Below are 59873 nucleotides of genomic sequence, written 5' to 3' on the forward strand. Positions count from 1 at the left end.
TGTACATAATAGTCTTCAAACTGTTTAGTGCAACAATGGTATGGAACCTTCATCTTTCGTATCTACGTAGTTCGTAAATGACAATAGATCGATAAGACCAGTGGTTTTATGAGAGTCGTGAAGAATCAGAATTCCTCTACTGAAAGGTACGTGATTTCCCGAACTGTCTCATATTTCTATCTCTACTGTCTGGAATTCTCTTCTAGCTATAGAGAGATAAAGTATGTCTATCATAATGTGTGAGCTAATAACTTCGTTATCCTTTCCTTTCACGCGAACGACCCTCAGTAGTGGAGCTTGCACATCACCCACAACCTGAGGCTGCATATCTGAATAAGCATATAAAACTGGAAAAAACACGTTTGCGTCAGCAACATAATAACTTTCGGTAGTTTCTTCGATCAGCAATGGTTCAAATCCCAGTAGCTCCGCAATGCCAGTTTTTAACAGAAGTTTTGCTCAATCTTTTAAAGTTATTTTCACTTTCCTGGTGTTTTCATTGTAATTAAACACTATTTTGTTTCTTAAAGCCGGTATCTTCATACCGTTCAAGAGATCAGGAACTGTCTCATAATAACCGTTTGTAGTTTGATAACCGATTATTAACAAGATTATTCTTGGATTATCTACATAAGGACAGTGTTATGATTACGGACTGATTATCTGTGGATGATGCTATGATCACAATAACCGATGTAGTTTGCCATCACCCAGACCGAATTCGAACAGGTTATTTTCCTGGGTTATGTTGTACCACGTGTAAGAATAAACAATCTCTGAAATCGCACTCCCATTTACAAGTCAAATTTATTGGAAATGACAATCTTGTGATAAAATGCTATATAGTGTTTTCGGGATAGTATGACCCTGAACTGTCGCTGGGAAGTGTTACATAAAACGACATCTTGTTGAATGACTGATAAATGCGCAAACACTATCACTTATATACGCTTGAGATGACTCACCCATGCGTTCAACTTGCTGTCATAGCCTTTAAATTTTACGTAATACTCCATCCTACCTCTCAATTTGCGTCTTGAATTTTTTTCTACTTGATAATATTCGCTCGGCTTCACTTTCTGCAATTCAGATTCGTAAAAAGTGCCCTGGAAAATCTCGCCGTCAGGGTCGGTTATCCTGTACACTGGAGGCAAGCGCTCGAGTCTCTCTTTAATAGTGAAAATCTCACGAGTCCAATTATGTTCATATCCTTTCTCGAAAACCATTTGGACGCGACTTATGCGGACCGTATCTCCGATGTCAAACTTGAACTTTGTCTTCACGGGTTTCAAGATATCCTTATACAGTTCATTCCAAACGGCCAATTGATTCTCTGCAGTAACAAGAACGGGCTTAGTCTCTATACTGCGGTGCCACGTATTGTTGTAACTATGTAATAGATCGCTTGATACGTCTATGTATTTGTGCGTATTGATATGTGTGAAATATTTAAACATTTTCTGTTTTAGAGTTCTGTTAAATCTCTCGACGACAGAGGCTTTTTTCTCGCTCTCTATTGAAAAATGTATGACATCCATAGATTTTAGATAAACTTGCAGAGTTTTATTTTTGAACTCTATACCTTTATCAGTCTGCAAATACTTGCATACGCGATCCTTGAAAATTTTTCTGAACACTCCGGTAACTTCTTCTCCAGTTTTATCTTTTAAGGGTTTGGCCAGGCGAACTTTGATAAAACTATACTAGTAAGTAGATACTTGATGCCTTTGTTTTCCTTCTTCAGAGCCTGCGTGTTTACCAAATCGGCTTGAAATTGTTCGTTTATACTTCCCACTATCACTCGATTTCTCTTAAACTTCTTCCTCGATGGCTTGTGCAAAGTATATATGCTTCGCTACCCTGCAATCGTAATCTGTAGGTAAATCTTCTACGAATTTGACACCTGAAATCTGTTCATAGAACGATTGATAAATACCATAGAACCAAACAATTTCCGTAGGAAATGGATCATTTTTTCGGTTATGAGCCTCGAAAAACAGAACGGGTCTTCCCCGAAGAAGTCGGTCCAGACACTATACATCCAAAAGGATGTTTTAAGCTTCAACTCCTCCATCGCAAATGACAGATATTTCTGTTTGAATAACATTAAATACTCGAAAGAAAATAACACTACACAAGAACGAGAACAACAAATCTATAACAAACAATAAAGAAATTAATTCATTAGAGTAGAGGCGTATTTACATAGGGGGAGTTAGTGCTAGGTACTAGCACAACCACAAATAATTATTTTCTCTGTCTCTCCTCATATATATTACATTCTTTTTTTGGTCTTTCAAATTGCAGAGTTTGTCAACTCTCTTCGACAATGCACAGCAAATTTTGAAGACGTACGTTTTTTAAGAATGATGCTCTTTCGAGACCACTTTCAAAAGCACAGTGCAAAATGTGTAGATTACAAGATCCGATGTGATAAATAAGTCAAGGTAAACCAGATAGTTTTACTGCGTTGTCCATCATTTTTTAAATGGATTTGTTCACATTTTACTGTTCAATGCCAGCGTAATCATTTTTGATAAATGAAGCACTTCCATTTCTAGCTCTTTGCTGAGCATTGTAAATATTGTTTATGCCCATTCATGCCTCCTTAAAAATACAGAAGACAACTGAATGCTATTGGGTAGCATCAGAATTCCCAAACCTAGAATAGGCCTATGTATCCAACTGCTTTGAAATGCAAATTGTTGTTTCACCTATTTGCACCATAATTTTGAATGATGAATGTTACTGTCCAAGACCATGAAGTAATAAATACAAAATTATTTTTTCCATCCAGACAGAAGTTTTTAATGACTACTATACTTGTTGAACCCTCAAACTAAGCAAATGAAAAATTTATCAACCAAATGGTCCACATATACCCTGAAATAACGATCGTCCCTATCATCCCCCCACCATGAATTCAATTAACTTTGTGAAGTCGCCTGAGCCCTTAGTAGATCATGAATATTCAATGCAATTCATCCTTGCAGGTCGTATATATATACGGACGTCTGGAAATCCTAGACCCCCTCCAAAATAAATGTTTTAGCCATATCGAAGTTCTTTCGGCACCTGAAATGAAACTTTCCAAAACAAGCTCTACGGGCGCGCCCGCTAAAAACGCGTTCTGCGAATACAAAACTATTAAACACACAATCGATCGATATTAGGCCGTGTGCACAACAGCCGCGAAGCATACAACTAGTGGGCTCAAAACAGAGCAAAAGAGCGAACAACGTTGAACGGAGCGAGGTGTAAGTGATCAAGCAGTTTGTTCCATCGGCTCAATGATCGACGCCGACTGCCAAAATCGGCAGTTTACCGTCGGAATCGACGCGTATCGCCAGTCAGGGATGTGCACAAATGAGCCCACTTTTTCTACTGATTGCATTACAGCACACAGACAAAGCATATTGGCACAGGTAAAATAAAAATTAGAAGCAGCGTCTCTCATATATACGAGCCCCGAAAGCATTGTGTAAGGGGTACAAACAGTCCGGCCGATTTTTTAATTGTGACAGTCAATGCCCCGTTCACCCGCGCAGGGGGCTGTAGACCCGAGATAATCTTTTTTTTTTTTCCACACTGTAAATTCACTATACAGGAACCCGCCGAAGACCTCAGCTTAGGGGGCTCTACTGCAGGCCCACTAGACCAGTGGTTCTAAACATTCGGAATCTCGCGATAAGATCGATTTCTTTTCTTGATTGGAAGGCCCGGCCATACACACGATCAATGGGTAAAAATGAAACAATAAACTACCCGGTTTGGGCCGCACTAGACCAACCAAGGGCCCTTTCGAAGGACGGATATTTTTCACAAATTTCTTTTTCTATTCCCATGTTAGACGCTTATTTGCTCCATCGTCATGCTTTGGTGTCGGTCTAGATCGCAAGCTTGTCACATGCCTCCCTAGCGTAATTCATGGTCCATTGGCATCCCTTAAAAAAGTTAGGCGGACATTTTGCCATATAAAAGAACCACTTCAAAGCATAAATAGGTGCACTAATCAATATATTTCCAGCTCACCGCGGTGCAGTTTTAGAAATACTGGTATTCCTTTAAATTCGGCCTAAATGGTGCATCGGCACACAAATAATGGCGAATGAGTCCAACGTTTGTCTTCACTTGAACTCTCTCGTTCTGACACGCGTACTACTGTACGATTTCGTCGTTCGGTTAAGATCGACACAATAAAAAAAAAAAAAATAAATAAAAAACTTCCTTACCCGTGGGGATTGGTGCCTTCACATGGCCCCCACGAGGATGGGGCTAATTGAGCTGAGAGCCCGGGACAATCACTATCATTTTTTCCTGCTATAAATTCACTAGAGGCGCCCATCCCTGTGGGGATGGGGCTTGGAACCTGCCAAAGATCCAACAGCCTATGGGCCCTGTTCCACAAAATTATGGTTATTATATTACGTCAGGAGCCCATTTTTGGCAGCGGTTCTCTCGTCCTTTGAAGCGTTAACAGTGTTTCTGATCCGTTTTAAGTCGCCGGTAGGAGCAACGCAAAGTCACGCTTGCGAGAGTCGGGGGCAAAATGCCTGTTACGTAACCTCCCCCGATATGAAATTATGAATGTGTTTTCCCTAGAGTCCTGGTAGTTTTCATTTCCGTCGTTTGTCATTCTTTCCAGTTAACATTGTCTTCTGAATGATATAGAAGATAGCAGTGTGCCCTCTCGTACCGGATGTTCGGTCGTCGATTTCAATCACCGGGTCGTCACGTGGGCAGTGTCAATCAGTCCTTGTGGTCATGTAATAATGTAAACATTCAAAACTGACTTCCATTCGTTTTTTTTTTATAAACTGAGGTTATACAAGATGACGAGGTCAAGCTAACCTTGCGGTGAAGATGCCTGTTTCTTAGGTGGTCATGCGAATTTTCTACCACTGAGTCAGATTAGGTGGGTCATAATTGGAAAATGTATCCCGCCAAGTTTCCGAGTAGACTAAACAAATGGTTGTGGTGCTAAGAAAAATTCAGGCGTCATGCCACAACAGATCACATGATGACAATTAACAAAACAATTACATGTGCATAACAAAAGTACGCTTTTCAAACCCCTGCTTAACAGTCACTCCTCTTTTAAGAATTTTTTTTTGTCCCACTGGTGTTCATAAAATAGAGGTTTTACTGTATCTCAAATGGTGTTGCAGGTGAATCAGGAAAACATTGTAGTTCTAAAGTATGGTATAGCTCACTACAAAGTTCTGCAGGCTCAGATTTTTTCCCATTGTCTTTCAATATTCAGTATAGCTACTAAAAAAGTCATCGGGTCATGTAAAATGTTTCAGAGGGATGTTTTTCCAAGTCCTTTTGAAAGCACAATCAATATGATGGAAGTCAGAATTTTGCCATTTATCTAACAAAAGAACTAACACACATAAAATCTTTTATACACAAAATGAAAACAAAAAATCAAATTTGTAGTAACCTGAGCAAAAAAAATAAAGACCAAAATACTATAATAATTTTAATATGCAAATCTATACATTCTCCATTAAACCGTTTATTTCACACTTACACAGGCATGCTATTGTTTCCATTAACTTTTAAATAAATTTGTGAAATTTTCTTGGAGAAATCAAAACTCGATTTTCCAAACCGAACAACTTGAAGCAATTTTTTTCTAAATCATCATGACACAGATTCCAAGGAGAGTATTAAAAAAAAAAGTAACAATTAAGATATAACAGTCATTAATAATAGTGATAATATTCAAAACCAAATATACGTAATAGAAAATGGAAAATACAGTGGTACCTCAATCTGAAAGTGTCTCAGCGAGAAAAACCTTACGAAAGATCTGGCACTTCGAGCGAGTCGGAGTTGAAAGCTTTGCTAGATTGCTCACAAGATGAATGCAGTATACTGTACAAACTACTTTTTTACACTCTGCAAAGAATGAGCTATTTTGCATCATACTAATTCTCTTTCGTGATGGCGCCAATGATTTAGGAGTGGGGGGGGGGGGCAGGGTGTGGGAAGAATTGACGGAATCTCCAGCATTGATTACATGCAATATATCCGTCTGAAATACGAGATTATCATGATACAAGTGATTTCACAGAATGAATTAAGATGGAGGTACCAATGTAATTCCAAAAAAGAAATTTTAACATACCAGGACGAATATACAGCAACACATCCACATCATACACCAAACCTTTTTTTTTCCCAAGGCTACTTCGTGAGATAAGCACAGAGAGATATGTAGCATAAAGAAATTGTAAATTTTTTTAAAAATTTAAACTTTTTCTCATCTCACATAACCTTTTTTTTGTTTCTCCAAAAAGCAGCTACAAATAGCGAGAAAGAGGGGGAGGGGCTAAATTAAATTTAGCGCACATTCAAAAATTTTAATTTTTTTTCTTGGAAGTGTGAAGGACATACAATCAGCCATTTCACGGAATCAGACACATTTTTTTCCCACTAGAAACAACTACTCTTTACAATCTTTTTTGCTAATATGCAACATTCACATTCAGCCGAAGAAAAACTGTCAAATAACGGGACATAGGAAAGAATCGAGAGGAAAAAGTCAAAACGCAGAATTTTTCTTCTTTCTGTTCAATTCTTTATTTATTGCACGGTTCGAAAAAACTGTGATAAATCCGAAAGAGGTAAAATATTTTACGGCAAATGGACTCATGGAATACACAGGAGAAACAAGCGTGTGCCACATCTCGACCAATGGCATTTTAAGATGATGTATGTAAAAGTTATTTTTTATCTTTTCCAGTATCGCAACTGCATTTTTTTTAAAAGATATTGTAATTACCACATAATATTTGGAAATTGGTCCAGTATATATATATAATTCTGTGTGAATATATATAATGTACTTTGTTGGATGCTTTGGGAAGGGGGTGTTAGCTAGCAGATTTTTTTTTTACGCTGGGTTGAACTGCTGTGATTGCAATAACCTTTCTACTGCTGCATTTATGTCACCAAATGAAGAAATAAGAGCTGAAAAGAAACGAGAAACAAGTTATTGCACAAATGTGGCAGTTAATACACAAAAATATACATAGCACAGACCAAACCAACAAAACAAACATTTTCTAACACACAAAACAGAAACTGCAAAAAAAAAAAATCAATTAAATTTGCAAAATTAAACATTTAGACATCTCTATTTTAAGTCCTCAACAGCTCTAAGCCTCTTCAAACCTTCATATGCATATACAAGGTTTGTTCAAAAAATATCTGATCATAATTTCTCGTGCATGACCAGTGAAGCTAGGGAGATATAGGCTATTCAAATTATTATATAGGCTATTATTCTGGTAGGCTATTCAAATGAGCATGCTTAAATTTTTGCCCACTTGCAAAAGCTGTCAATCACCAGCAGACCCCCAATGTGTGACAGTGTGCAAGTGCCCTCACATTTTCATTTTTGAAAAAAAAAATAAGCCAGGAAAAACTTGAACACCATTACATTACATTTTGTGTCGTGATTGGCAATTTGCAAGTGCAAACAATCTGTAACATCCAATGAACCTTTGGAGGTGGACCGTACAAAGGAGTACTTTGACGCAGCAGATGCTCATACATTGATGAAGAATGAAGCATGTTCTGGCAGGCCCTCAACGTCCAGAAATAAGATAGTTATTGACTAAGTGAAGACTCTGGAGATGTAAGATAATCAAATTACTATCAGAGAACCTGCAGAGCATTAGCATTGGACCCATTCATTCCATTTTGACAGACCATTTGATCTTCAGAAGATGTAATTTCAAAGTCATGCTGACCATCCTCTTTGACTCCAGTGGCACGATTCATCATGAGTACGCACAATACAGCCATTACACAGGAATACTGCCAAGAGGCTTTGTGTTGCAATTGACAGCTCCATCATAATTAATGCAGTAGTATTGTTCAAGTTTTTCAAAAACCAAAATGTAATGGGCTTGTACTTTCTCACTCACCTATGGTTTGCCAGTGACTGGCAGATTCGGCAGGCAGGAAAAAATTCAAGCACAAGCATGCACACAAGGTTTGGTGCACGTATGTAGGCAGTCCTAGTCTCCCTGGCTTCATTGGTTCACGTATGAAAAATCACGGTCAGATACTTTTTGAAGAAACCTCATTTATGATAAAGACCTATATTTGGAACATTTTGCTGGCAAAAGGGATCTGACCAAGAACTTTTATTAACACCATTTCTGATCACAGTGTAGGCATATAGTTCTGTTCATAAAAGAAACAACTAATGCAAGATCATATCATTTTTATTTGCTATGATAACACGAATGACATTCTAGCTTAAGATGCTCATAACATTTTACTTTACAAGAATGTCAATGGATAATGCTTTCTTAAAAAATATAATTTTTTTTCGTCTGCCTCTTATCTTTAATCATTCAGCATCTGTTTGCAATAAAAGGTCGATTGCAACATTGATGTTGCCGGAAGCTAATATCAGTGCTACAAAGTAAAAAATAAATGTTATAAGTGTGAAAAATAATTGCTATCTAATAAATACAGATGCATAAATTAGTTTTTTTGCAATAAACACACAATCTTGCACATATAATCATTGTAAAAAAAAATTACTGTGCTAAAAGAAGTTTTCGTTTTGCAGCAAAAGTTTGCATGCATTTATGTCTCAAGCAAATACACTGGTGGAAAATAAAATCTCAACACCAAGAAGAAATTAGTTTAGAGGAATGGAATTTACGCAAAGCAATTGTCTAGGTAACACATTTGATTAAAGTTTCAAGGTCACAGGTTAAAGTAAGTATGAGAAAATGCATTTTAAATGTGAAATGGTATATTAATAACCACTGTAGTTGCCACGATTGTGCATGCATTGTGTCATACAGGTGCCGTATGTCATTTTATAGGATGGAGTTTCATGCCTGTTGTCAGTCAAATCAGCAATGGTTAATGCTGGTTGTGGATGACGCTGAATTTGTCTTCCAATAATGTACCATACATGCTCGATGGGAGAAAGATCTGGTGATCTCGCAGAGCAACGCAACATGCCGACACTCTGTTTACATCCCGTATTTAAAGCATATGTGAGTTGCATGATCATATTGCACTACTCTTATTCGTCTAGTGCAAAATTTGAATAAACGTCATCTTTCAGATGTGCAAACACTCCTTCCAAATTTCGTTTATCTAGCATAACTCTTTCTTGGTGTTGGGATTTTCTTTTCTGCCAGTGTATTTGAATGACATAAGACATGAATAGATAGGTTCGAAATCCTAAGGGTGTGAAAAGTGTTGCTTCTGCTACCCTATTGGAAGCAGTCAGAGGCTACTTGTCTACAATTCATTTGCTGTGAAGGGAACAAACACATTTTTGAACACTTGGCAAGCTTTTATGATGCAATAAAATTTTTTCCAATTAGTAAAGTTTGTATGGTGCCCCAATTATGTTGAACAACAATAAAATTGCATCAGAAATAAAAATATATAATTCCACAGGTTTCTGACTGTAATTTGTTGTTGTAGTAATTTATAATTTGCCAGTAATTTTGTTGCTGACTTACTGAGCACAAAAATCACCATGAAGAAGTTTTATTGACTGGTTTTTAAGATTCCACTGTGTTAATAATTAAACAGGCGCTTTACAAGTGCTATCACTGGACAACATAAAATTGCATCCAAAATGAAAATGAACAATTCTGAATGTTTTTGACCTGCTGAACACTAATATCACCATTAAAAAGATTTATTGGCTCTTGTTTTCAAGATACTATCTTATTAACTGTTAAAAATATAGGCCTTGGCCAACATTACTGTAAAAGTAAATAATAAAATGTACTTTATATACAGGCGTTATCGTATGGTAAAAAAGTGGCAAGTACCATAGAACAACACTACCGGAGAAAATATCCAACCGCGATGATGGCTGACTACTGTTCAACAATCATATGAGCAATGAAAAACGAAGTAACGTAACATAAGCGAAGTCAGATGGCGATAAATGAAAAATACATTTGTGTTTCTTTGTTGTTGTGTTACTGTGTACATCAATATCATGCCTCTGCAACATTGATAAAGTTTCCACGTATTGGTGGCAGTGTTGGCATGACAGTTTTTGATGGTTTAAACTATCACGTCAAAACCTCAAATATTGCTTTTCCATATAAAAATTCCCATTGGAAATAAATGCAATTAATGTGTGTAATGTTTAAAGTGACTGTTATACAAAGAATAAAAACTTGATACGATTGTAAAATAATTTTCTACTCCACAGAATTATTTTGGACAATTATATATATATATATATATATTTTTTTTTTCTTTCAAAATATACAATTTCTTTAAAGCATAGCATAAATGCTGAAGGAAAAACTATGGAATGATTTGATATTCTCTGATTCAAGATGATTCTTAACCTTCCAAAATTTCTTCAACTGCTTATACGTATATGTGCATTGATATAAACCATCTGTATAAAACCAAAGCTGTACACTTTTTACAACTAATAAGTGTTTAAAAAGTTTATTACACCATGTATGTAATGTTGATTTGTTATTATTAAATTATCTAGATAATCACTGATTCTTAAAACGAAACTCTTATTTTGTTCATAACATTGAAATATATCTAGCAATCAAAATACTGAATTGTGGGACTAAAATGTCATCTAATTTCACAATGCTAGCTTGTGTATTATGCTTAAGAAACTCTGGTAACTTATCCTTAGTTAATCTTAGTTTTTCCTTCTTTTATACTATGATATGGCATATTTACTATCATTTATAATGCAATGGTTTTTTAATTGAAGCTGCATTTGAAAGTACAAAGCAAATGCTTTGGGTATCAAGTCTCGTCATTTTTAAAGAATTTTTCCCTTAGTTTTTAAGGCATTTTTACAAATTTTAGGGAGTTTCGGGCAATTTTTAGGATATTTTAGATCAACATCAAGACCTTAATGATAATGCAAACAAGACATTTTTTTGGTTTTCTTTGCCACTGAATTTCAAATTGAAGCTTGTAAAAAGATGATGCATTGATTGATGATAGGCAATTTTATTCCATGCATGAAAAATACAATTACTACACGATGTTGAAATTGTTCTTAAAAAAATATGGCATCATACGATATCACATGATTTTAAGGGTGCACTTAACAATTCAATATGTGAATAAAAGTAACAATCTTACCTTGTAAGTTAGCTTCTCTATTCATAAACCCCATTGATGCCAGCTGTTCTAGTTGTGTCCGATACCTTTCTTCTGGTGGCTACAAGAAAAACAAAAAATGATTCCTGCTGTCATTGACGTACGCAAAGGTGGGGGACTCTAATTCAACCTCAAGCTAGGGCCGTCATTTCAACTCTCCTGGGGAAGGGGGGGGGGACGAAGAACACTCCATGTATGTGTATATATATACAATTTTTAGTGTATTTTCAAAAGCCAGGGGGTGACGCCCCACCCCTGACACCCCTTTAAATGACGGGCCTGTTTCAAGCCAAGATTATATTGTTTTTTGCAGGAAAAACATAACCCCCAACCCCTCACTTAAGAAAAACATTTGAAATCTGCCCCCCCCCCCCCCGGAGAAAATTCTGCATACACCCATGACTGCTGTGTTTCTATACCCAAATATCAAGCTTGCACAAAATTTCCACTCTAAAATTTAAAAGAAAGTCACAGACCTCTTCTCAGAATAACGTAACTGCTAACTTTGAAGAATCAGAATTCGGGAAATTTTAACATGCATTTAAAAATTCTGAATAAACATAAATGCAAAGCGATTTTTGAAAAAAAAAGGTGGGATTGTTCATTAACTTTACTAAAATGGCAGGGATTCTTCCCCTTTGCAAAAATGTGAAACTGTGCAAGCCTTCATCGATTTGCACCAAGTCACTAATCATCGCCAACCAGTAGTAGGTAAATCTGTGTGTTTGTCAGTACTACTTTCAAATAAAATCATGCTGAAAAAAAATCGCCATCAGGCCTGGAACGGAACATATAGACTTCACAGGACACATGGTAAAAGAAGCTACAGGTCTTCTTGCTGACTTTGGATGTCAAAAGGCCAAATGGATGGGTGGGTGGGGGCATTGGCAAATTTTGTCTGGTTCCCCAAAAATTAAATATCTTTTGTGATTTGATGCAATGGCAACAGTTTACAGCATGCTTGTGAAGTGATTTCAAAGATTAAAAATGAAAGCACCCCCCCCCCCCATAAAATATTTACAATCATGGTCGAAATTCGGGAGACAAGAAATTTTCAAGAGTACCGGAGATGGGATAGAAATTTTCAGACTAAACAGCTATGGAATATATATATATACACATTCTGCTTCAGTATGAAATTTTATGAAAACAATAAGTTAATTGTTTTATAATCTATGCTCACAGAGCTCCTTGAAACCTCTCTTAAGGCCCATCGTTGAGAGTCCCTGCAGCATAGCACGACATCAGATTGAAACGTATTGTTCTCAATATATTGCTTCCTTACATAAAATTTTGCCTTTATTGTTATATTATATTCCTTGTTTCTTATATTATATTCCCTCAATATCTTATATATATGTATATAAAGAATTTCTATACATGACAAGTAATTTTTATAGTTATAAAGTAACCTTACTGTCTCATTAACAGTCAAAGCAGACAGCATATTGGCCATCAAGTGTCCAAACGTATTTTCTGCGCTGCTCATGCTAGGGGATGAAGTTGTAGTCGTGGTAGAACCACCCGTTGTAGCCGTAGTAGTTGTGGAGGTTGATGCCGGAGCACTAGTGTTAGTAGTTGTGGTAGAGGCAGCTGGTGCCGTAGTAGTAGTAGTAGGAATATTAAGGAGATTGCGGAGATTTCCAGATGAAGGTGGTTGTAACATGCCCCTATTTCAAAGGAAACAGCAAAATAATTTAGCTATTTACTATTATATATTTACCTACCAATAATACCACTCAACATGAAATTAACACATAAAGCAGTACTTTATCAGATATATGTGTGAAAGACAAAAAAAAAAAAAATCTATGATGAACAAAATATTGCCATTTATGAATTAAACATGAGCAAAACAAAAATAGTACCAGATAATTGTGTATCACCCAATTTCAGCTACAATAACCTTCCGGTGACTGAACTTTTGCTGGATACATTCAGAGTTTACTTATATATATTCTAATGAGAAGACCATAATACTCAATATATTCTATGAAGATCAGTGTTTCCCAAAGTAGACAACATGTAGGCAACAAAGTAGACAAAGTGGGCACATTATGGGAGGGGGGGGGGAACAGAAGCTACAGATAGAAAGAATGGGGGAGGGGAGGATGAGAAAAACATTTCCTGAAACTATGAACATTGAGGCAAATAAATTCAGAAGGCAATGATGTGCAGATCACATTTTGGTGATCAAATATGAAAAATACAAGCGTAGTCACACCTATAGCAAAAGTCTAATATAATAACCCAAAGAAACAGCAAGACAAGTTTTTGAGATAAATATGCGAATTCTCCCCACTCCCGTTCCTGTGCTTGTCAATGTACTTACAAGAAAAAAAACCTTCAGGGGTGGAAAATGAAAATTTGATTTTTGTAGCAGCATTTATGAGTTTTGTAGCGCTTTAAAATTTTGGCAGTAAATAAAACACAGTTTTTACATACATATGTGCAGTAGCATACACAGGATTACTTTTTACTTTAAAAAACAGTGTTATCTCAGCTCAGAAGGGGTGTCCCCCCCCCACCCCAAGGCACAAAATACATAGAGCTATCTTCTAGAAGAAATAATTTATTCACTTTTAATTTTTAAATCAAAAAAACTTTGTAAAAATATAAATATCTAGAAGTCTCTCGTTCTTTACAATATCAACAAATGAGAGGCTTTTAACAGACACAGGGATGGGATTGCTGTTGACTCTTTTCGGAGCAGTAAATTTAGTGTTTCGGAGCAGCAATCTGTGAATTCGGAGCAGTGCGCAGAATCATTATTACCGTTGTCAGAAATGAAAATTTTTTGAACGAGATAATCAGATTATTCAATTTTGAACATTTTAAACAGTTATAGATTTTCTGCATCAAAAATCAGTTTTATATGTTTGATAAAACTTGCATCCACTTATAGGGACGTAAAAATTAGTCATAATCCAAGCTGGGCGTAAAAAGTAAAAGTTTACAAATCAAACAAATAAGCATACATTAAAAAAAAAACCTCATGACATTTTGTTGACTCATGACTATTTTCCTCCAATTTCTCAAGATCACTACACATTTTTTTCTTTCTGTGTTTTCAGACGAACTTGCCCACTTTCGATGTCTACAAAGTTTTTTCTCTTTATCCCCACTTCTATCATTTTCTCTGCAGTGTTCAGCATAGCTTTTAATGATAACTGAATTTCTAACTCCCTTTCTTCTGCTTTTAGTCTTTGATTCTCATCTGGTCATGGAACTTTCTTATCAAAAGTTTTTTGGTGCTGGTACTTCTGATGCGAGCTGTGAACAGCTTTCAGAAGATTGGCATCGACATCAATATCTTTAGCATTTTGAGAATGCTGTACATAAGATTTTATTTGCCTAATGCCATTGATACTTTCAATCGAAAGATTTCATCTATATTGCAGGAAATATTTGTTTACACTAAAGACCTCTTGCAGTCTGCATTTCCACGTGGGAAAGACATAATAACGCTTTGACAACAACAAACAAAATTTTGACCTTTGCACTACCATCCAAGTTTTTCAGATCAAATATAAATCCCCAATACTTATCTAACCTTTGATAACTCATATGTATATCTTCACACTGCAGAGAAATCCATTCATCCAAGAGAACAGGGGTATCCGAAGGACAAACTTGCGGTAGCTTTGAAACAATGTACTTAATACATGATAATGAAGAGTTTTCCAGTTGGAAAATGGGATGCAAACACTTCATTTTTTCCAGCATGGTGTTCTCAAAAGGTAAAACTTTGAGCAAGTGTTTGATGATCTAGCACCTAATAGAAATTTTTTGTTGAGAACATTCCCCCAACTTAGCAAGATTGGATTCTATTTCAGCACCAACAACCACATTTTTCCCCCAGTTCTCACTGTTTTCTATAGCTGAATTCTGAAGCTCAGCAATTCTAACATTCTGAATATGTTCAGATTTCAGGAAACATGCCATAATTTTCTTAACAAGAGCTCCTAGCTCATCATACAAAATGTGTATGAGGGGCTTCTCTTTTTCAAATAATGTAAGAAAGCCATTCAAAAGTTCTGATGCTTCTTTCAGAAACAAAACTTTCATCAAAACACTTTTATCTGAAAGGACTTCCTGGATTTGATGCAGTTGAGACGAGTCTGATCCGGACTCCTTACTTCTGAATCAATGCTGAATTATCTCTTTCATTAATTCTGGAATTATTTCTCATTAATGCTGGAATTACCTTTCATTAATTCTGGAATTATTTCTCATTAATGCAGGAATTACCTTTCATTAATTCTGGAATTCTTTCTTTCATCAATGCTGAATTCTCTCTCTCATTAATTCTGGAATTATCTTTTATTAATTTTGGAATTACCACTTTTATCAATGCTAAAATTATCTTTCATTAATTCCAGAATTGTCTTTCATTAATGCTGTAATTATCACTTTTATTTATTTTGGAACTGAAATTATCTATTTCATTAATTCTAGAAATTTTCTTTCATTAATTTTGGAATTATCTCATCAATGCTGAAATTATTTCTTTCCTTTATTGTTTTAAACTCCTATTTATGCCATAAGAAAATAACGGGGGATTGTGCGTGTTTTCACTGAGTCACGTGATCTTCTGACGAATGATGTTGCCGACGCCGTTCTTAGCACTGCCAAGGCAAAGACAGCTGACATCATACTTCCTCCAGCTTGATGGTGCAAACATAGTGCGTCCGCATTTCAGATTCAGAAAACCCGCGTCGTCTCCGATAGGTTAAAAAACCTATCGAATTTTTTTTAGCTCAAAATTTGATTTTTTAATCAATCGGAGATGACGCGAGTTTTCGGAATCTGAAATACGGACGCACTATTTTCACACCCAAATGTGGTAAACCTTGGCAGAACCGGTTATCTTGATGAATTCTACAAAAAAAAAACCGGAACATACAGAAAAGGTTGTTATAAGTTACACTAGCAACGCCGAGGTTGATGTCACAACATGATTCAAATGACGTCATCGAAAGCGAAAGTTGAAGAGAGAAATTTCAGAGAACCCCGATTGGCGCAGAAGCGCCAAATTTTCTCGGAAAATCAGCGTTATGGCGCAGTATGTAGCAGGAAATTGCTAATGGCGCAGCTTGGCACAATTGGAGCAGCAATCCCATCCCTGCAGGCATTGTACCATGGTATTTCAGATTTCAAAAATAATGTGAAAATGACTGTTTTTAGATTTACCTTATAAATTTGGTAATCACTAATTTAAAAAAAATCACTACAGGAGAGACTTGAAACACTCATTAGAAAAGTAACTATTTTTCTTGTTTCTGCCGCTGATGCAAGTCTAAGCTGTGCTTTTGTTCTCTTTATTTTCAAGCATTTTTTTAACATTTTATCTTGCTTCTTTTACCACAATTTATCCATTTCATATTTTACATAATTAGTGTTTCTTTTCGAGTTTGTTCTTGATCATTACTTTGGTTTGATTCAATATACTCGGAAATAAACTTCTTTTGCTGCGTCATTCTTAGAATATTTATTATAAAGTCTAAGAAATTTAATAAAGTGATTAAAAACTATAGACAAATTATTTTTAACTTAAACTATAGAAATAGAACTATAGAATGATCAAACTATTAGAAATTTAATAGAATGATCCTGTTTTCATCAGCAGAGATATCCCCAGCAAGTCTTGGAAAAACAATTACTTTTGACAGAAAAATAACGCTATCTGAGTAACATAAGTTAAAACATGAGCAACTGGTCTCGCTCTATAAATAGGATATGTTACATTTGGTTTCCGAACAATTTTTGTCTTGATAGTAATTTTTGATATCTCAGTGGGGCATATACACTGAAGTGCCAAAAGTCATGGGATTCCTTTTAATATCGTATGGGACCTCCTTTTACCAGGCAAAGTGCAGCAACATTAAGAGGTATCCCATGACTTTTGGCACTTAAATGTATGTCCCATTAGTAAGTGAAAGGGTTAAAACACAAAAAAAATAAAATAATGAAAATTGATTGATTATTAAACTAGCATTAATCTTGAATCACTTTAAAGTAAAATTTCACCTAACTTTATCATTGTTACTGATCAACTGCCAAACATTCAGAAAAATAGGTTATTCATTGACTAAAAATAATTTGGAATCATTCTTTTGTTATATTACAAATGAATTTCACATGATAAAAAAATGCTTTTCTCTCAGTGCTTTTCCTGACAGTAACACAGAAGCCCATGCTACACTTATTCTGAAAAATCAAGTTATTAAAATATATATATATATACTCAAAAAATACTTACGAATTGAATAAGCCAGGTGCCACTTGTTGGAGCTGCACAACTCCTTGATTAATTTGCATCAATGCTTGGACAGCTTGAGGGTTGCTCAAAGCAGCTTGCCAGTCAGGATTTTGAAGCTTAAGAAAAAAAAGTATTACCAAATTTAATAAAAGATTTTTGCACAAATTGTTATGAGAGACAATATCACTTTAATCTCATAAGTAAAATAAGCATAAAAAAACAAATTAATACCAACACATTGTTTTCGGGCTTGATAAAAAAAAAAGGTAAATACAGGAGAGATATATCCTAGTTTAATCACAAAATGTGCAAAGAAAAAACACTCAAACATACAATTAAAATAAAAAGCACATAAATTTCATGAAAAATAATTTTTGAATGAAATATAAAAAAAATTTATTCTATCCTAAATACAGATCAACACGAAAATATTCAATATATGTAATATGCTTTCCCTTCCTACTTATAAGATCCTCTGCTCATACAATGGAACAAGACCCTTCCATGAATCAAACAGAATATGGCAAAAAAAAAATGCATAACACCAAACAACAGTTGTCCCTTGGTATTTATGGGGGTTACATTCCGAAGGTCATGATGAATACAGAAAATCTGTGAGTAACCCAAATCATAAACTTTCCCTTTTTAGACATACATATAAAGAAGGGGAAATGATGATGTCCAATGATTCTTGGCGATGCTTCCTGAAAGCACAACATTATAACTTCGGTTAGCTGTGTTTCTTCATTTAATTAAATTTGACATTTGAGCATGATTACAAGCCTTCCTCTATCAATTTTCCTACAGGTAGTAGGTTATTTAATGAAAATACCTATGTAATGAAAAAAAAATTGATTGTGATTTAACCTTGCTTATGCCCTTGTACTGATCATCTTCATGAGGTATTGCTTCCATTTCATCAGTACTACTACTACTTCACCAAACACCATCTCTGGCCATATCGCTATATTGCAATTTACTGCCATTAGTGAGATGGGTTGGAAGTGAAGCCGCTGTCTATCGGTGGTCGCCTCGAGTTCGTTAGGGAAAATATCTTATCTATATCCTCCCTTGGGTTCGAACCCGGGACCCTGACAACAACCTTCACGATGGTAGACGATCTTACCACCATGCCACTTGGGCACCCATTTCATCAGTAGTCATTTCACTTCTTTCTCTGTCAATTCAAGAATTATCATTAATTAATTCTCCAATTTCTTTCTCTCCATGCCCACATCATTGAATCCTCCATCCACCTGCTTCACTAAAGTGACAATGTCTTTCATAATATTTTAGGTTGGCTTAATAGAAACGGAAATATCCTCGGCATACAGTGTTGTTTCTAACACCAGTTGACTGTTCCCATCTTTGAAGTTTTCATAGCTCTGGCAATGACACCAATACAAGATTCATCAAAAGACTGGTTATTTGTGGAGATGTTTACAAGGAAGAAACTTTATATCTGCCCTCATGGGGACACGAATCCCGGTCTCTTTTGAAGGATGAGTGCTCTATCAACTAAGATATGAAAAGAGATAGAATATTTCAACCTTGGAGTGTACATATGTTGAAAGGCTCTGTACCCGGACAGCGGCAACAATCAACTAATAGCTCGTAAATGACAGACCACCAGATGGCCACATGTATATAGAAATGTCCTCTCCACTTGTTAATACAAGATGCATCGAAAGACTGGTTATTTGTGGAGATGATTACAATGTTGTAACCATTGCGTGCCTATCATTAGATATGTAAAATAATATTGTTACCAAATTTTTCCAATCCATATATGTTCACATTAAACAGGATCTAACTGCCAAGTGAAAATCAACAAAATAGCTAATTGCCAATATAGATCTTGTAAAGACAAATCCATTATTTTTAGTACAATTAAGTATTACCAGGAAAAGGGTCAATAGATATTAGTCAATAACAGATGCGAAAAGAAATCATCAGCCTGTCTTAAAAGTGCTACAATCTCTTCTGAATCAGTTGAATTTCAAAATCAAAAATACAGACCAGCCAGGATTAAGAGAATTTCTTTCATATCATTTGAATTGCATGTTTCTAAATGAATAAATAGCAGAAAAATGTTCTGCTACATTAAAAAATCAGATTTAAGTGGCGTATAGTGTGAATACAAAACAGGTGTTTTCATGTAAGACACTTGCAGATGTCTCTAAACAGTTGACTATTTTTTTTTAGCAAAAAAAAAATCATGACAAAACAGAAATATGTGCATGTCAAACTATTACAAAATGTGCAGTGTAAACCCTTATTTGACAATTGTTCTGCAGAAAAAGTCTAACCTATTGAACAATGTTACAGAAGATATCCCACATCAAAACATAGAATGCAAAAAAAATACATTTGTCTCTTCTTTGCAGAGACACTGCTATGAAATACCAATTCTCAGAAATATTCAAGTACCTGAGTAACTATTTGAGGCAACATGGTTCTCATTTGGTCTTGCAATGAAGGATTACTTGCTAGCAGTGGATTCGAGGTCAGCATCTGAACATATAAATGCAAAGTATCAATTATAGGGTAGTAATTTTACACTTACTAAATATACATAAATAGCGGATTATATTTGTAGTTATATAAGTATTTTATTTATAAATAAATATATTTAGGATGAGAGACATTTAGGTTGAAAGGAGAACATTGCGTTCTGGAAAAACCCTCACCATGAAATTCAACCATATAATTTTTTTTTTTAAATTTGTTTCAACTACACTGCTGGCCACCCAAATTGCAACACCAAGAAAGACAAGAGATATCGCAACAATATTTATTTTGTAGATAACATGTTGACCAAGCATCAAATGATTAAATTTATAGACTTCTGTGAAGTGTGGTTCCTGCCAAAATCAGTAGCCAGAGTAGCCGCCATTGTTGGAGATCACCGCTGCCACACGCCTCGGCATTGATTCAAAGAGACTTTGGATGTGTTCTTGGGGTACAGCAGACCAAGCAGCTTCCACGCGTTGCCAAAGTTGATCTGGTGTGGCAGCTGGGGATGTAATCTGGGTCAATCGTTGAGCAACCATGGACCACATGTTTTCTATCAGCGAAAGATCCGGAGAGCGAGCTGGCCAGGGAAGCTATTCAATCTGGCGATTGACGAAGAACCTTTGGACAATGCGTGCCACGTGTGGTCGCGCATTATCCTGTTGAAATATGGCTGTGGGCAAGCCCTGAAGGTAAGGAAGGACAACTGGCTCCAACACCTCGGAGATGTAGCGCTGGTTTTTTAAAGTACCGGCAATGCGTACTAGAGGAGTGCGAGAGTGATATCCAATACCGCCCCATACCATAATACCCGGTGCAGGACCAGTGTGGCGGTGCATAACGCAGCTGTTCAGCATCCTCTCTCCACGGTGTCTCCAGACTCGAATCCGACCATCGTGGTGTTGCAGACAGAAGCGTGACTCGTCAGTAAAGACAATTTCATTCCATTGTGCCGTCCACATCCTTCTTTCATCGCACCATTGGCGGCGGAGACGTCTGTGGTTCTGCGTCAAGGGTAGACGAAGCAATGGACGTCTTGCGGACAGACCACTCTGCTGTAAACGGCGTCGAATGGTACGCGCAGACACTGGATGATGCGGTACAGACTGAATGTGCTGTGCTATGGTTCGTGATGTGGCTGAGCGATCCGTCACTGCCATACGCACAATACGCCTGTCATCACGTGAAGTGGTGCACTGAGGTGGATGCGATCGAACACGTCGGTCCGTCGTACCCTCCTGCATCCAACGATCACATATCCGCATTACAGTTGTTTGGTTTCGTCCAACACGACTACCGATTTCCCTGAAAGATAATCCATAATCTCGGTAGGCCACTATCCTTCCTCTGTCGGACTTGGATACTTGATCAAAAGATGATCGCTGTTTTCAACGAGGCATAATTGATCGTTTTTTTGAAAAAACCACAAGAAAAACACAATTGCCGTACTTCAAATCGTTGAAATCTCCAAGCCTTAAATAGCGCTTTGAAGTGGCGCCACAGGCGCGCGTGATGTGCGTCTGCGCTGAAATTCTAATCATTTGCATATCTCACCTCCGCTAATGCATGTTGTAAATTTCATATTATTTGCATGCTTCCTTCAGGGTGTTGCATTTACGGTGGCCAGCAGTGTAATATAACAAACTATAAAAAAACGAAGGGTTGAGTATTTCAAATTTTCATGTTTAAAATGGTTTGAAAAATTTGTTTACTATTAAAAAAATATATAATTTAAACTTTCTAATGCTATTTTGACATTTCAATCAAAATTTAATAGTTGAAAAAAAAAAATCATCTCTCTCTTTTAATAACATATATGCAATTAAAACACATATGCTTGGAAATACTTACGCGAGAAGCCAAATCTGGATTTGAAGCAAGAGCCTGCATCATATTCTGCATAAATGGCGCATTTAAATTCTGAAGCAGAGAGGGATTATCATTTAGTTGTTGAAACATGCTTTGCATCCCTCTCGAGCCCATCATATTAGCATCCCCTGGTCCTGTTGTAGGCCTTGCTGCTGCTGCTGGTTGAGGAGCAGATCCCGGAGACTGGCTTCCTGAGTTAGGAGCCCATGGATTCGGCAATGGATCCCTGTTCTCAGTTCCCTGCTGAGTAGAGCTGTTTCTTGCTAAAGAATGAGGAAATGTAATACTGATTGTATATGGAATATTTTAAGGTAAAATCAATATTAAGACAACTGACAATATAAGTTTCACTAAGCATATTTCTTATTTTGGTGGAGATGAAAATGACACCTTAAAAAAATATTATATGCAGTAAAACCTTGTTAAGTCATTACCATAATAACTCGTCACTCCGGTTAAGTCGTCGTTTTTCTTCAGGCTCATATAGATTTCATCGACGACAATGTTAGTATATCTTCATTTACTCGTTGCAAATTTGGGTTATCACTATGAAAAAGTTAGTGTGTGTGTGTGTGGAACAGATTAATTTTATGGTTCCTTTAAAAAAAGCTTGTTAACAACATTGCCATATGCTCAAAAGTCACCATAAAAGCCTTTATGTACCAAAAGGAATTCAAGTAACAGTTCAAGTAATGAAAGTTAGCTGGAGAAGCCCGTTTGCAGACTAAAATTTTTCACACGTTAGGGGACTGTTCGAACTAGACCTGATTTCTGCATGGGCCCCACTAATTTAGCAAATTTAAACAAAATATCTTTGTTGAAAAACCAGACCTTTTTCGAAAGTTGAAATCTTCTAGCATGTGCTTTTCTGTACCCAAGCCCCCCCCACCCCAAGCAAAAAGTGGGATTAGTCTAAATTAAAAATTACTAGTATAAATCAAAGTGTGCCAGTTTATTTTGCTATAAGTAATAAAAACTCAAAAAAGGCAAACATTTCTACTTTTTCTTTTGCAATCCATAAATTTTATTAACATTGTAATTTTAGTTCATACTTTAATAAATGTTACATTACTTTAAATTTATTCAATTTTCAAAGTATTGCACATGGAAATTGACGGTCAAGTCGTAACTCCACTTAAGCCATCATAATTTTTCGATAACATGAGGTGACAACGAATTATCAAGGTTTTACTGTATTATTATACCATATTTGCAAGTTGTATCAAACTATCAACTTTTTCTTTGGCTGCTTCCGTTTTGTCCTTTTACATGTTTACTTTGTAAAATCAAGAACTTTTGTCCTTTTAGGGATAAATATGTTTTGTTTATTGAAATAACATTGACTGCATTTATTATTAAAAAAGATTTATAATTTGTCAAAAGTTTGAAATTCGGAAAACTGCAATATTAGACCTTAACAGGGTATGTAAAAATGACTGTGGCTTGTAAACATTACGATATACACAGGATAGATATACTTCAGAGGTGATTAAAATTTCTCAACGGTTAAAATTAAAAATATAAATGAGATTCAATAAAAACTTACTTCCATTGTTCTCAACGAGAGAAGCAAAGGGATTCGAACCAAACTGCTCCTGTGCAGCATTCAACATCGGCTCCTGTAGTTCAGTATACATTCTCCTCAAAGCATTATATCCACCAGGTAAACTCTAAGGATAAATATAATTGACAATAATTTTTGAAAAACACTGGTAAAACTTTCACTTTATTTCAAAACTTGGAAATACCAGGTTCCTTACAGAGCATCTTGTTAGAGAAGACTTTTGAGAAGATTATAGCCGCCTCTATTCATGAAATGAAGTTACTTTGAATAAAAGTTAGTCTAAATCAGGGTTGTAGAAATCATGCACAGTAGAGCTTTTCAAGGCGTGTTAAACTCATCGTTCTCTAGCAACTGGCTCTTCACAGAGGTGAATCTCTTTAATAGAGATCAATAATTAATATGCTGTGTTCCCAAATACAAATGTGCAGAAATAAATGATTATCATCATTTAAATGTTAAATGTGATGTTTACACAGCATGGGGAAAAGTAGTCAGTAAAATTTTTTAAAAAAAATATTGGATTTATAGGCCTGAATTGTTGCTACACTTTTAACACCAAATATAAATTTCAAGTGGTAATGAATCAAAATCATACAAAACGTTTGAAAAAAATATTTTCTAAGCTATCAATCCAAGATATTATAAGATAAGGGTTATCTTATCTGTGTTAATGGCTAATACAATTTATTCATTCTAGAATTTTGACAGTTTCCTCATTTAGATACTTCCTTATAATCATATGATTTTTGCAACTGTTTTTATAGCTGGATTTTTATTCTTTCACGATACCACAAAACAAATTTCTCTAGAGATGCATAGCATTAAACCACCCATTATACTGAGAAAAAACCAACAAAAAACAAAGAGATACTTGAAGCTATGCCTGCATATTGTTTCAAGTACTTTATACAATGGAAAAGTGTTCCTCAGATAGCTATCCCAAAACAGAAAATTTTAGAAAGAAAAGTGAAAAAAGTTTTGCTTCAAGACACATAAGCTATATATTTTTGCACGGAGGACGCAATCAAGTCATCTTGGATAAAATCTGAGTTACAGCCTGGTATACGATGAATCAGTAATATTCATAATTTTGGAAAATTTGAGTTCATAGGAAAATTTTTAAGGAGGTCTGATAATCAAAATTGAATTTTTGAAATTCAATTGAAATTTTCTCTGGGAAATTTTTATCTTTAGAAAAACAAATACTTATGTGACATATTTGTGGTCTTGATGATGACACATTAGGAAAAGGATGATATCAATAGTGCTGTAAAATTAATTCTACAACAAACCTCAAGGTTGCTAAGAGCTCTATCTTGGGTCCTCATGACTTCTTGGAGCATTGCAGGGTTCCTTAGCACTTCCATGGTCTGCCGCAAAATGTCAGGGTTATTAAGCATATGGCTTACTTCTGGATTTCGCTGAAAATAAAGAAAATACATATATATGTTTATTTCATTAAAAAAAAAAAATTAAGAAAAAAACCTGTACTCAAAAAAAAAAAAACAAAGAAATTCCCTCTCAAAATGATGTAATTTGTCAAATTTGGGGACAATAGCCATTGAAAGATTAAGATTAAAAAAAATAATTAAATAAGCATTGAAAATAGTACATAGAAAAAATGGGGGAAAAAAAAAATCAGTATTTTTTTTCAATTTTAGTTACTCGAGGTAGAGTTAGCATAATCCAAGTTATTCAGATTGAATGTAATAGCACATGCAGTGGAACAAATTAATGTAGCACATATTAAGTGAAGTTTTTGAAAATAAAAAATTAAAACAATGCTTGTGGATAAAAATATAATTTTTCACCATTGTTTAATTAACGCCTACATCAAGAAATGTAACGAAATAGAAAACCTAAAACAAAAATAGAAGAGTTGATTCAAAACCATACTCAAATTGAACAGAAGGCTTATACCCACCTCCATGAGCTGCTGAATTTCTGGATGGCTCATCATCATCTGGCGCATATATTCAGGATTATTCAAAATAGTTTGCATGATTGGACTGTCAAATACTTGCCTCATCATTTCAGGATTATTGAGGATCTGAAAATGTTAAATTGAATAATTGCACTACAAACTTATGCAAAAATTCCAAGCGTAGGCATAGCAAACAACTATTAAAAACCCTTGACTGGTTTAAACCTTGACTGGACTGGAGTATGCTGTAAGGTTTTGGAGACCATACCTACAGAGGGACATAGACTTGGTTGAAGGGGTGCAGAGAAGAGCTACGCGTGTCCTTATTGGCACACAGGGCTTGAGTTATGAAGAAAGACTTCATTTTTTGAATATGTTTACATTGGATGAACGCAGGTGTCGAGGAGATATGATCGAAGTGTTCAAAATTTTCAATGGGATGGATAGGATGGACCATGAACTTTTAGTACACCGCCAATCGACTGCTTTTACAAGGGGACACCAGTATCGATTGGTGAGGGACAATGCAAGGTTATGGTGTCGCAGGGAATTTTTCTCCAATAGGGTTGTTAATAAATGGAATAGCTTACCCCCGGAGGTAGTAAATTGTAACACAATTGACACGTTTAAAAAGAAATACGATAAACATGTTGGGGTAAATCGAGAAGCTATCCATTCTTAGAATAAGACAACCATAAGTATTCTTTATGGGCATTGTATAATATTTTATCATGTGTATATATTGTTTGTAATTTGTGTTAATTGCATTTTTAATTGGGTTGCTGTATTTTTGAAACATATGACAACCATATTTTTATGGGCATCTTTTTATCAGCCACCTCATTGGGCATTTTGCCTGTTGTGGCGTTGTATTTGTATTAAAAAACTAACAAACGGCAGCATGTGAATGCCAGAAGATGGAAAGGTAGAAAACATACACACACAATTTGAAAGTAGGAATCAGTTTTTTTTATAACTATCAATTAAGAATATTATGATTCTTTTAGAGAAAGTAAATATTTGATGAAGTGACAAAATAAATTGTAAAATCCTATTTATAAGAATCACGAACAGTTCAAAAAAATTTATATATTTGTAAAAGGATATGTGATGATTATTCAAGTATAATTTGTGCATTAGCATAAAAAAACATGTTCAATACTAAATTTATAATTTTTTCAAAACAAATTGTTATATTGTAAAGGAATTAGTTAGGAGAACAACAGGCTAACAAAATGCAATCTGACAAATTTGCTGATGCTACAAGCCTCCTACTGGAATCAGTACTCCTGTTTGATTTTCATCAATTTGACTAAGAAAAAATTTAGCTCAATTGATGATAGCACTTATAGTTTGACAAGAAAAAAATTTAGATTGTAGCATACCATCAAACGGGGTGAATAAGAATGAAACTTCATCAAAATCAAAAACATATTCTATTATATAAAGAATTTTACGTTATTGTCATGCCATACAGGCGTGATCCTTATATTTCTTTGTAATTTGTACTCGACCCCTTCAATTTGTGATGGAGAGATGCATGCATTTTCAAACTTGTATTCTGCACCACACTAATAATGGAGGAATCTATTTTTAGTAAAAATTCCAAGAAATCTTTTCACATCTCTTTTGTAATTGTGGATCACAAATTGAAAGGAGGTCAAGTACAAATTACAAAGAAATATAACTTATACCATACAAGCACGATCCTTATCATGTTAGCCAACTGAAAAATAAATTAGGAACGGAAAATTTTTTTGTGAATATAATAAGGCAATATGTGTTTGTGCTTTTACGAAGTTTTGTTCCTATTCACTGTTTTATGGAATATGTGAGTTGACCATTTTCATTTAGATAAACATGAGGAAATCGAGACCACCATTGCAATTTATTGAAAGAAAGTAACCATTTATAACCTAGAAGTAGATTAACTTATTTTTCATAACTACAATCAAATGAAAATCCAGCTTTAAAGAATCAAAAGGACCAAAACACAAATGGTCACCATATAGGCAGATTTACCCAGCATTGAAAGGCAAAAAGACACTTTTTAACAAATTTGATCTGGAAACATTTCATCATGATTTGGTACAATGATCAACTACAGAACGAAAGCTGATCATATTGTGATACATGCTCATTCAACAAGACCCATCATTTCCAAATGTTGCATAGCTTGAAATATTTAAAATCACTCTCAGACAAGGACATATAGTACTATTTGTACTGACATATAAAATAATTTAGACTGAGAAATTATGTGAACAAATCAATAGATTTTATTTTGGAGAAAAAGTTTACCTCCCGCTGCATTCTTTGTTGCATCTCAGTAAAGTTTGATGGATTGAAGCCAGCAAGGTTTTCCATTCCACCTAGTCCAGGAAGTCCGCCAAGTCCACCAAGACCCCCTAGTCCAAAAAGACCACCACCAGGATTTGGATGGCTCTGAAAATATTCAAATCAAATTGTGAAAAAAAATAACAAAATTCATATTTTTTTTCAAGAAGATTATACACATTCATCTTAACCAAAAGACTGAGAAGCTATAGGAAGAACAGGCTCTGTTGCTGCAGTGATATAGACACATTTTCCTGAGGGGTGTGGCCATGTCAGAAAGATTGTACTGTAGAACTGCAATGTTGGAGCTCAACAAACAAAAGCCCATCCAGATGAAAGTTAAATAATTTACAGCCACATTAATTTTGATAATTCAAGTACAAACTGAAAAAATTACCGAAATTCAGTAAATTTTGACTAACCAACAGAAATCAGTTTGCAACAACCAATAAAAATGGGAAAAATCACTGAATACTTTAAATTTCATAGCTCTTGTCAGTCTGGATAAAACATTTATGGCATGAAATACCAATTAATTCCCAAATTATCAAAAATTCAGGGCAATAGCATCAGCTACCTATTACTCAATCATAAAATCTGATATTTTTCCATGTTAGAAAATTATTATAAGCATTTTCTCAGTGCTCATATAACACACTGCCATCATTCAAATAAATTATGATTAGTGACTGCAACACTTACTGTTGGTGGTGGTCCTCCTTGATGAGGGGCTGAAGGTTCAGGACCCTAGAGGATTGAGAAAAAAAAACAATTATAATGCACACATAGCACAAACATTTTTATATTAGCTACCTTTTATCATACATAAATTCAATACTATTCCACTAAAATTTTCATTTATTCATAAGCAGTAAGAATGTCAAATATGTCTCTCACCCTGTTCAGCTGCCTGATGACCAAGTGGATTGTCAATCCATCTTTGATATCTAAAACAGAGCAGAAACTTGATTGACTACAGAAAATATATGTATTGACGTGTCGGACCACAATATTAATATGATAACAAACCAATATTAATCAGGTTCAGTGTTGCTTTACTACTACTTATACTTTTAATAGTAAGAATGTCAAAACTGGTTTATGTTTTCTTATGATACCATAATTTTTTTGTCTATAATCAATACGTATAAATTATCACCTGTTGCATCGGCCTGTACACCATCTGATGCATTTAAATAACAATTGATTTTAAAAAATATTTGCTAATCAAAATTTTTAATATAGGCCTATTTTTATAGCAACCTCACAAAAAAATACTTCAAATAGTACAAAACAGACTTTAATCCCACACAAAGACATTATGTTTTCAGAACATATAATCCGTGGATTTCAGGCAGAGAATTATGGTCAAAACCCTGAATTAACACCACAATTCATTTTACAGAATTCAAGCACAAAAAAAAGTTTTTGTTTTATATTGAATAACAGTTGAGCCCATCTAATCTCATCGCATGGAAAAGATTTGTTCATTGAAAATTTCTGGTGATAAGCGGGGTTGGCATTATAACAGGGTTTAACTACCGTAATAACCCAAAGTTGAGCAATAGGTGGGACAGACAACAACAGTGTAGGCACAATTCCCTTATGTCAGGGTACAGTTTTCAATAGAAATAAATTCTACGCTCTAGATATAACAACGCACTTCGTCCCGTCGAAAACAGACGGTATATTGGAAGGGTTGTTAAATCGAACATAAAACATGTATGATATTCATTCTACAAAAACATTTAGGAGTTATCCTACCAGTCATTGATGGAATGGTCGCTACAATGTGGGGTCGTTATAACAAATGTCGACTGTACATCAGTTAATTAGGACAAAATTTTAAGAACACCTGTCCTTTTCTATCTTACTGTGACTAAAATGCCATGGTACTCTTTTATGGCTTTATAAAATCTAACTTACATTGTGAATGTAATCTGATCCGGTAAACATATTGTATTCCTTTAAAATCTGTGCAAATGAGCCATGGTTACAAATTGACCAGTCAACCGACCATGCCAGAAGAGCATGTCATGCATTTATCAACATAATTCAGAAACTAATTACTTCAATTATTAAATTGATTTTTGTTGACAGTTTTCTTAGCCCAAAAACTGCAAAGAACATGAACCCAGTTTCAATGCATTTAAGGTATCCGACTACCTTTCTTGTCACTTTTCTTTAAAATGGTTCTGGAGTGAACTTTAATTACATTTTTTGATCAAAGATATAAGTTATACATAAAATACAATATCATGATGCAACGGGCAGGGGGTGCATTATTACTTATATATTATTAAAAAAAAAAAAAAAAAAAAAATCGATAAATAAATCAACATGAGTTTATATAATACGATTTGAAATAGTACAGCAGAGCTGACAACAAAAAGGAATTTTAAATGAGAAATTAATCAATCTGTAGCAAAAAAAGGGAGTGTGAATCTGAGGAAAAATAATCAAAAGTAGTTTTCAATATTGACTATTTGAAATAAGTATTGTTTAAGAAGTTTTTTGAAAACCGAAAATGTGGATGGCTGTAAAAGTCCATTTGGAAGGCTATTATAAAATTTAGGAATGAGGAAGCTAAAATGTTTTTTGAGAATATTTTTATGAACTAAAGGCAGAGAGTATATGAAATTATGCCTATTGGATGTTCGTGGCGAATTCAAAAGGTAAAGCGAACTGTTTTCTCTTGATTATAAGTATGGATCTGAAAAAATATAAATGCCTTAAGGGTAGCATATTTAGGTGTAGAAAAAGAAATTAACAGAAAATGTTTTTTACCCTCATTTATACCACCCCCCCCCCCCACACACACACACACAAACCTTTTCCATCTTTTGAATTCAAATATCTCAATATTGAACTTAGAAGTGTGAAAATTATTTTGCTAGTCTAAGGAGAGATGGGACAGCAACTTTCTAATTGGGTTTTAAGACCGGGTGTCCATATAAAATGTTTTTTTTATATTTCAATAATTATACAATCCCTTGCAACATGAATGACGTATCTGAGGTCCCCACATTATTTGGATACTTTTTCTAACTGGAAGCATATCTCTAGAATCAATGGTTGGTCACTAAATTGTGGTGCCAGCTGTTAGCTGTGCACCCTGTATATACTGTAGACTAACAAAAATCAGTGGTTTCATTTCATATGTTCTGAAAGAAAAAACAATTCTTCATTTGATTATCATTAAAAACCTCTACTATCTCACCAACAATCCTGTGACTATTCAAAGATTTCAGATATGCAAATTTTTCTACAAAAAACTGAAATTTTTTGAAATTGCACAACTTTGGGAGGGGGTAATTTAAGTCATGTGTATGAAAATTTAACTACTCTGTGGGTAACAGAAAGAAACAGTCAAACTCTGACCCAGTGCTACCATATATTTCAGAAAACTCCGACGCTATAATGAGTTTGGCATCATATCAGATCAACTGTCAACTCTGCTGTGTTCTTGCTTACATAAAAAGCTCATTCATAGAAAAATTCTGGCACTTAATAGAAGGTATAATCACTATTAATGGGTAAAAATTGAGACTCATCGAGAGTAGAACTACATACTGTGCAGTTATTGACATCATGAACAAAAACATTCTAAACTACACAGAGCAAGTAACGACTCTTCTTAAGTGACTATGATACTCTTTATATTACCCAATGTCACATAGTAACCAAGTTTTAATACTTATCAAATCCAAAAAAAAAAACTCACTGTGTGAAGTCAGAGTTTCATGGTCCTTGAGAATTTTCCCAGCAAATATCAAACGGACTTGCTCGAATGTTACAGAAAATACCTTGGCAACTTCTTCTTTCAGCTATAAATACACACATAAATGAATAAAGCAAAAAATCTATACATACTAACAAATTAAATTTTCCATAGACAAATAGATGTACTAGTTATAGAATTCCCATTCAATTTTCAACATTGCACACAGTAAATGCAGCCTAAAATTGCTCAGTATTCAACATGTTGGTCAGAAATGAAATAAGTTCAATAATTTTATGAACAAGCGCAAAAATCAAATATAATTCGAGAACATTGGACATTATAACAAGAATCAACCAACAAAAACATTTTTTCCCTGTATTTTTGGGTAAAATATAAATACAGCAGGGCTCAAAAAATCCCCAGCTGCACCATGGAAACTAAATAACTGACATCAGTGCCTTATTTCTTTTTAATAAATGAATTTAAATCACAGGACAGTGCAAAATTATCAGAAATTATGTCAGCATGTCTGCTAGCAAGAAAAAAAGACCCCAAGTCCCTGACAACACTAAGAATACACTATTTTGGCCCCCCCCCCTCTTTTTTTTAAATATGCGAAGTCTAAAATTTTACTGGCACTTTTTCCAGATTTGGCAAACCCTGGAATACAAACATAATCACAACCATTCCATCTCTAAAAAGGGGCGAGTTGTGCAGGGATATTTAAAAAAACAAGTCTAGATCAGTTTTCCTAAAAAAAATGTCTAACAGCATTTGTTCCAACAAAAAAAATAACCTATTCTCAGCCCTTACTTTGTTAAGTGAATCGACAGCATCATTATGGGACAAAATTCATTAGGAACAAAAACTACAGTAAAACTTAGTCAATTCATATTAATTTAGATAATTTAAATGTTTATAAATTCCCCATGAGTTCTCTCTCTAATTTAATGTTAAAATTTCTTTAATTCAAACTTTTCAGAATGTTTTAGATCATTTGAAATTGGCCGTGAAAAAAGTTTTTTTGAAAATTTAGTATTGAAAAAATTCCAAAAGTCAGACTTTGTTTTATTTAAAACCAAGTTGTTAAACAACAAATTCCATAACAAAGTTTTTAATATTTTTTTCCCATTGATAATTTAATGCCCTTATTAACATTTTTCAGCTGGAGTCCAGCCGCTGTGGTGGTCGAGTGGTTATAGTGACGGACTCGCGATGCGAGGATCCGGGTTCGAACCCCACAGTGGTGGTCGGCTGAAGTTGGTTTTCTGTGGTTCCCAACTTCAAGGCGCAAATGCGAGCCGATCTCCCCGTTAAAAAGTCTCGCCACAGAGAGCAACAGTCCTACAACGATAAATCATTCAATCATAACACTTCACTCATAGTTAGAAAAAGCTAGTGGCAGATGGCAGCACTACACATAACAAGCATTACAGAGAAACAACAAAACTACACTTCAGGTTTCACTACACGTACACGCACATTCCCGCATGTACCGATTCCGCGGGGGGGTGGGTGCATGTGTGGTGTAGTAGTAGTAGGTAGGACCTCCAAAAAATGGCTCGGGGATCCATGATGTTCTTAAGTCAGCCACCTCGTTGGGCAATTTGCCTGTTGTGGCGTTGTATTTGTATTTGAGTCCACATTGAGAATGTGTACCACTTGATACCTATTTATGTTGTTCAACCAACGGATCAAGGTATACTATTCCAAATCTCAATATTTTTATTGTAATTAAGAGTATGAAAAGTACAAATTGTAATACGTTAATGAAAGTATATTTCCTTGATAGCATCAGAATGATAAGCAAAATTTAGAAAATAGTTTCGTAACGAATGATTATGAACTGTTTTCATAAATTAGGCTTTGAACACGGTCAAGAAATTCCACACTGATGCTGAGGGACCTGCTCTTTTCTTATAAAAAGTTGTATACGTGCTTTCCTCACATTTTTTGTTCTACTGAATCTCTGCATGTTAAAAAAATGACGAAAGTATCCACAAGGCCACAGCTTCCACATCCTTTACCCCCAATTCAGTAAAGATCATAGCTTATTTGTCTGGTTTACCGTTACCCTGGGAGCAAATTTTTAAACTGTTTTATCAGCTAACAGCTACCATATACCATTAGCCTATGCCATCCTATTTGCAGATGTTTCCAACATGATATTGTCACACATGAACAGAAAATATGATTGATTTGAGAAGGTATTTATGCTGATACATAAAGATAAGGTTTATACATAAGAACTAACAGCTCTGAATGCATTGGTCATAAAAAAAGCACAAAAACTTGTTTTTCCAACCCATTTCATAAGGAAGTGGTGTGGACGGGTAGGCTGCTGACAGCATACAGAGGTGATGGTGGTGGGGTGATTTTTGTATCGTGTCTATGGAAAGCCTACTGTCCATTCCGAGAAACACTGGCTACAAAGGGGGAGTTGACTACGGAATAGAAATTTCAATGTATTTCTGAAAAGCATGTTTTCAACATGCTTAATTTTTTTATCAGTACATGTAAAAAATTTCTTTATCCTGGCATTAGGTAAACAGAAGGAAGGTTTGATATCAGTTAAGGGGGGGAAGTAAAAAAAATAGAGATTTATCAGTTGCAACATCAGCTGCGATATGTTTCATATGAAGGCTTCGATTTGAGAATGCAACTTGTACTGTAGCAAAACGGACAAATTAAAAATATGTTTTCCCAGAGGAAGGAAAAAAAAGTGAGAAAAACGAATAAAAATGCAATTCACAAAAAGACCACCATTGTTCAGAGTATCAGCGCTTGTCCGAGTTGAAATGAGATGAAAATAGATGGAACATGTAATTAATTCTCAAGCATGAATAATATCAAGTCAAGTGTTGAAACTGGCAAAATGGCTTGTTCGATTTACTCATGGTTAAATTCAGATTAATATTTTTTTTACCTTGAATTTTTAACAAACACTTCATTGCTAATTATATTTCATTTATTGGCAGGTAAAGAAGTGTGCCTAAGAATTTTTTTGAATTTTTTGGTTGACTTTTTCTGTGACCCCCTTTTTTGTCCAATTTCGTGAGAATGACGAGTACAGACAGCCTGATTCAAAACTCAATGTACAGACTTTTAGGGGAGGTAGAAAAAACAAAACAGAATCACATAGGAATGTATGACCGGGAAACCTCAACCTGATCAGCTGGAAGATAAACGAAGATACAGAAATGACAAGCTAAAAATAGGTGATAAAACTCTAGCAATACTTTACATAAGGACAGTATGTGTGCACGGGGAATCTTCACAAGTGCTTGAAGTTCTTACCATCCAGTTATACACACACAAAATATATATATATATTCCTATGTATTTTGAACTGTTTTGTTTTCTGCCTCCTAAAATGTTGTATATCAAGTTTTTAATCACCCTTACATAATTGTAATCACACTTATATTTTGAGAGTCAGAAAATTCTGACTTGACACATGTTTAGCTCAACTATGCTGTGTGTGTGAAGTCGACTACAATTTTTTCCCCTTTTACCATGACTGGTTTTTACAATTACCTGTGTGTTACCAGTTCCAGGAATTTTTCAATATTGTTTGTGGGTATTTCAACAATCCTTGATTTCATTGTTCTTTATGATGTCACCTTTTTATGAGTGGGGAGCAGTGGGCTGTACATATAAGGAATGAATGTTTGAAACTTGTTGGAAGGCTTATCATTTTAATGGCATTTCCAGAAAAGATCTTTCATTCTTTTCGTGGTAAAAAAAAAAAAGAGTGGGATATTGTCAACATCCAATAGGGAAAAAATCTTATTTATTGGAAGTTTTGATATTGTCTGTTATGGAGAATGTTTTCCGTGGAACTCAGTTTTACGATTTCTTGTAAAAGGAATAAAAGAAAAAGAGCTAAAGCCTGGTTATATAGACACTGAATATGTCATTTAGTTTTCATTATGAGTATCGACAGCTATGAATGCAATGGTCCACACAAATTTTGTACTTTAAAATCAAAAGTTGAAATTTCGAAAAACCAGAATCTGGTGAAATTCAGAGTGAGCTCGCCAAAAAATATGGAGTTGCACTGAACACTACTTCAACATTTGAATCTTCTTATGAACCAAGCAGAAAAAGCACTAAAAATCAGACTTCATCGATGTTCAAGAAGCAACTCTTTTGTGGTTCAAATCTGCTCAATCTCACTTAACTCCACCATTATCAGGATCAATAATTCAAGAGGAAGAAAAAGATTTTGCAAAAGGTCTCAATCACAGTGATTTCACATCGAGTAGTGGATGGTGGACCCACTTCAAAGAGTGTAATAGCATTGTTTTTAGGAAAGTTTGTGGAGAGAGCATATCTGCATCTCAAGAAACAGTTGAAAATTGGAAGAATGATATTCTCAAACCAATGATAGCAGGGTATAAAGATGAAAATGTGTTTGTGACAAGACTGGTTAGACAAAAGGCAAAAAAATAAACCCAACTCTTGCCTTCAAAGCAGGGTTTAAGCTAGATAAAAAATTCCTTTAGCAAAAAAGCGAAAACAGGAGAAAAAAAAAAAGCCTTTAGCAAAATGCAAATGATTGATGGATGGATGTCCACTTGTTTTGTATCTCCTGTACGCATTTTTGCAAAAGTGGCCAACTTCGTTCACACTTTGTTAAAAATGCAACCATAGGCTTCAAAGGAAAAAAATGTGGAGGAGAAAAACACAAAGATTGTTCGAGTACTTTTGATGACTAACTCAAACAGTTCTGAAAAATTGAAATCATTAGTTATCGGAAAATCAAAAAACCAGCAGTGATTTAAAGGAAAAAGCCGAACAATTAAAGGATGATAAACTGAATAGTGTAAAAGAGTTTTTTTTTTTTTGGGAAGAACAACAAATATTTGGTATTTTTCATGAGGCAAATTTTTTTTATATGATTTGATTCTATTATGAAACAACCACAAATTAAAATGAATTAGAGTTAGCATTTTATTTAATGGCATTGTTCGAATGCATATAACTACATATACAAAAATTAAGAGTGAAAACCCATTAACTTGACATCAGCTTAAGTTGACATGTTTGTCGATACTTTTGGGGGTGTCAAGTTACAGTGAGTCTACTGTATATATGATACTGTGAAAGCCTGAAGTGCAGCCAAGAGTTTTGGCCAAAGTCAGAATTACAGAAATAATGCAGACTTTGCTGACCATTTCACGAAGTGACTGGAGATCCCTAGCCAAAGCTTGATGTGCTGATGCAAGATGGCCTGGTAATAGCGGGTATTCACTTTAATTCACTTTTTTTTTAATTGTCAACATGTGATACCTGCATATTATATATATATATATATATCAGCTGTATTGCAATAGCTCCATGTGACGAGGAAACAATTGTGAAATTTGAGAGAAGGGAAAAAATGATTACCACATCATGACTGTGGTTTGATGGGTTGCCACAACTAACGTGGACATAGTTATCACAAAAAAATATGCTAACTTCAAGATGATCCTGGATCATATCTTTTGTTATTAGACTTTGGCAGAGATCAACTGGCCAATTTCTGGCTTTAACATATCAACATAAACTGCTTGCTACTAAGCCCCTAACATCGGTTGTGATGCACAATTTGAGAAAACCATGGTGTATGTACAGTGGAGTCTAATATTTTATTACAATAGTTACCCATTATAGGGCTGTGAAAGCTGCTTAGCCCCTTTCAAACACTGGAACTATTTCACTATACGTAAGTACTATGTACTATTACTGGGGGGGGGGGGGGGGGGAGGTAAAGAAGTTGGATTCTTTGAGGAAAAAAAAGGTCTTAAGGAGGAAATTCTAAAATTTTCAGTGCTTTAGATTTACTTTCTCGGCTCTGATTTTCAAGACTACTGTACATGGAAAAGAAAGGGATGGTATTTTTTTTGGCCAGAAAAAATACCATCTCTTCATACAAAAATGCCAACGGGGTCGAAAATTGCTGTAGGGGAGGCTGCTATGTCTCCACTCAGCACTTCATGCTACTAATGAGTGTTATAAAAAATTGAAAAGTACGTCTTTGATGTATTGGTTAGCGCACTTGCCTCGTATGCAAGGAGATCTGGGTTCGATTCCCAGAGAAGACATCAATTTTCTTTCCAAATATCAGTTTCGGCTTAACATCCACAAAATTCAATTTCTCGATGGAAAGGAAAATTACACTTTTATTTCTAGTAAAACAAATTCTGACAAATTTTTTTCCTTTTTAGTGATTTGTCAAGCCCTATTTATTGAACTGATTTGCCTATAGCTACTTATCAAAGGAGAGGGGGGTATAAACGACCAATTCAGCTATTTCATATCCAGCGATGATGGAAAAAAAAGAGCAATTTAAATGAAGAATTTCCAAGAAATATAATACTAATATGCATAAATGCATACGTAAAAAAAAAAATTGGCATGAAAATTTTCAAATAAATATTTTTCTTTCAACACAGATCTGAATTTGAAGTACTCAAATTTCAGACAATGGTCTGCTTTTGCAAAAGGTCCTATACATGGCAAGCTGTAACAGAAATACTAGATGCCAAGTTCGGCTAATGATTCGACCCAGACATAAGTTTTCCCTCCACCGCCTTTCTCAAATCCCCAAATATCTAGATTTTTGGTTCCCTCTAACAGTCAGATTCTTTCCAGGTACCTGGTACATGCAACTGTTGATAAACTGCGCCCCCTTTTTTGTAAAATAAATACTTAAGGGCTACTACACTACAGGTCAATCAACTCTTTGAGCAATCATTATCAAAAATTCAACAGGACTGCACATTCATCTTTGCGCATCTAAAACGACAACTGTAATATATAATCCCTTATTTCTTTGACAATTTTTTTTCCCGAAGGCATTTTTCATCCTGTCGGCGATGGTTGGCATTTTTCTCCCAGCCAATATTATTCCTTCTACTTCTGGGTTGTAATTTCCTATTTTGGTATTGGTTATCGTCGGAAGGCGACATAAGTTTGCTAGTAATTATAATAGGCTTTACCACAGCATTTGAATTTATCGAGTTCATTACCAAACATACATTTTGAGATTTTTTTCTGTTCATTATACACATACCATTCTCTCTCAATATGCCATTTGTTCTCAGGTTACACATGGATTCTCTCAGGTTGTACACATATCATATATGTATTTCTATTTTAATTAATTGTTTGCATACAAGACATTATAATTTTAATCCCGCAATTGTATTTTTATTGAACCCAGAGATTTTTTTGACCCGGACCATTGTATTATTTAAAAAAGCCCTGGTTTTTATTGTTTTCAATTCTCTATCTAGTCTAGAATGCTTTATTTTTAATCTTGATCCCTTATTTCGACTAAGAATGCTTTTATCGCCTTTGTTCATTGATTTTTTTTTCTTTGGCAAGAAAGACACCAAAAGCAAAGACTCCATTTCTCTCTTGGCAACTCCTCATCATGCTTTCAGAAATTTTTCTGGCAGAAGAAAAAAGAATTACCAACACATCGATAAAAGGGATTACAGTTTATACTCATGTATAAGCAGAGTTTTTTTTTGTTCAGCAAATCTTTCACAAATTAGGAGGGTAATATTTTTGAGGGGGGAAAAATCAGCCAGAGTTTCATAAGTGAGGCTTAACCCTAGAATACTAACTCTACGTCTCGGAGACGTAGAGGTATAGGCAGTTAACATGCAGTTTTTATCAACTATTTTCTTAGTTAATATTCTAGGGTTAAAAGAACCCGGTTAGCCCCACCCTTGTGAGGGTCATGATGCAAATATTGCCAGACTTTTCATTTGTTCCAAATTGAAGTATCAATACAATGGGACCTTCTTGATAATCGACACCCACGAAAGAATTATGGGAAAATTGTCCATCACTGGGTAATGAAATACATTGAAACTCTTATAAAATGAATCGTTGAAGGACAGAAGAAAAGTATCATATACAGGATTTATTGCAGATGTAATATGTTGATGCAATGGGAAGTGTATTGGGACCAGACAGCAGGGAAGCAACTAAGTACTTTGTCACCCAGGCCAAGCACACATTTAGGCACTCCCATACAATGCTAATGCTCCATACTAATACTCCCATACATTGTACGGGACGACTAAGTACTTTGTCACCCGGGGCAAGCACACATTTAGACACTCCCATGCAATGTAAAAGGAACAGTTAATCGGTGAATTTGGAGCGCACTCTAGTCCATCGCCCGAGATACCAGAACAGCCTGCTTTCCCCCCCCCCCCCGTCAGAGAGTAATATTGCTATATAGATGATTATCGTGGTAGAGGGAATCGCTGCGAGGGATTTCCACTGTACATCAGTTTTATTCCACGCGATTTTAAAGAAAGTATATTAAATACAAGATATCCAGGTGTAAAATGTGCATTATATGAGCATCTACTGCATAATCATCCAGCTGTGCTACTGATGACACTAAAAAAACTTCCTCGAAACTTTCAATGTAACGCTATTTCCTCACAGGACTGTTCCCGAATAATCAGTGACTAATAATCGATATATAATACCATGTTTGTGACACTATGTTCAGCATGAAATACCCGGCAGTTTTCACACCTCAATAATCGCAAACTCATCATCACAAAATTTGATATTCATGACATAGCTTTTATTATAAATCCTGATACAAGATAACATCAAAATTATCAATAATAACCTCTCAAGTATTTCTCAATCATCCACGTATATTGATATATCCATTTCGATCAATAAACAAAACAGCTTATACGTATTACAAATGTAATTAGATTCAAATTTTTAAAAAAAAAGACATTTAAACGATATAAATACACATCAAATAATTTATCTAAAAAGTATTAAATGATCGGAATCGGATTCACTTCCTGATAAATTCAGGTGAATTACGAAATTTTCATTCTAGATGGTGGAGGGGGAAAAGAAAAAAAAAATCTCGCGATGGACGGAGAATCGTTCTCCGCGTATTAATCGCGCGATTATTTTACGTAGTAATAATTATCGCGAGATAATCTCACCTCCTTGATCGTGGCCGTGCTCTCGATGGAAATGCTCTTCTTGTCTTTAGCAGTCTTGATGAAAATTTCAATTTTCGGCCCTGATTCGTCGTCAGACATCGCGCAGAAAGAAAAAAGTACGAATTTTTATTCCAAGACGAGGCAATCGGGCAGCTTATGGCGAATTTCAAGGTGCTGACATATTTCCGGAAGCTGACGAGATCTTAACGCCCTCTAAAGCCGCACGCAATAATCTCCAAACAACAGCAGAGGCAGTATGACTCACCCGCAAATGTATGCGAGCAAGACTCGAATGATATATGAGTGAGATGACCATATTTGCTCGAAAGAAATACGGGACGTTGGGATTCCAAATACGGGAAAATGCAGGACATCGCCAATTATCGCTAAAAATGACGACGCCAAATCCGAACAAAGTTGCCAAATTTTGGTTAAATTACGTAAAAACACAATGGCGGGAAATGAAGCATTACTACAAAAATTTCAGTGGATTAAAATGTATTCCACGAAAAAAAAAAGTTTTGCAAGGCAAATGTGGGAGATTAATATTCCAATATATAGTTGTAATTATCTTAAAATAATTTATGAGTTGAAAAATAAGTTCAATCTTTGACTTCAATGAAGAATAAAAATTCAAGTAGACTTCGTGTGAAATACGGGAAAAACCGGGACACTTTTGCCAAAAAATTGGGACGGCCAAAAAAACAGAAAACACCGGGACTGTTCATGACCTCCTATATTACCTAGGTGGTCGTGGACTCTCCCGGGAAATACGGGACGTATGGTCACCCTGTATATGAGAGAGTGGATGGATTTCCAGAATTATTTCTCCCAGAATAAAAATGATGCCACGTATTCTGAATGAAGACGTCTTAATAGAGTTTACGTAGCGATAATGAATCAGCACTATAAGTTTTTAAAGACGGAAATAAAACAAGAAGATAACGAAATAATCTCTCGTGGTTACTTTCATTTGACAAAGACAAGGGTTGAGCAACCAACTTCGTGACCATACGTTCTGTATTTTTCGAGATATTTCTGGTCTTCCCAAACTGTGCTACACCAAAGATTTTTTGGCGCTCCGTGAAGAGATTTGAATATTAATCATTTCCCAAGTATTGAAAAATTTACATTTATACTAGGTTAAAGCTGCCAAAGTTGTACCTGAGGTCAATAAAAACATTTCTTGGAAGCCACGTCTCAAACATGACGTGATAAAATGGTAATTTTGTACATTTCGAAGACGTCGAAAACGCCCATTTGCAAATAGTTCAGCTTTAGCAGGATAGATGACGCTATTAAAGAAAAAATAAAAACAAAGCGTTAGATTGCTGCCACTGAACTGTATAGCTCAGTGATTGCTGCGTACCTCGAATTCGAATCGGTAGGGGTTTGCCCATTTGTACCTCAATTTCCTGCATGGCCTCAAGCCACTGAACACGAACTTTCCTTATAGCTCAATGCCTCAAGCCATGTCTCGACCGATCGCGCTATGAAGCTTTTTGGATCACGTGATATTTCCCTCTTTCTGTGAGGGACATGCAAACAGTATCCAAGGCAACCAACATGGCGACTTCCTCGGTAGCTCATGAAAGATTGAAAGAACAAATATAAATTAGACGGGTGCTAAATATTTTTGATTTTGTTTGTTGTTTGAAGTTTAAGTTGTCTATCTGGCTGCCCAATAGGGCGGATTAGTGTTGACGTCACGACTGGCAGTCCTGATTTCAAACAAACATGAGCTGGGAGAGATTATAAAGGAAAATGCCATAGGACGTAGATGAGCCACTGTTTAAATTATTTTTCTAAAAAAGTATGATCAAATAAGACTTGTGAGCTCTTGAAATGGAAACCTCAAACTCTTGTGAACATGCAGTGTTAAAAATATAAAGATAGTTCGTCTCTTATTACCTATGAAAGCTTTTTATTTCTCACATGCTATCCGTCACGTGCATTTGGCCCCTAATTACTCTAAATATATTGTTACGAACTATCCACGATAGATGGCGTGATTCGTTCGATGGCTCTCAGAAATATCGAAATCGGTTGATACCGGTTTCGGTTTGGCGGAAATGACTGTGGTTGGCGGAGAACTGGCAGGGCGTGTAGAGAAAAATCTAGAAGGTCCCGCCCCTCCAAACAGCGAGTCAACGCCCCTCCAGACATTGGTTCAACCCCTCCGTACGGTGGCACCGCCGACTAGTAAACTGTAAAATAGAATTTTGTGGAATGTTCTATTTCTCTAAGTTTCTGTCGGGGTGATAAATAGTGCGGCGCTCACAAGATGGCAGGCTAGACAGGTTCAAGGAGAGTTTAGAAAGATTCAGTCAGTTGTGTTTAAACTTTGCGAGAAAGTTGTAAGCTCTCTGATGAGCTTGTAAATACGTGTAAATTGCTGTTCTGTAAATAAATCTGTGTTTGTCCGTCGAACCGCTTCTTGTTTTGCAATCCCGAAGTCTTGTGGAAAATTATCCAGAACAATATTTATTTTATTAAATTTTGTAACAGGCAAGCTGTTAACAAGGATGTACAGTAATACTTTATTCACGAGACACGTGAGATTTAAGTTGTATCGAGAGACGAAGACATTCTAGAGAGTTCGATTTTAACCTTCATCACGAAGGGTTGTGTGTTTCGCATGTTAATGCAAAATAAAGGAATGTTTCATGTTCGTCGCTTCGTATACACCTCACCAATCGTCACATTGGCGCCCAACGTTTAAAATAGACGCGTGAGTGTTTTTAGCTAAGCGGACATCCTAATTAGGTACCAAGTGAGTGAAAATGGCATACTTGGCGAAATATCGAAAAGACGAACTCCGTCGCCTTGCCGAAGAGATGGGCGAACCTACCGAACCCGAGATGAAAGTGATAGAGCTGAAGAAGCTGATTACGTCCAGTAAAGAATACGATGAGGTCTTCGCAAAAGGAGTGCTACAGACCCTCGTAGAAGAGAGAATTCGACAAGAAGAAGCAGAAGAAAGAATTCGACGAGAAGAAACAGAGGAGAGGATTCGACGGGAAGATGCCGAAGAGAAAGAAAGAATTCGACGAGAAGAAACAGAAGAAAGAATTCGACGAGAAGAAACAGAGGAGAGGATTCGACGGGAAGATGCCGAAGAGAGGAACCGGCGAGCAGAAATGCAGTTCGAACTCGAGAGACTGAGGATAGAAGCGGAGAAGTGCCAAGCTTCCGTTCGACCGGCTGTGACAAATCGGGACTTTCAAGTGTCGGTTCCGCGTTTTGAATCATCAGATGACATTTCATTGTTCCTGGTCCTGTTCGAACGACACATGGGTTTACACCAGATTCCGGAAGAATTGTGGATTACGTATCTCATCAATAGCTTACCGAAGGAGGTGGCTAGAATCTGTGCCAGGGAGCCTGACGAGAAGTTCAAGGACTATCGGTATCTCAAGGAACTGCTGTTAAAGCGATGCGGACAGATTTCGACAGCTTTTTGTAGAGCATCGGAAGAACTCGGAGAGTTCATGGCGTGATTTTTATTTTGAGTTGAAAACGTATCTTGAAGGGTGGTTAACAGAAGTTAAGGTCACAACATTCGAGGACTTGATTAATCTGGTCATAGCTGATCAGATGAAGAAGAAGTGCCCTCCACAAGTGAAAGAACATTTCATCGATGTATGGGCCATGTTGATCTCCCCATCGGAACTAGCGGAGAAACTCGACGCGTATGAAGATGCCAGGAGTACTTTCCCAAAGAAAGTCAACCAGCAGTACGATGTCGAGGGTCGTCGAAAGCAAACACCGAGGAAATATCCATGGACGTCATCAAAACCAGTGATTCCTGCAGATGAACAGACACTTCCCATGATCAGCCTGGATGAACAGCGACCTCTAAGCTGCTATGGATGTGGATATCCGGGGGTAATTAGAGCGCAGTGTCCGACCTGTAATCCCGAAATGACAGCGACAACCGCTCAGTTTGGTCAGTTGGAACTGAATCTATGCTCTTCTGTAACAAAACCCGTAGCATTGTTAAAAATTCATGTAAATGGCAAAGTGGGAACTGCCTGTGCCGACAGCGGTGCTACGCACTGTATCGCAAGTGATACTCTGCATCGTATTTTGAAAGAGCAGAACGCCAAATTCCATCAGGAAACTATCGAGATGCGTCTTGCAAACGGACAGCAATCAACGGTGAATGTGTGGACCACAACGGTATTGGTCAACATCCAATGGAAGCGACTAAGGACGAAATTTATAGTTCTTCCTGGAATCGTCGGTAACAGAACTCTTTTGGGAATCGACTTTCTAGAGAAAGCTGGTATCGTGTTGGATCTCAAGCGAAGGCAATGGTTCTTCGGGGAAAATACTCGGAAGCGATTCCACTTTGTGAACGAGTCTACGATTAAAACTGTTCAACATGTAGTAGAGCATGTTAACTTGAATTCTTGCCAACTACGACAAGTTGAAGGAGAGCAACGGAAACAAGTGCTGAACAGGTCGTGGAAAAAGAATGAAAATTTTTTCAGTCCAGGGGGAGGAGACACTCCCGAAGGCGAAGTTCACCATGGTGATATGGCATCGGAACCTCAGCGGTGGGATCGGTCTAGACGTCTCAGGAACCAAACAGGTCGCGTCCGTGACTATCCACGTCGTGTTTCTGGCTATCCACGTCCTGCTGTCCATAGCGAAATCCACCGATCCGCAAGAAGCTTTCATCACCAATCGGTGCAAAGGCAACCACGAGTTACTCCGACAGGCAGGCAAGTACTAGACTTACGTTTCCGCAGGAACGAACGAGTCGAACTTTCCGGTGCCAGGCGACGCAGTCCAGGATCACCAGGATATTATCACATACTGCATCGTTGTAAAATGCCAAGCCAAACAATAACGTCTGGCAATAGCTTCCATGAGTCAAGGACCCAAACAAGTATAAGCAGTGCTAGAGAAGGGAACGATAAATGCAGGGGGAGCGGCATTAAATATTCGGATCAAACCCCTAACGCGCGTCGATCAGAAAGTCGCAGCCATGCCCAAAGAAGTCGTGAAAACAGGTTGACTCCCATGCAAAGCCTTACAAGAGTTTCTGTGAAGCAGAAAGTGGACCAAAAAGGGGATGAACGCAAAGGTTATGTTGACAACGGTTCCAAACCGAGTTCTCGAAGGAAGAACTGGTCGACAAAGTTCACGCCACAACGAGATGGACCGTACCCTGTGCTAGCCCAGAGATCGCCTACGAGGTACATAGTCGCTGATCCGGCCAAATCGGGTGTCTCTGTCAACGTATATCGTACTTCTGCTCTCACACCATGTGCGAAACCGGATGCTGTATCCATAGTGTCATTACGAAAGAAGGGACGACCACTCAAAGTTGGAACTAACAAGAACACTGAACAACTTCCCATAACGCCTATTGCTGGTTCCTTGCCGGGACGTCCGCGAAACCAGAGGGGGAGTATGTAACAGGCAAGCTGTTAACAAGGATGTACAGTAATACTTTATTCACGAGACACGTGAGATTTAAGTTGTATCGAGAGACGAAGACATTCTAGAGAGTTCGATTTTAACCTTCATCACGAAGGGTTGTGTGTTTCGCATGTTAATGCAAAATAAAGGAATGTTTCATGTTCGTCGCTTCGTATACACCTCACCAATCGTCACAATTTGAATTTCTATTTATTTTCAAATAATTTCCTTTCATTAATTAACTCTTTTTGATCGATCATTTCTTTTATTAAACCTGAAATTTGTCCCGATAATTCTGGAACTAATTTTTCAATTAACTTTACATTTTCATCAATTACATAGGCGGAGATAGACTTGGAAGTCTGGGGAGGGGCACGATTATGATGATATCGATTCATATATGCATAAGATCAGTCGACTCCACCACATAGGCGGAGATTGACTTGGAAGTCTGGGGGGGGGGCACGATGATGATGTCAGCGCATATATACATACATACATTAGGTCAGTCAACTCCACCTTTCACGCCGGGGGGCAATGCCCCCACCACCCCCCTCGTATCTCCGCCCATTCTCCACCATCGAGCTTACAAGCTCGACTCCCCCTCTGATACTGGGGAGGGGGGTGGCACGCCCCGCCCCGTATCTCCGCCCATTATTAATTCGCCAATTACAATACCCTGCGCCCAGGTCACGAGCATTGGCGTAAGGCAGATCGACACCTTTAGAGGGGGTGGGCACGTTGGGGTCCGGAAGCACAAGGAATCTCTCCCAGTGAAACTTTGAGCTACTAACCTTCAAAAAGCATTTTAAATTAACAGATATTGATAAAGATATCGTATGGCACAAAGATATTTTCTTCCGATATTTTAATTTTTTGTTTTTACTGAAATATTTGGAAATATTTCAAATTTTTGATCGTCTTGGGAAGGGCACGGCCCCCCCCCCCCATGTTCTCTCACTACTGCTCTGGTCCCAAACATATGAACTCAGGGCTGTTACTTCGCTAGAATATATCGCTGGAGCGTATAAATAAAGAGGTAGGAAAAACGTATGTTTACATTTAAGCAACATAATGCGGAGAATCACGATTTTAAAACTAGGGTATGAGATGAGTGTTTCTTGAAAACTTTCAATAAATGCATTTTGTCTTTGGATTCAGAACAAATGTATTAACTTATCAATTTTAATGTTTTCTCCTAAAAATGCGCAAAAGCACATTTGTGATACTTGATTGAATAAAAGTTTTCCTGAAATTATTTTTAGTAAATGTTACGTAGAATTTTAATGCGTTATAAGATATATGTATGTACTAAATAGCTCCACTAATCCTTTGAAGGGCAGACATTTTTCCAAAACCCATAGGAAAAAATGTAAACAAGTGCACCCACTGTGGGACCACGCCTTCCCCTTCAAAGAATAATGATTTGATATATTTACTTCATCAGAACGTATTTTACTTGAGAAATTCTCTCGTGACATCTTAAATCATCAACATTACATTTGTTTCCCTCCCCAAGGGGGTCATGACCAACACTTTGGGAACCACTGTATCAAGGTAATAGATGGGAAAAAAGAAAACTATTTTCAGATAGAGTCGTATCTAAAAGGTGGCAAAATATTGTTCGCATCACAGGTGACAGAATTTCTAGGACCGACCCTATTTTATGAGCCATTATTAATATTAAAAAAAAACGTAACATATGAATTGATGCGGTTGAATATTAAAAGGCAATAAGGTGACATAAACTTCAATTTTTATACTTAAGAAGACATAAATAAGAAGTTGAAATCCATGGCATTGCATGAATATGCAACTTAAAAGTAGGTTCGGTTATTTATATAATTTACCGATAAACAATATTAGCATAAATTCGTTATTTTTCTCACATTTGGCATTGTTTTTGGCAATAATTAGCGATGCCCTGTATTTTTCCGTATTAGTGGTCCTGATTGCCCGTATTTTTCTCGCACAAATATGATCAGTCTACATAACCTTAGGCCCGTAGGACGAACCAGGGCCGCCTCTATTCTACCGGTAGAATAGAGACGCCCTGGACGAATGTCGTGTGCCAAATGGTTCCATCCGGCTTACGGAATTTGTTCCGGTTGAAAAAAATATCAATTTTCCTTCATTAAAGTCCGCGAAATTTAAATTCATGTAGGATATCACTAAAGAAGGAAAGCTGATCATATTTTCTTGATAAAAAACATACGGTAATTTAAAATCCCAAATGCAGGAAATCGCCAGTTTTCATCACTGAGCTTATATGGTGACCCTGTAGCTTTCCATATAGATCAGTGGTTTTCATCAAGAAAGATGTCTAACAAAAGCAAAAATTGTCAGTTAGGACCAAGATGATCATATTTCCTTGAGAAGAATACGGGATATTGGGAAATACGGCACATCGCCAAAAAATGATGCCAAAAGAAAGCAAAGTTGACAACTATTGTTGAAATTACTGAAAAATTGTCAGTGGCAAGTAATGAAACAACAAATTGAAGTGGACAAAAATGAATTCATGTAAATTAAAAAAAAACCCATATAACATGACAAATATTTGAGATGGATGTTTTTATTTATAGTCGCAATTATCAAGATATACTTCACGGATTGGAAGAATAATTTCAGTTCTTGATTTCGATGAAAAATGGAAATTCGAGTTTGCTTCGTTGAAAATTCGTAAAAATTACGTGAAAATACGAAACCGATTAAAATTATCTTCCCAACTCAGAAATTACATTACGATGATTACGACGACAAATTATAATAGTTCAACTTTAGTTCACATATTTGTGATGTTTTTTTTTCAAGTCTCTGTTTTTTGTGAATTTGATGTAATTGGAATTTGAAGTGACGCTTCATTTTCCTCGATTGGCGACTTTTTTGTGATTTTAGCACGAGTTAGCAACTTTGATTAGTTTTGGAGTAAATTTTTGGTGATGTTTAGCAATGTCCCGTCTTTTCCCGTATTCCAAAGCCCAATTTCACGTATATTTCTCGAGCAAATATGGTCATCCTACCAATATATATCCAGATGCGTGATTCACGCATCAAAATTCAATTTTACTCCTCAAAATGTTTTTGAGGAATGAAAATACTCTTTCAAATTTCAGGTAACTCTTTTTCTTATAGAGTTATTTTCTTATTTTTTTTTTTATAAAAAACAAATACTCCTCTTTTCACAAGATTAAGTTAATTTTAAGGGTTAATCTGATTAACCCTTAAAATTTTGGAGAGTAGTGGAAATACTCATCAAAATTATTTTATCGGACATATACATATTTAAAAGCATAATTGCTCTTTAATTTTTAATCAGTTAAAGAAGCAGTGATGGTAACTAGAGATAGGGTGAATATTAGATCCTTTGGCCGAATAGTGCTTAGGTATTCGGCGCAATATCTGTGTAAATCTATAAGCATAACAAACCAATTTTAAGAAATTATGTTAATTGTAATTTTTCCCATAAATCAAAAGTTCACCGATTGATTATATTTCATTGTGTGGTGAATATCTCTTTCTGCGAAAGAGGTCAGGGTGAATTTCTAAGATATATACGGGGTGATTATAAAAAAACTATCCCGACATATGGGCCCCTAACTATCATACCATTCACAGAAACTGAATGAAATTTTGGCATAAGGTATTTTGATGTATGCGCTCAAGAATGATATGGAAAACAACAGTGTCACTCTAACAGTTACGGTTACAGTGAGAAAATTTCGAAAATTTCAAATGGCAACACCAAGTTTTTTGTATAGGAATGTGATCTCCATACTGAAAATTACTAAATAGATTTGAAATGGCATCTGTAGCACGAAAATCCCTGGAGCTAGGCAAGGAAAAAGTAAAAAGGACTTTGCCGTGCACCAGAGCATTAATGTTCGTTTCATTCGTCACACCGTCGTTTCTTCGGCTGAGATCCCAGCCTGATTTGTCCTCCACAAGGTCATGTGGAAAACACAATAAAATGCTTTATTTTATGCTGCTTCTCTGTCCTTATTGGTTGTCCTCACTTTTAGCCTATCTACCGCCGGTGATTTTCATGCTACAGTTGCCGTTCGAACGCTATTTAGGGTTTTTCACAATGGAGATCGCATTCCAATACAAAAAACTTGGTGTTGCCATTTGATATTTTCGAAATTTTCTTACTGTAACCGTAACTGTTAGAGTGACACTGTTGTTTTCCATATCATTCTTGAGCGCATACCTCAAAATACCTTATGCCAAAATTTCATTCAGTTTCTGTGAATGGTATGATAGTTAGGGGCCCATATGTCGGGATAGTTTTTTATAATCACCCTGTATATATAAGGAGGACATGAAACTGAAAATAGAATGCTTTACTTCAATACGGTAGAAAGAAGTGAGCATGAATTATACTCAATGTCACTACGCATGTCTGGATAAGATAGGCACTAAGCTACTAAAAGAGGCAAAGAACATGTAAAGAGGACTCACACACACGTAATTGTAAAAACCAGTCATGGTGTAAAGGGGTAAAAAAATTGTAGTCTACTTCACACATAGCGTAGTTAAGCTGTACATGTGTCGAGTTAGAGTTTTCTTTACGTTGAAATTAGTATTGTGCCAACGAAGGGGAATAATAAATGTCAACTTATCGGCGTCTCGAGTTATTGAGATTCCACTGTATATTTTTAAATTTAAGTATCATTAGAACAACAGACAAACTTTTCGTGATGAGCACTCGTTCTGTGAATTTCTTGGGGAAAAAGTAGCATGAAAACAGAATCAGCAATGACAGGTGAAAATATCCAATAAATGAAATAAACGAAATATATCCAAGCAGAAATATATCTTGAAGTGAATTCAACACCGAAGGGAGCTGGAATACATGGCCTAATCAAGTAAATAAATTCAAAAAGCAACTTAGCTCCATCCTAAAAATATCAGCAGAAATGAAATTTTATAATATATAAGTGTGATTAAAATTATATAAAGGTGATTAAATACTCAATGTACAATTTTTTAGGAGGTAGAAAACACTAAAATGAAACAGTTACAAAATACATAGGAATGTATCATAATTTTTTGTGTGTTAACAGGGACTTTCTCTGGAAATATGGGACGTATGGTCTCAATACTCCACAAACATTCTCGGAAATGTGCTGCCATCTTCCTAGTGAAATACGTAGTCAAGTATTTTTACACCACAAATAGTGAAAAATTTGTACACGGCATTGATTTTTTTAAATTTTTTCAAAAATAATTTTTTTTTAAGTCAGATTATGTCAAATTATTTTGTTTTGTGAACTCTCGAAATTTTTCCGCAAATGCTAAGGAATTTCTCACATGAACCAATTTTGGCCAATTTTTTCCTACGAATATGGAAAATTTCCCATGAGTAGGGTTATCAACCGTCCTTCTTTTTTGAAGCGTTCTCCTTCGTTTCGGGAAATTCGCCCTTTTGTCCTCCTTTTCAGGTCTCTGGAATTATTTGTATTTTCTCTGGGGATAATTTTTTTTCCTTCCCGCTTGAAACATATATTTCTTTATTGATATGAGCAGAGGTGTCGGAAGTGTTCCAGACCCGTAGAAAATACTGCGGATAAGCACCCACTGCAGGGCTTCGATACCACTGGATACGAATGTTTTTTTGCTTTATTTTTCCCACACGCATTCACCAATAGCCGTCGAAATTCACAGAATTTTTTGTGTTTCTGCGATTTTTTTTAGCGGTTTTGCTTTCAAAGTCGGGAAAAATCATTGTTACGCAGCCAATTTCATTAATCAGAATAGTGGCGCCATCTATTGCGGAAATTTAGAAAACTGACGTCAATAAAGGTGTGCGTTCAGGCAGCACTGGGGCAGGCGTCCTCCTTTCTCAGTTTTTGAATATAATAACCACCCCACTCATGAGTTACCATTAAGGAGGAAGAAAAAAACATTCAAGAAAATATGTTACCATCTAAATTATCATTACAAAAAACTATTGGTAATTATTATAATCTTTGAGCTCTCTTTTGATTTTTTTCGTTAACGAAACGATTTTATGATCCAATGAGTGACCCTCGACTGGCCCTCGACCGATTTTTGTATGGGCAAGAGAAATAGGGGCCCCCTATGAAATTTCCCCCCATGTTTATTACCGTGAGTGCAGTGCCCTGTCATAAATCTCTACAGGACCTACCGATGATTTCGATTATGAGGCGGGTGCGATCGCAAAGGGTCGCAAAATATTAGGGGACGTGAAACTTATTGCAGTCATTACATATATTATTTTCTGGAAGCTGCTTTAATAAGCAAAAACATGAAATACTATTGATGACATAAGTTGATTTATTAACAGATACACACATATGGTGGCAGTGAATCCGTTGCCCATCGTTGTGAGTGCCTTGATTTTTGATAGGACCCCCAGACCAAGATTTTTAGCTGGATCCTTATACAGTGGAAACCTGTACGAAACGGAACGTCAATAGACTGAAATAATATTTCGTTTTAGACAAATTTGGGATCAGCCAAATATTGATGGGAGAGGGGGGTTTCGGGTTAGCTGACTTTTGATGTCAAGGGGGGGGGGGGAAGGTATGAATGATGCTTACGTCATCAACCACCCTTTATAAAAATATGAGATATTCATAATGGCATCTTACTGAGTGTACCTAAAAAAGAAGAAAAACCTTTCTTTTGTTTTTGCGTACCTGAACTAACATTCTTCTTATCGAAGTCCTCTATAGAACCACTTTGGTGATCTCTAAACGTACCACTGATAATTCAAGTGAGCTAGAAATGTGTCCGGGGTGCTTGAGTGTGTATAGTATAATTAATATATATATAAATGTATAGAGGGCCGCTTAAGTGCTCTGAAAATGTGCCACATAAGAATCTCTAAATGTGCCAAAGATTGCTTCAATGTTCTGGAACTGTGGCATGGGTCACTCAAGTGATCTGTAAATGTATCACGGGCGTGCTTGAGTGATCTGAAAATGTGCCACGGGCCGCTTAAATGCTCTGGAATTGTGCCACGGTTCACTTAAGCGATACGTGAATTCGAGGGACACCAGTTTTATTTTAATGTTGGGGTCTGGCCCGTTCCCAGCATGCCGGTTTACCCCCCCCCCCTTACGATCACGGACGTAATATTGCGTCCAAACGCCAGTGGAATAAATTCACAAAAGTTCTCTGCGTTTTGTTTCCTCTTGGTTTCATCATCGCGAAGCTTTATAGTAACCACATTAACTGAAGTTGCTTTTTCCCCCTCATTTCTTTCTATACTGATGATAATGATTTTCCTTCCCACACACACATATATATGCATAATGTATTTTTATACTATATACAGTGAAACCTGTACGAAACGGAACGCCAATAGACTGAAATAATATTCCGTTTTAGACAGATTTACGTTTTATAAAGGTGCAAATAAAAGCACTAATCATTGAACACACTATATGTTGATTCCGTTTAAGACAAGTTTCCGTCTCATACAGCGTCCGTCTTAGACAAGTTTCACTGTGCACGTAAGAGCGAAAGAGAACACACAGTGTAAGGGTGAAAAATAGACTCTAAAAAAAATAATTCTCTGATCTACTCTTCCACTGTCTTGCTACCCCTTATATCTATTATACTTTTTCCTTTTACTAACGTGTGGTTAGGTTAGGACGGGCTACCAGATTCATCACCGTTTCGTTAAATAGAGATATTCAGCCCCGTTGCCGAAAGCTTGTACGTTAGGTGTAAATAAATGCCACAGTATGCATACGGCCAATTTAATGGAAAATAGGGGTATTCCCTGTCAGTGACGGTAACCTCGCAGAACAAAATTTCCCTTTTTTTGAATAATTTTTTCCAGTCATTCCAAAAAATGTGCTGGCATTTACCTAGGAAAATACGCAGTCAAGCATTTTACGCTAGAAAAGTATAACACACATACTCTGCATTCATTTTTATTTTAAAAAAAAAATTGTTTCATGAACACTAAAAAAATTTTCTACAAATGCTTAGAAATTTCCTTCGTGGGTATGAGTATGGAAAATTATGAATATTTCCCATGAGTATGGAAAATTTCTCGCGAGTTTTGCCAGAGCCACACTCGTGTCAAGCCTGCTCAATAGTCATTCGCAAGTATTCGACTTTTTCTGACACAAAGAAGCACCTGCTGTGGTAGTCGAGTAATCATAGTGAAGGACTCTCATCGCGAAAACCAGGGTTAGAACCCCACCGTCGCCACAGTTGGCTGAAGTTGTTTTTCTCTAGTTCCCAAAGCGTGAGTGCGAGCCGATCTTCCCGTTGAAAACTCTCGCCACAGAGGGCAACAGGCACATAATTAATCATTACCTTTCATTCACAATTTGAGAAAAAGACAGCAGCACTAAAAAATCAGAAACGTGACACTAGATACACGAACTTTGTTCCAGACTATGCCATGAAGCTGGGCTAGAATAGTTCTCGTTAACGGGATAAGTCCAGTGGCAACATCGCTTAACGCAGACAGCCTTCGCGCAAAGATCGTATCGTTCATGTCTGCCCACCGGCGAAATTGGCTGGAAAGTACTACCCACTCCGTTTCATTGACGGAGCAAGTTTAAACGAAGCTACTCTGTGGCGAGACTGTAGCTTAAAAATGTCTTTATTATTCATACAATTTTACTTTAAAAAGTGATTAACCGCGAATAAAGCTTCCAACAGATTTAAAAGTAATTATAAAAATTATTATTTTTTAAATTTACACTCATTTTCAGCTTTAATTTCAACACACGTGCACACCGAAGATATGAGTTGATAGAAACGACGATAGAAACAGACCCTTTTTTGCTTTCTCCTGTTCTTCTAGAAACTTATACCAAATGGTAATAGTGAGAAGAAGAGCTGATGCTTCTCTCGAAGAATACCAACAACTATTCACATTGTGCATACAATAAATTCTGGTCTTGTATTCTGAAATTTCCCATCCAGCTAAATTAGAAACTGAAATCATCAGTTTTCATTGAATCGACATGTATTTTTACCTATGCTGAAAAATTCCATCGAAATATTTTTAAATATGGTCACATATCCAAAATGTTATACACATAGGTACATTAATTCAAAGCAGTGATTCCCAACGTAGGCGTTAACGTCCCCTGGGAGGCGATGGACTGTTCTAGGGGGCGGTAGAATCTACGGGTATAGCATAGGATTCTATGGGTTAGATTGCGTTGAGGGGGGGGGGGCGCTGGGAGAAAAAAAAATTCTGAAGAAGGGGGCGATGAGACGAAAAAAAGGTTTGAAAACTATGATTTAAAGCATCTTATCTCTCGGTTTCGTTAAAGAAATCCACTTAAATTATAAAATTTTCATGTAAATTTTAATTGGATTCATCCAGTCGATTATCAATCGACTAAAATTTTTAACTACGATTAACAGACCCGACTAATCGATCAATCGGGCCAGCCCTATTTTGCATATTAGCGAAATAAGTATTTACTTTCTTTCAAACCAAGCACAATTCAGGTCTATCGCCGTGGGCAATTTACTACCTAGTGAGCTGTGCCGGAAGTTTGGTGGTCGACTGAAGTTGGTTTTCTGTGGTTTCCAACTTCAAGGCGCGAATGCGAGCCGATCTCCCCGTTAAAAAGTCTCGCCACAGAGAGCAACAGGCCCCTACAACGTTACAAATATTCAATCATTACACTTCACTCACTATTTGAAGTATTGATGGCAGCAATGAAATATCAGACACAACACTAGCTACACACTCAGACTGTTAGGTGCACTCTCTTTGTTCCAGACTCTGCCACGAAGCTGGGCTGGAAGAGATCTCCGCAACGGGATAAGTCCGGTGGCAGAGCCCCTGGCGTTCATTCATTGTGCCGGAAGTTTAAGCGTGTGTACATAACAGTCCGAGTGCGTATCTAGTGTTTTGTCTGATTTTTCACTGCTGCCATCTATATTTCAGAAGTGAAGTGAGTGAAGTGTAATGACTGAACATTTGTACTGTTTGGTGAGGTCTGTTGTCTCTTTTTGAGGTCTGTTGCTATCTGTGGCGAGACTTTTTGATGGGGAGATCGGCTCACATTCTCGCCTGTCCTCCCTTCCTTGATTCCTGTTGCTGTCAATGGACGATGTCACCTGTCTTATGTGTATTATAAACACTCATGTCCATAAATTAAGGATAATTCAGAATCACACGGAAATCGAAATCTAAAGTAAAAATTTCACCTGTAGAATTATCACACACATCTGTAAGAATGATATGCAAATTTCAGGAAGCCACCAGATGATGCCGATAGTACGTCACAATGACGAGAGTATAAGAGGGGGTTATATAAGGAATGGTGGCAAAGAAGTAAAATAGTTCTGAAGAGTTCTGTAAGGCGCTCAGTGCCATAAGCGAATAGTTATGGCACAGAGGACGCATGTGGATGATTTTTTACGTGGTAGAATTATCGGCCGCCTGGAATGTGGGCGTACTCAGATGGAAGTATCCGAGGAACTTGGAATTGCCCAAAGTGTCATCTCTAGGCTTTGGCAACGATTCCAAGATAACGGAAATGTCAGTAGACGTTACAGTACAGGTCGCCCCCGAGTTACAACGCCGAATGAAGACCGGTATTTGGCAGTAACTGCCAAAAGAAGCGGACAGAGCACAGCATCCGACCTGTCTCGTCAGCTATCTGCAGCCACGGGTACCACAGTTTCAAGGCAAACCGTGTATAGACGTTTGGGAGATATTGGTCTATATGCTCGCAGGCCTGTCAGATGTGTTCCGCTCACGGCAACTCACTGTCGGCAGCGATTAGCCTGGAGTAGAGAACATGCAATGTGGACATCGTCACAGTGGGCATGTGTGATGTTTTCCGACGAGTCCAGGTTTAGCTTGCAGTCTGATTCACGTCGGACTTTCATATGGAGAACGCCAGGTACCCGTTACCACCAAGACAACATCATTGAACGACACCGCTACGGTGGTGCAGCACTGCTCGTTTGGGGTGGAATTATACTGGGTTCCAGAACAGATCTGCATGTTCAAACCGGAACCATGAAAGCCCAAATTTATCGGGACATCATTCTGGAACAACATTACGTTTGTTTAGGGGTGCCGTGGGCGCAGAATTTGTGTTTATGGATGACAACGCCCGTCCTCACCGAGCAAACATCGTAAACGAATGCCTTGAATCTGAGGATATAACCCGTATGGCCAGCATTCTCACCTGACTTGAATCCGATAGAGTATGTGTTCTGATCTTCCCCAAGATCAGATCGATAATTTGATACTCAGCATGCCTAGGCATTGTGCGGACTGTATTTCATCGCATGGGAGACATACAATGTATTAACCATCATACCAACCATGTAATAGTAAGTTTTTGTAAAGGAGATATTTTTTACAATTGCTCCAGGGAGCAAAAATCGTAGTTTTTATGAATGGTATCATACATACACCATCGTTTTTGTTCTTTACCTTTTGTTTAATAAATGGGCTTTATGAATAAGTAACGTTTGTTTTGTTTCTGAACCTTTATTTGCCGGAGCTGGCATTATCCTTAATTTATGGACATGAGTGTATATGGGTGTTTATATATCTTTCTTATATATATATGTGTCTATAGTTACTCGTGGGCCACCTTCGTGGCCTGCTGGCGACTTGTGTATGCACCTGCCCATGTAACCTCAATTTTTGTCTTCTTGCCCGCTGTGGGTCTTTCGGTGTTTAGCGCTGCGGACGTTACATCGCTCTTCCACCATGGCCCAAACCCTCTGTGGGTGACCACCTTAGATCCCCTATGGGGACAGAGCGGAAGGCCATTTAAACTCGAATAAGTGATCTGAGGTATAGAGAACTTGGTGTTGCCGTGCATTAACTTTGCCCGAATGGTGTTAGACGCGAATGATTTTGTTTTAGATGAACGTAAACCGTATTAGAAAAGCAGAGAAAAAATAGAAATTTTTGTTTCTCCACATGCTTGACATGAACATGTCTCGCTCAGGCATTGAACTGCATTGTATATGTATAGCTGACCAATGACTGTCCCAAGAGGTCATCAGTTGACGTCATGGCTCACACAAGGTGGGGTAGGAACAGACAGGGCTGTGAGCCCCATGTTGTTCTGCTGATTTTGTTTTTTACACCATAAATGCACTGCAAACAACCACGGCTATTTATTTTACATACATATTTAGTATATATTCGATTAAATTTACTAATTGCCCTCAGCGGTGTGCAACAGATGCGGCCATACAGGGCCCCACGCTTGAGGAGTCCCGCATATCTGGTAATATAAAAAAAAGCGGATTTTTTCCTTACATTAGAACAAAGTAGCTATGTTTCAACTATAGAAATGATAATGATCATTGCAAATAATACAGGGTGTTTCAAAAAGAATCATCCGATTAAAAAAAATCATAATTATTCAGCTTTTAATCCGTTTCGATCGAATAATGTATAGGTAGAAAGTGGAAAATCTCAAGTTCTAACGCTCTTCCTTCGGCCGCCACTTCAGTGTTTGTGAAGATTGGCTTTTCTCACAGTTAGAAACCGATTCGGATGACTTCATTTTCCAGCAGAACGGGGCACCACTACACTGGAGCTTGGACGCTTTTTTGAACGACGCATTCCTAAACGATGGATCGGCCGTATGGAACCTGACGAGATTCAGTTACTGGCCTCCAAGATCACCAGACCTCACAGTGAGCGATTTCTTCTTGTGGGGGTTTATAAAAGACTACGTTTATGTGCCTCCCTTCCAGCTGCATTAGCTGAACTGAAGATACGCATAACATCAGCAGTGGATACAAACGTGCTCGCAAATGTCTGAAACGCATTTGACTACCGTATATAGACATATGCCGTGCATCCCAAGGTGGACATATTGAGCACCTTAAATTTGGTTTGTAAAAAAAACTTTATGATTAGCCATGTAATATAAAATTAATCTTAAGTGTCTATGCTCAATATTTTTCGCAATATACGCATTTAAAATCGGGCAATTCTTTTTGAAACACCCTGTACAACAAATAAACAAAAATTATTCCCAACTCGAAGGAGCCCCACAGGTCATTTTCTATATGGGCTTCGTATCTGTTAATTGTGGTCCTGGTATTGACCTATTAATGAGGGTTTACTGACATTTCATTTTGGGCATGGAAATCTGTTTAACTTGCATTATATAATGCAGTTATTATAAACCATAATTAAAGCAGTAGAGGGATTAAATGCAACCAATTTTTCAGCTAGTTTTTAGACTTAATATCTTGGATTTAGTTATTTTTCCTCTTTCCATAAATTATAAATGTCTTTTCTTAGTGCCTATTTTAGGCATTTTTAGTGCTTTTTTGCCTGCCTATTTCGGCCATTTTTAGTGCCTAAACTTCCGGGCTTTGGAAATTAGCATTGAGTTTTTTTGTATGCAACTTATTTTATTCATTTCTTTATTAAATAGGTAACACCACCTTTCTACTTCAGTATACGGCATTAGCTGTCGGTGAGTGAACAATGGCATTCTCAAAATGGATATTGCGATTTTGCTCTTCCAGAGCTGTTTTTCAGACTTTTTCCACGTTATACTGGAGCAAGCTGGACTGTAGTTAAATAGAATCTGTCCTGCTTGGAGGCAATTTGGGTTCTTGTATTCTTTAAATTCCGACGGCGACTGGTGAAAGCATGTAAAAATATGTTGGAAATAAAAACAAAACAGAGAGAGGTATACTTGTATGTTTAGGACAAAATGGCAAATTTTACGAAACGTACGAGGACGCTTGAAACGTCATCAAAAAGGAGGACGTCTGGTAACCCAGGATCAAGCCGGGCCAACTGTAGCATCCCGAAAGGGGAGATATTTCCCCCCCTTTTTTTCACGTCAAGGGAATTTTTAATTTGCTGAAATTAAAGACACGATATATTAAAAGAAATATGAGAGAAGAAAAAAAAGTTAATTACAATGTCCCCATCGTGTGAATTTGTCTGAAACAAGACGCGTCACGTTGTTAATTTGTTCTCACGTGAATTTTAAGGGAAATTTCTAAGAGACATTAAAACGAGAAAGAAAAGGGACTTATGGCATGTAAATTGTGAAGAATTCATCTTTGGATGACTTCACTACTCGTCATAAAAATTTTGGCACTTTTTTTTTTTTCTCTGACGGAAAAATTAATTT

The 59873-nt window shown here is 36.6% G+C and overlaps 1 protein-coding gene across 1 annotated transcript; it reads right to left on the reverse strand.

The window, feature by feature from the left end:
* Window positions 1–5472: 5472 nt before the first annotated feature.
* Window positions 5473–40563, reverse strand: LOC149087981 (ubiquilin-1-like). Its single transcript, XM_089243344.1, has 14 exons — window positions 40342–40563; window positions 31352–31454; window positions 28525–28574; window positions 28330–28374; window positions 27592–27735; window positions 25291–25416; window positions 24659–24787; window positions 23349–23472; window positions 21785–22065; window positions 19850–19933; window positions 17420–17535; window positions 12575–12827; window positions 11140–11218; window positions 5473–6981 (listed from the first exon to the last, which is right to left on the reverse strand). Exons 1-14 carry the CDS (start codon window positions 40438–40440, stop codon window positions 6905–6907), a joined length of 1710 nt encoding a protein of 569 aa, XP_089099470.1. The 5' UTR covers window positions 40441–40563; the 3' UTR covers window positions 5473–6904.
* Between the last annotated feature and the right edge of the window lie 19310 nt (window positions 40564–59873).

Source organism: Pholcus phalangioides, unplaced genomic scaffold (genome assembly GCF_987345545.1).
Source record: "Pholcus phalangioides strain wild (caught in Gottingen) unplaced genomic scaffold, Ppha-v1.0 ptg000003l_1, whole genome shotgun sequence".
Taxonomy (NCBI): Eukaryota; Metazoa; Arthropoda; class Arachnida; order Araneae; family Pholcidae; genus Pholcus; species Pholcus phalangioides.

Excerpts from the sequence above, each read along its gene's own strand:
- LOC149087981 (XM_089243344.1), bottom strand. The coding sequence starts at position 40,440 with ATGTCTGACGACGAATCAGGGCCGAAAATTGAAATTTTCATCAAGACT. Across the intron at positions 23,473-24,658 it reads GAGCTCTTAGCAACCTTGAG|AGTTTACCTGGTGGATATAA; the intron begins GTTTGTTGTAGA and ends ATTTATCCTTAG. Across the intron at positions 17,536-19,849 it reads TGCCTCAAATAGTTACTCAG|CTTCAAAATCCTGACTGGCA; the intron begins GTACTTGAATAT and ends TTTTTTCTTAAG.